We start from the raw sequence: 61299 nt of genomic DNA, 5'->3' as shown, positions 1-61299 counted from the left end.
TGTCACCGCCATTTTGGGAACTTCAGCAACTGGAATCCCCATCGATGCTGCCTTCTCCGGGTACCCGTCGAATCTTGACCTGAAAACGCTTTTCGATCGACGGGCTTTTGAGACGTTGAGCCGTGAGGGTCAAATCCCCTCGAAAGAAGACGCTCAGAAACTCCACAAGAACTTCTTCAACTACAACACCCTCTATCTCCATTTTGCCGGCCGAGGAGAAGAGGCCCTGCGAGAAGGGGAACATGAAGTTTTCCTCTTCTATTGGTACAACAAGTACATTTGTTGTACCAAATCGAACAAATGCTTGGTCGAGAACATGCCGGTAGCCGAGGCCCTGGCTAGTGGCCACGTCCTGACACTTAGTCCTAACATTCTTGCCCATCTCTTCCACTGCCTGGCTGAGAATACCCTTCACAAGATCGACCCATACCAAAACGGTCCCTTCTGGGTGCAAGTTTACTTCGCCTCCCTTCGGCCGGCAATCGTCGATTTCTCGCCAACGGAAGCGCTTGGGCCTCAGCTGGCCTTCCGACCAACACCCCTTCACCAAGCCGAAGAGGTATTCAGATACTTTTTCGCCCTTGATGACCTTTCAAACGACGAGTTCTTGATATGCCGTCGTCGAGAATATTCCTCCTCAATCAAGCTACCTACGTCAATGTGGGGCACGGACGAAGACGCCGACCTTCGTCAGTCATGGGGGTCATTCGTGCTTACTCACGACCTTCCTCTCAGCTGTGATGGGAAACGAGCTGGCTGTGAGGTATACCATCCTAACTTCCTGGCTCAACAGCTTGGTTACCTTCAAGGCTGCCCGGTCCCTCTTCTCTCCTCACGAACCGTCTTAAGCCGTGGACGTGAGACTGGTTCCTCGGAGAAGGAATGCAATATCGCCAAGAGGGAGTTTCAAGAGCAATGCCAAAATTTCCGCCTTCGACCGGCCATTCCGTAAACACTTAGCACCGATACCTTTGGCGAGTGGTGGGAAAAATATACCCAGGAGTTCTTTGGTGTTCCGGTCGAAACCGTCTTGGACCAACTTTTCGTCGACCGTCCCAAGAAAGCTTCTGTCTCCCAAGCCCAGGGTAACTGTTTATTTTCCCCTTTTTCCTTTCAATTTTGAGCTATTAATTGGTTTTGTTGATTTGCTTTTACGTTCTCAGGTGGTCAACCGTTGAAAAAGGTAGAGGCGGCCGCCGTAACTGTGGCCAAGAAAAAATCGGCCGTCTCAAAAAGGGCAGAGGTTGCTGCGCAGGCTTTGCCGAGTAAACGGCCTCGTCGAGAAGCCGAGCCAACCGTCGAACCCCCTCGGCCTGCCAAACGGGTTAAGAAGCTAGTGAGGAAAGGAGAACGGGAGATTCACGTCATCTCCAGTCAAACCACGGGGATGATGACTCCTAGAGTATCCCCTTCTCCCCCCGTCGCCCAAGCCTTGGTCGAGGATCGGCCAATTCCGGCCGAGGAAGCGGTCCACGCACGGCCTGCTTCTAAGGTTGGGAAACCAGTTGTCATTTCCTTGGTCGAGGCTGCACTTGTCTTAGAAAAGGCAGTCCCCTCGACCGAGAAAACTTCTGCAAAACCCGCGGCCGTTGTTCTAGAGGAGAGTGAGGGGAGCGACGAAGTGCCTCTGGCGAGTCACCCTCGTTCCCATCGTCAACCTCCTCCCGTGTCCAAGGCGGCTGTCCAAGTCGGCCTTACGACGGCCGACCATGGCAAATCACCGGTCGGGGAGCCAGTAACGGTGGCGAACGCACCTGTTCACCTGCAAGACCAGGACCTCCAGTCCGTGCCCGAAGCTGCTGTCCGAGTCGGCCCGTCTACGGCCAACCGCGGTAAACGACCTGTCAGGGAGCCAGAAGCGTCGGCGAAGACGCCCGTTCATCCGCAGGACCAGGATATCAACATTCCCCCGTAAGAGGTTACTTCGGCCTTTGTAAGTACCTCATTCCGCCTTTTCTTGGTCAGTTCTTTGCCGTAAAAACTCTAAACTAGGAAACTACTAAATGTCAGGTGCCTGCACACTATTTTCATCAAAAATTCTATGCGCCGAAGGGTGTTATCTATATTTCTTGGCCGCCTCGATGGCCATCAAATGTAGATAACCTCCATCGGCCGCGTGAACTGAGAAGCAGCCTAAGACACTGGGCTCGGCCATTAAGCTCTTTAGGTTCAAGCAAGGATCTTGAAGACATGGCTGAAGTATCCTCTCGGTAGGTTAAAAGAAACGAAACCCTCTTGTTACCTTTTTAGGATTTCTTTGAGCTCAAACTTTATTTTGTGTGCAGGCCTCATGGGAAGTCGAATTCAAAGCCCTCATGTCCAGCACAATTGGAGGGGCTGGTCCTTCGACCGCCGCGACTGAAGTTGCTGATTCAACTGCTCTAACTTGGTTGCAAGAAGTTTTGTCGCTTTCGGCATCGTAAATACTCGAGTGCAACGGTCTTGATTTGCTCTGTGCATGTTTAAACGACCTCGGAGCCGATGGTCACCTGAGCGGCGAGGCTATTGTTCAGGCGTCGTCTGCCTTGGAGCGGGTTCGGGAGGCCTTTAGTTTCTTCCAGAACGCTCTGAAGGCCGAACAAGACCTGCAAGCTACGAGGGTCGTCCAAGATACTCTTCGTCCAAAGATCGATGCTTTAAAGGCAAAAGGAGAGGCCTTGGCTAAGCTCGACCGTCAAATGGACGAATTAGCGAGACGCAGGTCGGCCATTGCCTCCGAGCTTGCTAAGGACTTCGAGTCAGGCGGCAAAGACTGCTTAACCGAGTATGCAGCGAACATAAAACAAGTCGAGTAGTTGAAGCTGGAGAAGAAGAACCGGCAGGCCGAGGTCATCATGGGCGAGGTGCGGTGGTTAGAGCTGAAAGCCCTGCTCGGCACTCTTCTACCTTCTTCGCCTTGACGTTATTTTGTCTTTTATGTAAACCGATCAACCAGCTCACTTTGTATTCTATCAATTTTAATGAAATGAATGTTTTACTCCCGCATTTCCCAAGTGACCGGATAGTATTTCTTCAAAAATTTCCCGTTAATTGGTAATTTATGAACTAAACCGGTCCGTTCTCTAAGATGATATGCCCCCTTGCCGTATACTTTATGCACAACAAACGGCCCTTCCTAATTTGGCGACCACTTGCCGAACCTAGGATCCTTTAGTCCTACGGGCAACACCGTTTACCAAATTAATTCACCCTCGCCAAATGTTTTCTGCTGTACTTTTTGATTATAGGCTCGTTCGGCAATCCGTTTTTGTGCCACCAACAGGTTGTAAGTGTCAAGTCGCGCTTCTTCCAAATCTTCCAACTCCTGTCTCATGGACTGATTATATTCGGCGCTAACCAAACTACTTTGCTCAATCAATCGCAATGAATTTATGCTTAACTCGACTGGTAACATTGCGTCGTGTCCGTAAGTTAATGTATACGGGGTTGTCCCAGTCGCCGATCGGGGTGACGTTCGATATGCCCATAATGCCTCATTCAACTTCAAATGCCACATACCGGGCCTTTCCTTTATTACCTTCTCGAGAATGCCGATCAACACTTTATTACTTGCCTCGGCTTGCCCATTTGCTTGTGGGTAATACGGGGTAGACTGTTCAAGCCGAATTTTCAAACCTACTGTATACTTTCTAAACCTTTCGGCTGTAAAGATCGTGCCATTGTCGGTTATAATTATTTCCGGTACGCCGAATCTGGTCACAATGTGTTCCTTCACAAAGTCACAAACTTCTTTAGATGTTAGCTCGGCATATGATTTTGCTTCGACCCACTGAGTAAAGTAATCAGTCACCACTATTATCCATGCGTGCTTGGCAACCCCAGAAGATGGCGTGATTTTACCGATCACGGCCCATCCTCTAAACGGCCATGGTTTAATGACCGAATTCAACGATTCGGCCGGGACCCTTTGTATAGGCCCGTGGATTTGGCACTGTACGCATCCTCGTGCAAACTCGATACAATCCTTTAATATTCTTGGCAAAAAATAGCCGTGTCATCGAAGTAGCCATCGCATTTTCCGTCCAGATTGATGAGCTCCGCAAATCCTTCATGTATTTCTGTGATCGCCTGAGCACCCTCTTGGGGGCCGAGGCATAGTAATAGCAGTCCATCCTCGCCTTTCCGATATAACTAATTTTGATACATGACATAGTTCGTGGCGTGAACTCGTGTTTTGCGACTATGTTTGCCATTGGGATTGTCAAGGTACTGCATAATGGGCTTTCTCCAATCATCTGGTATTGCCTCGACAGCACAAACCTCCATAGAGTCTTGTCGATCTAGCAACGAGGGTAAGGACATGACTCTGGTGCGTATCACGTCGTCGCGTCGAAGGATTTGCTGGTTAACTAAGGCCGGGTACAGCTGTCGTAACACCGGTATTTCTCGGCCTAGCTTGCCCCCTAGGAGTTGTGCACCAGAGGCGATTTGAGCCAACTCGTCTGCGTCGGTATTATGGATCCGGGAAATATGCTCGAAAGTAATACAGTCGAAGGAGTCGGCCAAATAGCTGGCAACCATGTGGTAGGGTGCCAGGGTACAACTCATGCAGCGGAAAGACCCATTAAGTTGGTTAATCACAAGTTCAGAGTCACCGAGGACGAGGGCAGGGTGGCCCGCAGGTCATGAAGGAGGCCAAGGCCGATGATAAGGGCTTCATATTCAGCCTGATTATTGGTGCAGTCAAAATCCAACTTAAGCGAAAAATACCAACGATCGTGATTAGGAGATTGAATGATAACCCCAACGCCGGCCGAGGATGAAGTACTGGAACCGTCAAAATACATCGTCCAATAGTTGTCGCGTGTTTCAACCATACCGATTTCGACATCGGTGTCCCCAAAACCGTAGGGGGAAGGGTGTTGAGCAAGGAAGTCGGCCAATGCTTGGCCTTTGACAGCTTTCTGGGGCACGTATTGCAAGCTAAACTCGGACAACGCCATCGTCCACTTCCCAATTCTTCCTTTTACGATTGGCCAGGTAAGCATGTACCGGATAACGTCGGTCTGGGCAATGACTTGTGTGACCGATGGAAGCATGTAATCCCAGAGCTTAGAGGCGGCGAAGAACAAGGCAAGACAGAGCTTCTCAACGGCGGAATAATTGGTTTCCGGTTGATTAAGATTTCGACTGAGGTAAAAAACAGCCTGCTCTCGGCCGACATCATTATCTTGGGCGAGGAGGCAGCCGATGGACTCTTCAGCCGCCGAGATATATAGTTTGAGAGGTTTACTGCATCGTGGTGGAACAAGGACAAGTGGTGTCGTGAGGGAGACTTTGATTTGTGTAAATGCTGCCTCATGCTCGTCAGTCCACACAAACGTATCTGAGTCCTTAAGTTTCAAAAGCGTCGAGAACGCTTTCATTTTTCCTGCCGAGTTAGCTATAAATCGGTGGAGAAAATTTATCTTGCCGAGTAAGGACTGCAGTTGTTTCTTCGTTGTCGGGGGTGGAGCATTGATGATTGCACGTGCTTTATTCTCGTCCACTTCAATTCCGCGGTGATGCACGAGGAAACCAAGAAAATTACTGGCCGACACACCGAATGCGCATTTGGCAGGGTTCATCTTGAGATTGTGTTGACGCATACGAAGGAAAGCCTGTCGGAGATCATCCAAATGAGTCCGTTGTTGTGTGGACTTAATTACAACATCGTCAATATAGACTTCGATGATGGTTCCAATTAAATCATGGAATATAGTGTTCATTGCCCGTTGGTATGTGGCGCCGGCGTTTTTGAGGTCGAATGGCATGACAACCCATTCGTAAGTGTCGAGTGCCCCTGGGCAGCGAAAAGCAGTTTTGTGCACATCAGCCTCGGCAATGAAAATTTGGTTGTACCCGGCGTGTCCATCCATAAAGGACAAGATTGCATGATTCGCCACGACATCGATTAACAGATCCGAAATCAGCATTGTATACTCATCTTTAAGAGTTGCCAGATTCAGATTTCTGAAATCGATACAAATGCGCAATGCACCATTTTTCTTTAAAACATGAACGATATTGGCCAACCATTCCACATATGGAGCTGTCCGAATGAACCCGGCTTTCAAAAGCCGAACTAGTTCGTCCTTGATACCGAGTTGAACTTCGGTCGAGAAGCGTCGAGGTGGTTGACGGAAAGGTCTACATCCAGGTTTAATACCCAACTCATGCTCGACGAGAGTACGATCCAAACCAGGCATTTCATGATAGCTCCAAGCAAAACAATCTTTAAACTCCTCCAGCAGGGCATGAAGTTCGTTCTTCAGAGGTTGGGGAAGTAAAGCACTAATAAATAAAGGCCGTGGGTCATCGGCCGTCCCAACATTAACTTCTTCCAAGGGATCTTTGACTTGGGGCCGATTATCTTCGAGCTTGGCCGGGGCGGCTTGAATTTTGTCAAGAGATAAGACAGGACTATTATCTCATTCGGCAAAGAACTCGACGAGGTTAACGCCCGAATTTGGTTGTTTCGATATAGTATACCAATGGGCCAGCAGTCGTTCCATAGTAGATGAAACCGCGGCCCTACGTTTTTCCTGATCGGTGTCAAACATCAGCTTCGGGGATGAAATTAGCTAAACCGAATCTCGCCGAATCCTGATGGACAGTTTCGGCGCCAACCTCGATAGCTTTTTGAACAGAAATCTAAGTCGGCCGTCCCTCGTCATTGAAACCCTGTAGGGTGATATAGCCGACGTGGTCATTATAATACCGTGCTTGGATCATGTTAGTTTCGAAGGGATGACTATCAGCCGGGTGAATGATGACCGATTTGCCGTCCCAGAAAACTAGCACTTGATATAAGGACGAAGGAATACAGCTGGTTTGATGAATCCAGTCTCGACCGAGCAGAGCATTATACTCAGTCTTGGAGTCAACGATAAAAAAGGCGGTCATGTGATTTCGGCCGGTAATATTTACCGCTAAAGGAAGCACCCATTTGGTTTGTGATTTATCTCCGACGAAACTGCTCATTATGATCCCGGACAGAATGAGTTCGTCATTTGAGCGACGCAATGCCTTTATGATGTTTACAAGCATGATATTGACCGTCGCTCCGCAGTCGACAAAAAATTTAGAGACTGGATACCCTTCGATATGAGCCGTGACATATAATGGCTTTAAATGATGGAGGTTGGCCGATGATGAGCGAGGAAACAATTCAGCCAAAGATGCTTTGATATTGTCATCTTTTGTTGCAGAGTCGTCATCGGTAATAGTTACAAAGTCAATGTGACCGGCTTCCTCGGCAATTACGTCACCATCAAGGAAACTCGGTTAAGCTGTGCTTGACTGAAAATCGGCGGGCAGCACATGAACCATACTGATTTCCGTGTTATCCAGAACTGACGGGCCCATCAGGTTAGGATCCTCTTCGCTCGCTGCGTCTCTTGTCTGGTCGGCGACTGCGGCCTCCGCTGCCGTCAGAGTTGGATAAAGAGACTCTTCTGTTCCTTCTTCAATGGTTTGATCCTGTGGCGTCTCTTTGGCAGCCTTTTGGTTCTGCATAATTGCCTCAGGTGAGGTTGAGATTGAAAGTGTGCTTCGGGCCAAGACCCGAACTTGCTCCTGGTAATGCATCCGGGCGTCTCTGGTGTCGAGATAGGCATCCAATCGTGTAACATGTGCTATTTCATCGGCCATAAGGCCGAAGAGAGACACAGCCGAAAATACTTCAAAGTGATATCGTAAATACTGAAGGTCCTTAATTGAGAAAGGAAGGTCAGCGGCATCGATATCAGTATATGGGTCGACTTCAAATCCATACAGATCAATTGTGTCTTGACATGCTTTCGGTAAACCATACAGATCGTTGGCTGAATGTTTCATATGAAATTCTCGCATATATTCCAAGGCTTCCCCGAGGAATGGTGGATGCAAATTCCGTCGAATTTTGATCAAAGGCTCTTGAATGGCCGGCGAGGCTAATTTGCTTTCAGCTTCTTGCCTGAAATGCTCGAGGCGTGCCTTCATCTCCCCAGGTTGAAGAAGCAGTTTGATTCGTTTATCAGCCTCTTCGAACGTCGTTTCGATATCTCGATTGAGCAACTGTTTCCCTTGAACCAACTCTGTCATAATAGCTGGAGGTGGTCGTTCATCGTTAGTGACAATTGTGTCCTTCGGCCTCCATTTAGGGACCGAAGTTTCTTGGGCTGCCTGTCGGCGGGCCATGCAATCTATCCTTTGGTGCCGGCGTTTCTGAGATTTGGACAGTGCGGTATAGACGCCTTTCGAAGAGTGATATGTATACCAACGTTGATCTCTAGGTTCGGGAGGTTTGAAAGTTTTTTGGCTCCGAGATGATTTCGAGCTGCTAGAGTTACGTATATAGTAGTCATCGTCATAAAATGGAGCATCAAAATCAAGGCACCGCCTGACCGAGGGTGTTTCTTCCATCCTCACTTTAGGACCGAGCCTATCAAAAACCCCTTGATGATGGCCTACGTTGGCTACCTTTTGCTGGGTTGCGGCCATAGGTCGTTCCGTTATAAGCGAAGAGGGTTTCTCCTCTGGCTCACTGTTGACCTTTGCTCTACATTTACTGCATAAAACCGCCGTCCCACTATCTTCATCGGTGCTGTAATCCATCATAGGTTTGAACGAAAATCGGCCATGAAACGTGGTCGAGAATTCTGATTCTGAAAGCGTTGCGTCGCAACAACTTCGGCCTTCCCTTTCCCTTTGTCCTTAGGTAGGCACGCATCGACCATATTTACTGTTGCCGTGGGGAACGGGTCAGTATCAACGCTCATCTTCTTCTCTGGAAATTTCAGTTTGCCACTATCAATCCAGCTTTGGACGTTGTCTCGAAACAGGACGTAATTATTTGTTGTATATTTGCTTGAATTGTGGTATTTGCAATATATCTTTCCTTTAAGCTCCTCGACCTTGGGAATGTTGTGCCCGAGCTGAAGTTTGATGATCCTCGCTGATAATAGTTGGTCAAAAATTGCATCGGCTTTTGTAATATCAAAAGTATAAACTTTTGATGGTTTCAATGTTCCTTCAGTGGCCGAGCGGATTTTGACTTCCTCAGAGTCAACATGAGTCAGTGCCTTGCAAACGTAAGGCTTATCTATCACTATCTCAGCTGCATCCACACTAACACATTCATCCTCGGTTGATGCATAATTAACAGTAGGATTTTTGTAAATCGTCCCCCGAGATGGAGCTTTCGAAATCTTTTCCTCGCGGAGCAAATAATCATACTGCTCGACATGTTGGGCTAATTCGTACATATCCCGAAAGTTTGCCCCCAAGAATTTCTTTTTGTATTCGACGTCAAGACCATTCAAAGCAAGCCTGACAAATTTGTATTCGACGTCAAGACCATTCAAAGCAAGCCTGACAAATTCGACTTCGGGGAGAAGTACTCGGCACCAATTCCTGGCTGATTTGAATCTGGTAAGATAATACATTGGTGACTCGTCGGACGCCTGAGCCATCCTTGCTAGTGAGGATACTGACATTTCCATTCCCGGCCGATAAAACTGCTCATGAAATTTCTCGACCAACTTCTCCCAACTCTGGACGGAATTTGGTTGGAGGTTAATATACCAAGCAAACGCTGAACCAGTCAACGAAAAATTGAAAAGTCGTAGCTTGTGAAAGTCACTACTGACGTCCCCGCATTGTGCGGTGAAACGAGCTACATGTTCTAACGATGATAAGGATGATTCTCCGGTAAAAAGGCTAAAATCCGGGATTTTAAAACCTTTAGGGTATTCGAACTGTTCCACATAAGCTGGATATGGGTGTATAAACTTAGGGAACTTCGGCCCTTTCTTCATGGCCGAATCGATCATCCGTTGGACCTCGGTCATATCGACGGGTGTTACTTCCACTCTCTGGTCGGATCCGTCTAACCTACTATTTGACCCTCCTCCTCTTTCCAAGTTGATTGGCCTGAGCTAAGCAGGAATTGGCTTGGCCGGTGCACTTGATAATAGATTATTCCTCGGCAGCAAATGCTGGGCAAGATCGAAAGTTCTACCATCGCTGACCTTGCTAACTAGTATTTCGAGTAATCTGGTTTGTGCTTCACTGGAATTGCGTATCACGTCATGAAGCTTATTGATTCCTCGACTTAATGTCTGTTCAACCGTCCGAGATTGCTCGTCAAGCCGTTTTCGAATAAACGACCTTGTGGGTGGATCGGATCCTTCGCCACCATCTTCATCACAATCTTCCATTACTCCTTCATTGAGAACACAAGTGTTCCTGTCGGGAATTTCAAGATTGCGAACCTGACCGCCGAGATTAACTTCCCTTTCTCGGCGGGTTGCGCTTATGGACTCAGGTGTCACGGCGCTGACGGGATTCTACGCCTATGGCACACTGTGTCCTACGTTCTGAATCTGCAAATCGACTGTTGATTTTCCCATAGCTGTTTTCTTTTTTCCCGATCGCGTTTCAATTGGCATGAACTTCGTAGTTTAGCCCTAGGTCCCACTGGGCATGCCAAAATGTTGACCCTAGAAACTACCAAGCCTACGTGGCGCGCAGGCCGAGTAATCTATAAGCTAACTACGTCTTTCGGTGAATGCGGGCATGCCAACTCGTCGACCGAGCTCGGCCGAGGAGTAAATTTGTTGATGTTGTGTTGGGTGCGCGGCTGACTCCTACGTCTTGCGATTGCGACCGAGGAAGGAACGCGTCTCGACCTCTTGGGTTCTCGAACCTGAAGACAAGGTTACTATTCTTACGAAGTTCACGAGTCGTCGTCGTCGGATTCAGTCACAGTGATGTTATTCGTCAGAGTAAACTCACGCCGAATCGACACCAAAGTGTAAGGGCATAAATACTCAAAGCAAAAATAAGTTTTAATGGTGAACGTGGTTCGGCCGTCCGAATGCCGAACTCTAAATCCCACTTGGGAATATCCAATCATAAAATAACTCGGCGTGCAATGCACCGAGCTCGATATACTGTAACACCTCACTTCGCCGATGAGATGACCTCAATCAATAAAGATCCAGAAATCCTTCTCGACCGAGACTTGGATAGGTAACCAACCGTCCTCGCCGCAGTGCTGTTGATGCCAACGGAAGATACTGCGAGATCGACTGATTCTACGATGACGTAGCTATCTATGCCGACTTAAGATATCACTGGTTGCTTCCACAGTGCTGTTGATGCCAACGAAAGATGTGTCAGCGAGAAAAGAAAAGAAAAAATCTCAAAGTTGTTGAGAAAGCTTGCGCAGGGCAGTTTTGTGTTGAATTGTCGGGGGTCTCAAATGATGCACAGCCTCTTCTATTTATAGCAACGGCTCCCCCCAAGGTCGAGTTGAAACCCCATTCAGACTAGGACTTCTTCTCCCAATCAAACACTGACTCGACCAATCCTACTTTCATTATGACTGTGAACCTAGTCCTTTATTGAGTCGGATTCGCTCTCGGGTTATTAATCATGCCGAGACTCCTTATTGCACCAGGACTCAACTTATCCTACGTCCTGACCTAGCCGACCTAGGTTTGGAGGCCCACGTACTGAACGATCCATGCCGCAAGGCCTTCCGGGCCGAGAATGATTCTCTACTTGGCCCAAACTATTATTTTGGGCCTAAACAGATAATTAGTTAATTTTTGTAGCTTTTGTAAAATCCTTCGATTAACTTTTTTTGTTTTGTTCTCTTTTCGTATTAGCAAGTTATGGAACCAACTAAGATCAATTAACTTATAACTGATTCTTATCTCCTCAGGTTATGGATTGTTAAGCAGAGTGTGGGAAAGAAAGGGTGCCTCACTGGTTAGGCACTTGAGATCAATTATTTCCATCGGAAGAACTACTTGGAGGTAAAGTTGAAGAAATAATTATTAAAGTACATTAAAAATTGTAACTTGCGTTTTGATATTCTATTACTCCACATGCTAATCCGCTTGGACATTGAATGGATGAGCTGGTTTCTTTTTTACTTAGGGTGTGTGCAGGGGATGAGATTTAAATGTGTGCCTCTCATGATTTGCATAAACATAACTTGGATATGAAAGTATAAGATAGCATGAATCATATGTTATTTTCTTATTTGGATACATTATGTGAATTATTGCTTCTTTAGAAAAGATTAAGGAAGTTGAGTTCATCATGGGATTTAAGTTTTAACAATACAACTTCTTAAAATTGAGTAAATGCTCGCATTTGATAGAACTTTGAAGATGGATTTTCAGGTTCAAATTTTGGTTGTGTATTGGTACTGTGGAGTTTTTACTTTTATTTTATTTGGATGTATGGTTGGGAATGAGATATCTGAAAATTTTGGAGAAAAATTAGCGGCTATTGTATACTTGCAAAGTCAGTAACTTTCTTTTAGCTTTTGCAGTACGTTTGGGAGCAAGCTGAAATTGATATCATTGAGCACGAGACAAGAATAAGCCTCCATTTCCATCTCATAAAAGCAGCAAAAGAAAATTAAACAAGCATTTTCATACAGCTGGAGGCTGTAAGTTGTTTATGTTTTTCCAGTTATAACTTATTTGATAATATTTTGTTTTTCTGGTGAATTGTCATAATTTGAATTATGTTTCTTACCATAGTAACTAAATAATTTAAAAAATCTAAACAGGGATTAGTATGCAGTTTGTTGAATCTGAGTGATATTTATATATGCCCTCATTTTATCTGAAAAACGGCTTTTATGCTTGGTAACAATGTGTTTTTCAGTTTGTTGCAGCCAATGTCAAATTCTGTCTAATTGGGGAAAAGGTCCAACAGATTTCCACTGGATCCATCAAGCGCATTATAAGGCTTTCAAAATTTATGTAAGTATTTCTTTTGTTTGTTCCTTTAAGTTTGCGTATGATTTTTTGCATTTAAAAGAGTTAAAATTAAAGTTTTTTTTTTTTAAATTTTTTTTTTACTTTTCTGGGTTTTTCTTTTTAGTGATTTTTTTTTTATGAGAATGCAGGTTTTGGATTTAGCATTAGATTTTTTTTAATGGGATTTTGAATTTATTGTGTGGAAATTGGGTTTCATCTGAATCTGAAAAATCTGAATGTTTAGGGTTTTTGTTTGCTGATTATTGTTTGTTTTATCTGTATTTTTTTAGTTATATTTAATTTATGTTTATATTGGGAGGTATCCTTAAGGTTTAATACAATAGATGAGTGGGTAAGGTTTTTCAACTTTTAAATTGTTTTGTTATCAACGTGCAGCACCCATGCTCACAAAGTCCTAAACTAATCCCATTAAATTAAGGAATTGGCAGACCACTTACAAAATGATGGACTCAATGAATAAAAAAAAACCTGGTCCATTTCCCACTGTCCTAACCCGTCTCCCCATGCTCACAAAGTTTTGTACATCTTCTGTTTTGGGTTTTTTCCTATTTTAGACCAAATAAAAAAATTATTATGAAGTCTGGATGGTCATTTAGAATTTTGGTGATATTGAGAGTTGATGAAGTAGGTGATGCAGGAGGGGGGGGGGGACGGAGAAGGTGAAGGTACTAATGGAGAAGGTTATGATATTGGTGAATTTAAGCCTGAAGGCACTATCGAATGTTTTCAAAAAGTCTGAAGGCACTATTATTTTGCTAATTTGCACCACTGATATGTAATAATTTTCATTAGAAGCAATATGTCGAACTACTGCTGCTTCGTCAGAATTAGCAGTTAAAACAATCGAGTTTATTTAATTATGATTTTCCTTATTAATTTGACCATGAAAATTGTCAATTATTTTCTAAATATTGGATGCTTTAATTCCTAAGTTGAGCAGTTTGTGTTACCCCTGTTAGTCATTTTCATGCTCATTATTTAATTGTGGACATTACACTAAATGTGTTCAGTCGGTTTCATAATTTCTGATAAGTTCATGCCCATTGAGCGCATCAACTTATTATATATATATATATATATATATATATATATATATATATGTATATGATATATGTGACTGCTTCAATCAGGATTTATCGAATGAAGGCAGCAGCAAGGGAATTTGAGCCTTGGCCTGTAGAGATACGATTTTGCAAGGAAGCTAGGTACCTTTCTAAACTTATTGGATGTGAAGATTTGAATGATCGAATTTGTGATTAATGTAATGGGATTTTATTAAATTTTTCATGATTTTATAGAATTTTTGGTTTAAATTTGTGGGTTTTTTTTCATTTAAATTGTGGGTTTTGGAGAATTCTTAGTCAAATTTATTGATTCTTTTTATGCGAATTTATTTGAGATTATTCAACTGCACTGTCAAATAGGTGGGCAAGTTCATATGTTTTCCAATGTTGTTATATACTCTCCTGTCAGCTCTGAATGTTGAATTACTTAACTATTAATGTCAGATTAATCAAAGTTGGGCATCAGTTCATATGTTTTTCAATGTTTTATAAAAACGACGCAATTTTCACTTGGTATTGAGTATGTGGTTTTTTAAGTAGAATAGTGGGAGATTCATTTGTAAAAAATCCTCAATGATCATTTGAATATAATTCTGAATACTACACTGCCGTTCTGCTTAAAGTGCTCTAATACATGCATAATCTTGAATGAATATGTAAAGACTACTTGAGAAACTAACAGTATACAAAATCTGAATGATTTTATTTGTTTCTTTCTTTTTCTGGGTTTGTCTGCTATGGTTATTATGAGTTTCTGGTTTTCTTCATCTTTCAGGCAATTGCTTCTTTAGGGACTTATGACATAGCATTAGAGATGGGAAAGAAGGTGATATAGTGTAGAAACTACTCCTTTTATCGTCGAATCAGGAAGGAAGAAGTGGTTGTAGCTTTGAAGAAGATGAAGCATAGAAAAGCAGTGGGCCCATACGATATACCGATTGAAGTGTGGAAAGCCTTGAGAGAGACAGGTATAGCATGGCTCACTGACCTTTTCAATAGGATTTTGAAAACGAAGAAGATGTCAAACGAGTGGCGAAAGAGCACTTTGGTGCCTATTTACAAGAATAAGGGCGACGTACAAAATTGCATGAACTATAGGGGTATTAAGCTAATGAGTCATACAATGAAGCTCTGGGAGAGAGTCATTGAGCATAGATTGAGGCAAGAGACATGGGTTTCGGACAACCAATTCGGGTTCATGCCAGGGCGCTCAACCATGGAGGCAATCTATCTCTTACGAAGATTGATGGAAAGATATAGAGATGGGAAAAAGGATTTACACATGGTTTTATAGATTTGGAAAAAACGTATAATAGGGTCCCAAGAGACATTCTTTGGAAGATTTTAGAGAATAAAGGAGTACGAGTAGCATATATCAAAGCTATAAAGGATATGTATGAAGGAGTAAAGACTGCCGTAAGAACTCATGAAGAACAAACCGAAAGCTTCCCCATAACTGTAGGATTACATCAAGGCTCATCCTTAAGTCCTTACCTTTTTGCGTTGGTAATGAATGAGTTAACAGGACATATTCAAGATGATATCCCTTAGTGTACGCTTTTCGCAGACGATATAGTATTGATAGATGAAACTCAGGAAGGGGTGAATGTGAAGCTTAACCTTTGGAGAGAAGTGTTGGAATCTAAAGGTCTTCGCCTAAGCCGATCAAAGACATAATATATGGAGTGCAAGTTCAGTGCAAATGGAGGCCAAAATGAGTTAGGGGTGAGGATCGGAGATCAGGAAATACCAAAGAGCGACCGTTTTCGCTACCTAGGATCTATCTTGCAAAAGAACGGAGAATTAGATGGAGATCTCAACCATAGAATACAAGCTGGATGGATGAAGTGGAAAAGTGCATCCGGCGTGTTGTGTGATCGTCGTATGCCACTGAAACTCAAGGGAAACTTTTATAGGACGGCAATAAGGCCGGTGATGCTGTATGGCATAGAATGTTGGGCGGTGAAGCATCAACACGTACACAAAATGGGTGTAGCGGAGATGAGGATGCTTCGTTGGATGTGTGGGTACACGAGAAAGGATAAGATTAGGAATGAGGATATCTGAGGTAAAGTAGGAGTAGCCGAAATTGTAGGAAAGCTGAGAGAAAATTGGTTACGGTGGTTTGGACATGTGCAAAGAAGGCCTACTGACGCTCCGGTTAGAAGATGCGACTACGGGACAGAGGTTCATGGCCGAAGGGGTAGAGGAAGACCTATGAAAACTTTGGAAGAGACTCTAAGAAAAGACTTAGAGTACTTGGATCTAATGGAGGACATGACACAGGACCGAGCATAATGGTGTTCTAAGATTCATATAGCCAACCCCATTCAGTGACTTGGATTTTTCAAGTTTCCAACCCAGAAATTTTCCTCACTCGGGAAATTAAGAGAACACTACCTCAACCTACATGCTCCACTCACAAAGCTTCAATATACAAGCTTCAACAAAAGAAAAATTCAAAGAACTTAGTGAAGAAGGCTACACAATACGTTGAAATGAAACAAAGCTTATTTATTGATATTTTCGATAAGTTGCAAATATGTACATATACATGAGTCAAAATAAACAAACAAAATGGAGCCTTCACAAAGGTTGCTTAGGAGAAGTCTCAGTAGTCGGTAGAGCCCCAGAAAGAGAAGGCACCGGAGGGGGATTATTCGGAGCCTCAGTACTGGACAGAACCCTAGAAAGAGGAGGCATCAGAGGTTGATTATTTGGAGCTTCATTATGCGGTACAGCCCCAGAAGATGAAGGCAATAAATGCCTTTGGAATAAACCCATAAACCTCTGATGATCATGTAAAATCTGACCATCAGATTCCTTCATTTGGTCAAGCTTCCTCTTCATGTTTGTAGCATAGTCATGTGCGAGCCGGTGCAACTGTTTATTCTCATGCTTGAGCCCTCTAACCTCCTGTTTGAGACTCATCACTTCAGCCGCCAATGATTCAACTTGGCGGGTTCGAGCAAATAGGCGTTGGGCCATATTAGACACAGAACCTGTACACTGAACATTGATAGCCAGAAAATCCTTAACAACCAACTCATCAGACCGTTTGGAAAGTAGTCTTTTATCTTTAGGAGTGAGAAGGTTCCTAGCCACCACCGCAACGGTTATATCATTCTTCATCACGGAATCCCCAACGGTAAGAGGACCAGAGGGGATAAGAAGGATAGGCGCCATATGTTGTCTGGAGAAGGCGTGGCTGCCTCTTCAACAAGGTTTAAGTCAAAACGACAGTCGGATGGGCCAGACATTTTCAAAGGTGTTGAAGAGAGGTCGGACAAATCAAGATCTTAGAAATGCAAGAAGGGAGCTTCTACTGGTGGAGATTCAAGTGTGCTTTGGAACTTAATGTTAGCCTCTATAAAAATCTGCACTCGACGGAGCTTTAGAAATCGAAGAGGTGCCTGCTCAGAAATCGAAAAAGCGTTTGCTTTCTCAAAAGCTGGGCTGCTCAGAGACCACGAGAGCTGATCTCAGAAATTGAAGAAGCGTTTGCTTTCTCAAAAGCTGGGCTACTCAAAGACCACGAAGGCCGATCGCAGAAATCGAAGAGGCGCTTACTTTCTCAAAAGCTGGGCTGCTCAGAGACCACGAGAGCTGATCTCAGAAATCGAAGAGGCACTTGCTTTTTCAGCCTTGTCAGCACCTGTCGCATGCACACTCAACTTTGCGGAAATTATGGGCATTATGTCGAAGATTTCTAGTGAAGTTGAAAGCACGTGAATGTTACTGTTCAATCATCCACTTTCCACACGCAACATCAACTCACGGGTACCACATATAACTTTGCCAAAGATCTCTGACAAAGTTTAGAGACGTGAAGCTTGCAGCTCCTATTACATCGCTATGACCAAGAAGGGTAAAAGAATAACAAAGAAACAACACTAATAAAGTTTAGACACATAAATTTTGAAGGTCTAGCTACCATATTATTACCCACAAGGGTAAAGGAACAGGACCACTGCTGGATAATTGGAAAGTCCTTGTGTGTCAACCTTTGTGCTCCGTGGCAAGGTAGATTAGCAAACAGGCCCAAACTTTACCCACATTCGAGAAAACACTCCTAACAAGATTGCTTGCTTCAAGATCGAAGAGGCACCACCCTCCGAATCTCGAGAGCCAGACTCCCAACATTATTACTTTCTCAAAAATCGAAGAGACACCACTCTCCGAATCTCGAGAGCCAGACTTTTAGCAGGATTGCTTTCTCAACAATCGAAGAGGCACTGTTATTCGAATCTCAAGAGACAGATCCCCGACAGGATTGCTTGTTCGAAAATTGAAGAGGCACCGCTTTCTCAACTTCGAGAGCCAGATCTCCTTGGATAAAGCTTATCTGTAATCTTCACACCGCTTTCTCAACTTCGAGGGCCAGATCTCCTTGGATAAAGCTTGTCTGTAATCTTCACACGCAACATTAGCTTTCCAGATATCACATACCACTTTTTCAAAGTGCTCTGACAGAGTTAAAACACGTGAAGCTGGCAGCTCTCACTACCGTGCTATGACCAAACAGGGTAAAGGAATAGTATTACTACTTGTTGTTAGGGAGACTCCTATATATGTCGACCTCCATCCTTAACGGACAGGTAGACCTGCAAAAATGCTCAACCCTTCTTCATATCTGAGAAGGCATTCCCAACGAAGCCTCTCGAAATAATCAGCTTTCTTTCTCCCCGAGAATACCTCTGCAAACAAGCTACACCAGAGCAAGAATATCTCATATCATCAGGGTTAAAAGCAAGAGTATCCCATATCATGCTTTTTCCCTGTCTTTTCCTTTGGCCTTGTTCTTACCTGCAAGACAAGGAGAAAAAGAGCAATCAGTTAGCACTTGGAATCAAGCTTCCAGTCAGGAACTGACTGCCTAGAACCCCTTACCTGATTACTTACCTGGCATTGCTCTCGAGTTCTCATCTTTAACATCTTATGCTTCTAGAGAAGATACCACATCTGCCTGAGGAATAGATAGGGCAAGTGAGAAGGATACAAGGAAGCATGTGGAGACAAGCGGAACAGAACACGTGCCGATACATCCACTACTTTGTCAACAACAAAAGTATCCCATATCAGCAGGGTCGAACGTACTCTAGATTTGATGGACTTGTTTTGACCCTCAAATTCTTCATTCGCCCTTATACTCTGGAGGAAACCAGAAAACCCTTCAGCCCAGTTCAAGAATAAGCCTGTGGAAAGTTACTTCTTCAAAAGCAAAAGTATCTCATATCACATTTTCTCCTTTTCTTCTCTTTATCCTTTATGTTGCTCGCAAGATAGGGAGAATGAGAACAATCAGCCGGAACTCGAAATCAAACTTCTGATCTGGGACTGATTGCTTGGAGCTTTGATTGCTTACCTTGTCTGTCACCTTTTTTAGCAGAACCCCTAGCTCGGCGACTTGGGGGACTCCTACTACATGGTTTGTATCGCGGTTGACCAAGTCTGAAACTACAAGTAAGCTTCAAGTGAAATTGATACATTACCTTGTGCATCTCCACCAGCTAAAGATACCACCCCTGGATGGAGGAAGAGTACTTCCAGAGAAGATGCCACATCTACTTATGAGACAGATAAGGCAAGTGAAGACGATACCACACTTCGGTACTTAGAAGTTTCATGATTACGAGATCATTCTCCCACAATATTTCCTAATGTCATTTGTACTAAATCATTCACTGGTACTCACTAAAGAAGAGCTTGATGGGTGAACCACGTACATCTTGTATTTGCTTTCTTGTTTCTATCCATTTACATACTTATCCACACTAATGACTGGAGCAATCTAGCGAAGATCACAAACTTAATACTTTCTATTGTACCAAAGTCCTCACTGCTTTTGTGCATCAACAATCCGTAAGTCCTTACCTTTTTGCGTTGGTAATGGATGATTTAACAGGACATATTTAAGATGATATTCCTTGGTGTAGGCTTTTCGCAAACGATATAGTGTTGATAGAAGAAACTCAGGAAGGGGTAAATACGAAGCTTAACCTTTGGAGAGAAGTGTTGGAATCTAAAGATCTTCGCCTAAGCCGATCAAAGACATAATATATGGAGTGCAAGTTCAGTGCAAACGGAGGCCAAAATGAGTTAGGGGTGAGGATCGGAGATCAGGAAATACCAAAGAGCGACCGTTTTCACTACCTAGGATCTATCTTGCAAAAGAACGGAGAATTTGATGGAGATCTCAACCATAGAATAAAAGCTGGATGGATGAAGTGGAAGAGTGCATCCGGCGTGTTGTGTGACCGTCATAGGCCACTGAAGCTCAAGGTAAAATTTTATAGGACGATAATAAGGCCGGCGATGCTATATGGCACAGAATGTTGGGCGGTGAAGCATCAACACGTAGGTGTAGCGGAGATGAGGATGCTTCGTTGGACGTGTGGGCACACGAGAAATGATAAGATTAGGAATGAGGATATCTGAGGTAAAGTAGGAGTAGCCGAAATTGAAGGAAAGATAAGAGAAAATCAGTTACGGTGGTTTGGACATGTGCAAAGAAAGCCTACTAACGCTCCGGTTCGAAAATGTGACTACGGGACAGAGGTTCAGGGCCGAAAGGGTAGAGGAAGACCTAGGAAAACTTTGGAAGAGACCCTAAGAAAAGACTTAGAATACTTGGATCTAACGGAGGACATGACACAAAACCGAACGCAATGGCGTTCTAGGATTCATATAGCCGACCCCACTTAGTGGGAAAAGGCTTTGTTGTTGTTGTTGTTGTTGTTGTTCAATTTTGATGGTGGTCCTTATCTTAATTGTGTTTATTTTCTATGTGTATATATCCATGTACATATGCGTATGTGTGTGTGTAGATCAATCATCTAACAAAAAACATGCTAAACTATATAGAAAATGAAAATTATACGTATTAATGTGTACAGGTATTGCCTTTCTATTATTTTGTAGTACACTACTTTTATTGTGCAGGCACCATTCTTTATCACTCAGAAATAATTTGCACACTACAATTTAGAACATTTTATGTGTAAATTTCCAAAATCATGGGACTATTGATGGTTGCTCTCTAAGCTGCCAAATTAGGTGTAAAAAAATCTGAGCTGTGAATTTGTTTCTTGGTGTACTTGATGACATTACTAGGTGTAGGTTCATAGTGTATTGAAGTTGGATGATTTCTTAACTGCAGCCTTGAAGTGCAGGAAGCATTGCGGTGTACCATGTGCAGATAATTAGGGAGGGTGCAATACCAAGTGAAGAAATACACCTTGAGAAGGTAGACTTTCCTTCATTTAGATTTTCGACTTCTATGTGGTTCTTGGTTTTAAGAACAAAATTTACTTTTGTTTTGAAATTGCAATTTGAGTTGGTGTCTCTATCTGTGTGTTCTGTGAATTTGTTTTGAGAACAAAAGTTACATTGGTTTTGAAATGGCATGCTTGATTCATTCAAAAGTAGGGAAAACATGGGATTTTTAGTTGGTTTATATAATCTTTTTTGCAGTCTTAAAATGGCATGCTTGATTCATTCAAAAGTAGGAAAAATTGGGATTTTTGCAGTGAATTTGTCCTGTTTTGGTTCAATGGTTTGGGCAATATGGAGAGCAATTTGGGAATTTTTCACCAAAACATTGATGGATAACATGTATATTATTATTATTATTATTATTATTTACGTAAATGCTGAATGTCTAATGCATTATCATTTTGGTTTTTAACATGCCATTGTTTATCTATATCCAAAATGAGTCTGAATCTTTTCAAATAAATGTTACTTTCTGATTTTAGAAACTGTAATTCACTTTTTATTGATCTTTTCCTATATATTTGATTTACAGAGCTCTTAGGTTGTCAATTGTGATTGGAAATTCTACTCTTCACATGGATCATAGGTAAAAAACACTATTTTCTTTTCTTATTACTTTTTCCTTCAAATGTGTTTTATTCTGATTGTCTCTTTATATAGGAAAGCACTTATGCAAACTTCAGAGCATATAGGAAAGCAAATGTTTTTTATTTTAGGTACAAAGAGCCAAATATGTTATCTATGTCTTTAATGAAATGGTTTAGTGTTATTGCTTTTAATTGTTTAGTTTTAACTGATGTTTGGATGCTTATATATTCTTCGTTTTGTCTTTTTTGAACATGAATGGATAATCATATTGGAATAGATTATATTTTTTTAGTTCATTTTTTGGAAAACTTTTTTTGGGCAGAAATATACAGTACCAAGGTTGGCGATATTTCTTCTTCATTGTGAACAATTAGGTAAATTCAACACTCAAAACATTACAATCTTCACGTATGTATCAAAAGTCGATATGATGTTGATTACTTTCTTTCCAAAATCAAGTTTGAGTGGCACTTTGAATGCAACAAAACTGAAATAAGGATCTTCAGTTGTTCTTTTTGGACTTGGTTCCATTGGCATTGCTGTAAGTGTGGACAAACTTTGTTGATCTGAAATCATTTATTATTTATACTTATACATGGTTTTGCCTAGGCTGCTAAAGATGTAAGTAATTTAATGGGAAAAATTAGAAATAGATTTATGCTTACAACATTATTTCTCTAGATTTAACAGAAATTTGGAGTGAAAGTTGCCGTTTATATCAACATAGATAGTCAACTTTTATAGACAACCTTATAATTTATTAATTTGATCTGTAAAATCAACAGGTTATTTCTGAGATGACCAATGATGAAGTTGACAAGAGGATAGCAAATCCCAAAGTTGTGTACATGCAATCCTCTAAATCAGGTTCAATTGTGCCTCAAATATGCAATCTTCTAAGAGTTAATATCACTGATAGATTGTGTTGTATATTATTATATAATAATGCATGTTTTATTTAAGAGTTATCTATAAAATTCAGTTTGGAAATGAGAATTTGGAGTTGTTTTCTATGTCGGTTATGGGATTGACAATTTTTGGCTTAGTTTTGGCTAAGAAAGAATTAGACTGTTACTTATTAAGTTGAGTTAGGAGGATTGCGGTGTTGAAAATTAAGATAGGTTAGTGCTATTGTAATGGCATTTGCATTTGTTTTGAACCTAAAAAATATTTTGCCCTTTTCTGTACTGAGATCTGAAGACCTGAGAGTATAAAAAAGGATCCATTTATTAAAGTAACAACGCAATGGTGGTGGGAATAAGTGTTCTCAGGTACCTATGGATGTGATATGAATTAGGTGGATGATGTTGAAGCATTAGTAAAAAAAAAACAAATAGGATCTTAGATATTTTACTTTAATCCATACATTAGTGCCTTGAATGATTAGCTTCTGAAACAAGAACACTATTTTTTTGCTTTTTTGTTTAGCTGTTAAAACACGTGCCTAGCCTGCAAGACATATTTTGCCATCTTAACTTGAAGGGCAATATAAGTGTTAATTGCATGTTGCTTCTGTTTCTCAAGAAACAGAGCATTTTCTTGCAACTGTATCTTTTGTAATCAGCTTGGTTGAATGTATATAGAAGCCGAATTGCTCATCTTACCGACACCTTTCACTCATCTATCCCTTTTGTTCGTTCATGATTATGTTGATTTTTTTTTTCAGGTTAAATGTCTTATTCATGTGGTTAAGGTTGGTGCATTCAAGTCCCGCAGCAACGCGCGGGCATTTTTGCTAGTATTAACTAGAAGCAAAGTGTAAATCAAACCTAGAGAAGCCATTGTAACTGAGTTCACAGATGTAAGTCTTCTACTTAATGGGGACCTTATGTTCTCACTAGAATAGGGCTAGTGTACTGAATAAGAATGCGCATTTCCCCTTGACTAGGGACTGAACCTTTATAGATGTGTAACCTCAACAATTTCCTCCTATCATGGAAATAGTCTGATTAAACCCCACGTCCATTTGATTTCCAACCTGGGATATCCTCTACCATGTTTATCCTTATTGTCCTACTTTAAAAGAAATAATATTTATTCATATATTAACTCTAACTGATTTCGACTTCCATTAACCTTAAACCCTAATGTGATAAGTTTAGAGCCCAGTAGGGTTCCAACATTCTCCCACTTGGACCTAAACTGATCACTTTCGTTCAAGCAATGTATTCACCAAAATTAATTCCTTAGTGATCACATGAGTTAACAGATGAACAAGCATTTCCTCATACATCGACCATGAGTGATTCAAGTCAATCACTCTGTTATCAGCTAAATCAATAGCTATATGCCAATAACTCACATCAAAATGACACATGAATTATCATCCAGCAAGTACTTTAACAACTATTTGCACGAACAAAACAACTATCAAGGAAAATGAAATTAAACCAAACTTTTTACTCCCACATAGCTGCTGAATCGAACGAATCCAAGACTCCCATTTTTGCAACATGCATCTTGAAAACAGCAACTGCCAGTGCCTTAGTAAGTAGGTATGCTATCATGGAGTTGGTGTCAACATGCTCGATTATCACCAGTCCATTCTTCACATCCTCTCTAACTGAACGATACTTAATATCCATTAACCGATTTGAAGTAGACTGCTTATTGTTTTTGGAAATGAACACAGCAGCCTTATTGTCATAGTGTATCAAAATTGGCCTTGAGATGCTATCCACGACTCCTATAAGAGTAACCATATATTTGATCCACAATGCCTTCTGCATAGCCTCAAAGACGACAATATACTCAGCTTGCATCGTGGAGGTTGCACATGTCTTCTATTTAGCACTCCTCCAAAAAATTACTCCTCCTGCTAAAAAAAATAAATAACCACTTGTGGACCTTCTATCATCCTCACACCCTATGAAGTCAGAGTCAGAGTAACCTACTACTTCAAGTTTTTCAGACTTATTATACAGAAGCATGCACAACTTCGTTTTTTGCAAGTACCTCAACACCTTTTTGGCAGCCACCCAATGTTGCTCTCTTAGGTTTGACTGAAACCTACCAAGCACACTTATTGAACGTGCTAAGTCTGGCCTTGTGCATACTTGAGCATACATTAATCTTCCCACCAAAGATGCATATGGTTTGTTCAGTATGCCTTGCATTTCCAATTGATTCTTAGGGCACTGAGACTTGTTTAGCTTATCACCCTTACTCATTGGCACTTCACCTCGAGAGCAACACTCCATATTAAATCGTTTCATTACCTTTTCAATGTATGCCTTTTGTGACATTCCCAACAAATTTGTTGACCCATCGTTGATGATCTCAATCCCAAGTACAAAAGAGGCTTCCCCAAGATCCTTCATGTCAAAAGTTCTTTACAACAATGATTTAGTTTCCAATAAAAGATTTAAATCATTGCTTGCAAGAAGTATGTCGTCCACATATAAAATGAGAAAAATAAATCTCGAACCAATGCATGTGAAATAGATGCAATCATCAACCTTATTTTCAATGAAACCAATTTATGTTACCTTTTGATCGAACTTCATAAACAATTGTCTTAATGCTTGTTTCAGCCCAGATATCGGTTTGCTTAATTTGCAAAGCAAATGACCTTTTCCTTCTTCTACAAAACCAAGAGGCTACTCCATGTAAATATCCTCTTCAAGATCACCATTGAGGAAAATGGTTTTAACGTCCATTTGATGAAGTTCTAGGTTGAAGTGTGCCACCAATGCCAAGATTATACGAAGAGAATCTTTTGATGAAACAGGTGAGAATGTTTTGTTGTAATCCACTCCTTCCCTTTGGTTGAAACCCTTCGCTAGGCTTGGCAATTCCTGACACGACCCGATAACCCAACACGACATGACACGAAATTAACAGGTGTTTGGGTCGACATGCTAACGAATCGGGTCATTATCAGGTAACCCGATAAGCACTTGTTAAGACAACGAGTTGGTTCAGGTATACACGTGGGTAACACGATACATGATAAGCAAAATATTAATTTTATAATTTTATAACCCTAAAAAAATACGATAATAATTATATATATTAATTTAACAATTTTATACCCCTAAAAACTATAATAATTATATATATATATATATAATTAAATTTAAAAAATTGGTGACCATTGGATCGGTTGAGATTTAATCTCAGCCGTCCATGTTGCATTAGGTTGGAGGCTATCCTTCTCTTCTTTCTCATTCACTCTGATCTCTCCATTCCAGACTTACTCCCGCGCCGTCTCCTTAATTCGCATCTCTTTCGCATCCTCCTCCATTCACTTCCTTCAACTTGACTTTGGCAGCCACAAGAAAACCACACACATGCAAGCACACGCTAAAGGTATGAATTTTGTATTTTTGGGTATTCTGTGTTTTTTTTCAAAAACTAGTGATTTGGGGTTTTCGTTAAAATTAATACTAATGCCTGGGGATTTTCTGGGTTTGCGGTTTCTGGGGTTTTCTAATTTTGGAGATTCTGGAGTTTCTGGGTTGGGGCATGTTTGCAAACATTAAAAAAACCCATTGATCGAGCAAGCGTGCTTCGCGTTGGCTTTGCAAGCTTGAAAATCACAAAAGGACGAGGCAGAAATAGAATCAAGCATTAGAATTCGGGAGTATAGATGTAGTTATGTAAATTAACTTTATTATGTCATGCTATTTAGTCGTATTGTAAGTCGTAAGGTGAGATTCATTACTTAATGTCATATATATATTGGGGATATGTTATCAGGGGATTGGGGAGGTTATATATTATATATATATATATATATATATATATATATTTGGGATATGTTATCAAGGGATTGGGGAGGTTAGAATTCAGGTGGCCTATGAGGTAGGCAACGACAGAGTAGTGATGCCCCACCTTTTGCTGTAGTAGATGCAATGTCTTAATTATTTGTATGGAATTATTTGTCCCAAGTATTGGCAATTGGCAGGCAGGTCTTTATTTTATTTTTTTTTATTTTTTTATTTTGAACGCCGCAAGTTCATTTGTATGATTGTATCTATGTTTCACAACCTTGAAAACAAAAACTCTTTCATTTTGCATATCCTTGCACATTTAATATTTTGTAATAGACTAGTAGTGTATGGATGCTTTTTTATTAGGCTCTTATTTTCGAGTGTAGATGTAGTACTTAACGACAAATGTGTTTTAATGTTTTGAAGTAATATTTATGTAGCAATGTGTGGTATGTGCAAATTTAAGAATTTTTTTTCTTAACGGGTCATAACCACTTTACCCGTTGGGTAAAGTGACTCGACCTGTTAAGGACCCACGACACGACCCGTTAAGATAACATGTGTTACACGAAAACGACACGAACATGACAGACACGACCCGTTTGCCAGACCTACCCTTCACCAACAATCTCGCTTTAAACCTTTTAACTTTGCCCTTCGAGTCCCTCTTCGTCTTATACACCTATTTGCATCTAATGGGTCTCATTGAATCTGTTTTCTCCACCAATGACCACACTTGATTAATTTGCATGGACTTAATTTCCTCCTCCATTGCATGCTTCTAAGACTGAAAATTCTCACCGTTCCTTGCTTCCATACAGGTTGCTGGATTAACCAACATTCCTTCATCATACTCCACTTCAGTCAATTAGGTCACATAATCATTAGAGATCGCTGACCTTCGAACCCTTTGCGATGCTCTTCTCAGTATTTCATTTATTACTGGGTTTTTCCTAGCAACTTGCTCGATAACAGGTTCATGCATTGGAGCATTTGCAAGATCATTGATTATACTCGGTGGCACTACCTCAGGTTCGAACATAATGGTTTGCATGGCATTTGACCCTTGTTGATTATCTCCTCCATGAAAGTCAGTGGGATCCTTATGTTCTCAAAAAATAAAGCCATTTGAATCTCCTCCATCATGACTGACTTCTTTTTCAATAAACTTCGCATTATTGGTTTCAAAAACTCTACTGTGCAAGTTTGGAGCATAAAACTTGTAACCCTTAGATTTTTCAGGAAAACCAATAAAATGACAGCTTAACAGCTTACGGTTCTTGAGTCACGTTTCTTTTCTTGTGGATTATACATCCTAGCCTTTGCCTTGCACCCCCAAACACGAAGATGATTGAGACTAGGTTTCCTCGAGGTCCAAATCTCAAATGGAGTTTTATTCACAGCTTTGCTCAAGACTTGGTTCAACAAATAATTTGCCATCTTCAAGGCTTCTCCCCAAAGAAAATGAGGGAGAGTTGTGCGGCTCATCATACTTCTCACCATCTTTTTCAGCGTTCTATTCCTTCTTTCCGCGACACCGTTTTACTCTAGTGTCCCAGGTGTGGTATACTGAGCTTGAATACCACATTCTTCAAGATATAAAGCCAATGGTCCCTTTTGTTGCCCAGCCTCTGTAAACCTACCAAAGTATTTCCCTCCTTTATCCGATCTCAAAACCTTTATTGTAGTGTCCAATTGGTTTTCAACTTTTGTTTTTTAAAATTTAAAACAATTTGGGACTTGTGATTTTTTTGAAATTAAAAAGAATATCCATTTCTTGAAAAATCACTATAAATGTTACAAAATACACATTTCCACATATTGCTTTTGTGGGAAAAGGACCACAGATGTCGGAATGCATCACTTCCAACAGTTTTAGAGTCCTTGTTGAATTCTTCTTTTTAATTTTTGTCAACTTCCCTTTGCGACAATCCACACAATCATGTAGGTCGGTGAAATTTAAATCAGGCAAAATATTTTCTTTCACCAAACGTTGCAATCTTGTTTTAGATATATGACCTAATCTTCTATTCCAAAGCATGGAAGAAAGGTCATTTAATAATGGTCTTTTAACTTGTAGTGAAGAATCAATATTATAACAATTTAAATCATTCATGATCGTGCAATCCATTTTCCAAAATCATTGTCTAAAAGACAAACACCAATCAAATAATTCAAATCATTCTTCATAAATAACCTTATGCTCTCATCGTCTCTGATGAAAGCAAAACCATTCCTTACAAGTTTTGAAGCAGAAACTAAAGACCTAGTTAACGATGGAACATAAAGAACATAAAAAAGTTTTAAAACAAAGCCAGAAGGTAGTCTAAGCTTGAGGTTGCCTATTGCTTCCACAACTACTTTATTTCCATTCCCAACATGCACTTCGAAAACTTCATTACTTGTTGACACTCTTCTTGAAAAGCCCTGCAAGGAATTGGTAATATGTACCGAGCCGCCAGTGTCAAACCGCCAAGTATTTGGAGGAGCCTCAACAAGTAAAGTTTGAAAACAAACAAAAACATTGATAATTTTGTTACCTTTCTTCACTGCCCATTTCTTTCTTTTCTCACAGTCCCTTATCAAATGTGCCAATTGTTTGCAAAAATAACACCTCACGTTTTCCAAGTGCACCTTATAGTTTTGAGTTCCTCTAGAGGAGGAAGCAATATTGGCAGCAACATTAGAGGTAGTACAGGGCTTAGTTTGCTTACCAATGTTCACTATAGGCCGTTTCGTAGCATTGAAGTTGACCAAATTCACAGTCCCAGATTTGGTCTTGCTCAGCCTATTCTCATCTTGCACACAAAAGGAGATCATCTCCTCAAGGGTCCACTTCTCTTTTTGTGTGTTGTATGATATCTTAAGTTGTTCAAATGACTCAGGTAGTGATGAGAGTGCCATATGGACAACAAAAGAATCATCGAGTGGCATCTCGAGATCCCATCGAATTTCAAAATGCGCTCACGAACACTAGTTTTCCTATTGAACTTGAGTGATGTCAGAGTGGTCATCAAGTTGCCCATTTTAGCATTCTCAGAAACCTTAAACTTTGCACCCACAACCTCCAGGAAGTCTTTCACCTTCTCGCACACTGGGATCCCACCTCTGACTGTCTTAGTGATTGACCTCTTCATCACCATGAGAGCCATCTTGTTGGATATCTCCTACCTTTTACCCTTCATCATTAGCTCATTGGTGCTATTTTCAGTCACAGCAGGTGGTTGGTCTTCCCTCAATGCAAGATCGTAATCCACCAGTCCTAGCACGATCTCAACATCTTGCTTACTTGAAATTCCCTCCATTCAAGGGCTCAATGGAGGAGAAACTTTGAGCATTCGAATTCACTGAAGAAGCCACGAAAACAATCAAATAACTTCATTGAAAAAATAATCAATCATAGATACATGTAACACCTTTGGGCAAGATACACGACTACATTTTATGCATATGGTCTGATCATGCATCCTTATTGTATAGCCTTCTTAATTAGGGTTCAAGTTACAACTAAAATTCTAATCTTTGGATGAGAAAATAGTTGGCTCAAAGACTAACTAAAAACCTATACATTGATTAATAAAACCAACCAGTTAACTTAGTACCCTTTGGAGTATAGTTTTTATCATGTCATGTATTACGAATCACTCTCCATGCAACCTCCTTAATAAACAAAACTTCATTAAAATCCCACTTCGGTGTAGATTTTACAAACATTTGTTTTAATGGTTTATCAACATGATTTCCTTTAAATGACAATGAAGTTGGATTTCATATCAATTTGTATCAACTTTGCTCCTGAAGAAGCACACTCATGAAAACACGACATTAGTCATCACAATAAACAAATAGTACAGAATGCATCTATGAAGAGCTAAGACTTGCTCTGATACCAAATGTTGGAATTTTATTAGTTTAGCTTCACATAGATTACAATATTAACTAGAAGCAAAGTGTAAATCAAACTTGAAGAAGCCATTGTAACTGAGTTCGTAGAGGTAAGTCTTCTACTCAATGGGGACCTTATGTTCTCACTAGAATAGGGCTAGTTTACTGAATAAGAATGCGCATTTCCCCTTGAGCAGGGATTGAACCTTTATAGACGTGCAACCTCAACCATTTCCTCCTATCATGAAAACGGTTTGATTAAACCCCACGTCCATTTGATTTCAAACGTGTGATATCCACACTACCATGTTTATCCTTATTGTATAACTTTAAAGAAAATAATATTTATTCATATATTAACTCTAACTGATTTTAGCTTCCACTAAACTTAAACCCTGATGTGATAAGTTTAGAGTCCAATAGGGTTCCAACATATTACAACAATTTATCAAATAAAATAAACCAAATACGTACGATAAAATAGTTGTCTTTTGTAGGTAGAGAATGCTCTTCTTCAATCCTTGATTAAAACAAGATTTTAGGTTGAGGCGTGTAAATTCGTTGTCCTTAAGAGTAGATTTTGCCCCTCTAAGACAATGTCTTGATGTAGCAGGTTGTGGTGCCCTACTTTCAAGGATACAACAACCTATAATCCTTGTAAACGTACACTCGCAATACTTGGATCGAGTGAACAACTTGATTCTTCCATTGGTACAAAACAATTGAATGACATATCAACATTTGAAAGAATGAGGGATCCATAGACGAGAGAGGAGAGAATTGGAGGGAGAGTTTTTCTGAGAGTGGTTCAAAGGAGAGAATCACTCGATCAACTCTTACGGAATGGCTTATATTTTGGAGATCTAAGGATAATGATTCACTTCAAAATAATGACTAACACTTACAAAGGAAATAATTGATATCAAATTAAGATGCCAATGAATGCACAAGCAAAAAGGCTACTATAGCTATTATATATATATATATATATATATATGGCTGTTATAGAAACGGTACTCAAGAAGTAATAGATGCCAACCAATTAAGTGATTTGTATTTTGAAATACCATAAAAATTCCAACGACCCCCCCCCCCCCGACATACTTCAAAATACAAATCGAATCACCATAACGGAACTTGAAAAACAAAAGTTTAAAGAGGACAAGGAAGTACCAATAGAAAGTGAGAATCCTACACATCAAAACTAGTGTTTTTAGGACTATGAACTAGCCTTAGGACGAGCTAGGCATAGCTCACAGAAATTTGGTGAAAATGAAATTTTCTATGAACCAAAATTTCTTTGTGTGAATCATAGGACTAACCACCCACATTGAATCCTTGGAATCGAGCCTGTTCGAGCAGGTTGGCGCAAATAGGCCATGCGCCCACTTGGATATTCATGAGTGCTTTAGAGAACCTACCTAAGTTCTCATAGGAAGCGGCCCCACTCCCACACTCATATAGGTGAATCCATCAAGTGTGCACTACAGTCAAGCACAACACCCATATATAGGTTGTGACATTCATTATGAACATGAGTTCAACCTTGGACGCTGCAGTAGTTGCACTATCTACACCATAAGGATAGACTTTCATCAATAATAACATTAGATATAAATTGATAGTGTACGCCTAATCAACAAGTGACTTGTTTTTACCCATATAAACCTACTTCATGGGATCTCCATTCACATAGGTTGAGTTACCATCACTCTTGATCGATGTTATAGGCATACGTCTCATCCCCCTCGAAGTAATAATCCTCACTAGCATTTAGCTTTGTGAAATTGTCAGAGGATTAGCTAGATCCATTTTTTACCACAAACGTATTATGTCAAACGCATATATGCAAGATAAATTTATATTTAGCTCAAGCTCTCATAGCTAGGCTATTGCCAGATATACACAAATAAACTGGTCTCTTCTACAAATAGTGGGACAGCTCAATAAAAAACATATCAAGGACTAGTCTCTTCCATAAAAAGGATTTTGGAAAAATTTGTCCTCCTATTTTAGCTCTCTTTAAGACTACCAATTGGTATTTCATAATGGACCTGCATGTCTAATTTGAATAGCTCTAGAACATTGCATCTCAACATATCAAGTACAAAAGTTAAAATAAGCATCGTTATAATTTCATGCATAACGGAACACTCATCACACTACTACAATATTAGCTTTAGGTGTCGGATGATCCTGTCGGTTAATAAGTCATTCTGACCGATAAAAAGTATCCGACACATAATTTATTTACTGTCGGATTAAAGTTACTTTCTGTCGGATATATCCGACAGAAATTTCTGGCGGATTTTTCCTGGCGGATTTAACCCTCAGTATTTTTGAATTCTTTTTTTTTAAATATTTTTAACGTATTCTGTCGGTTTTTAAGTTAATAGTGGCGGTTATAACCGATAGAAATTGACTATTTTATTATTTTAGTTTCTGGCCGTTATTATTTTATTATTCTGACGGTTATAACCGACAGAAATTGACTATTTTATTATTTAAAATGTTATATTGATTAAAAATAAATGAATAAACAAACAAATGGTTTAAATATTTTTTTTTTCACTCACGGTCCCGTTCACTAATCTCTGAATGTTTTTTTTTTGGAGACTTTTTACACATGCTATCTCGGAGTATATACAAACATATTTGACTGTTGGATCGTTGAAACTAGTTTCGTAGAATGCATATCCTATCAAATTGCTAGATTTAACAAACACTTAAGAGTTAATGTTATACTTCCACTAGTGTAAATATTTTAAATTGAAGATCGAATTTATTCAATACATTCTTATAGGGTCGAGGAGTGTAGCTGTAAAAAATTATCAAAATTGGAGCAAAAATAACCGTTAAATTATGATTTTTTGTTTATAACCGTCGAAAACTTTTGTTCTGTTACCTAATCTCTGAATGTTTGTTTTTTGTGATTTTTTAGGAATGCGATCTCGGAGTATATACAAACATATTTGACGGTTGGATCGTTCAAACTAGTTTCGTAAAATGCATATCCTATCAAATTGATAGATTTAACAAACACTTAAGGTGATGTTATACTTCCATTAAGTGTAAAAAATTATCCACTAGTGTAAATATTTTAAATTGAAGATCGAATTTGTTCAATACATTCTTATAGGGTCGAGGAGTGTAGCTGTAAAAAATCATCAAAATTGGAGCAAAAATAACCGTTAAATTATGACTTTTCGTTTATAACCGTCGAAAACTTTTGTTCTGCTACCTAATCTCTGAATGTTTTTTTTTTGTGATTTTTTAGGTATGCAATCTCGGAGTATATACAAACATATTTGACGGTTGGATCGTTCAAACTAGTTTCGTAGAATGCATATCCTATCAAATTTATAGATTTAACAAACACTAAGAGTTAATGTTATACTGTAAATATTTTAAATTGAAGATCAAATTTTCTCAATGCATTCTTATAGGGTCAAGGAGTGTAGTTGTAAAAAATAATCAAAATCGGAGCTAAAATAACCATTAAATTATGACTTTTCGTTTATAACCGTCGAAAACTTTTTTGTTCTGTTACCTAATCTCTGAATGTTTGTTTTTTGTGATTTTTTAGGTATGCGATCTTGGAGTATATACAAACATATTTGACGGTTGGATCGTTCAAACTAGTTTCGTAGAATGCATATCCTATCAAATTGATAGATTTAACAAACACTAAAGATAATGTTATACTTCCATTAAGTATAAAAAAATCATCCACTAGTGTAAATATTTTAAATTGAAGATCGAATTTGTTCAATGCATTCTTGTAGGGTCGAGGAGTGTAGGTGTAAAAAATTATCAAAATTGGAGCAAAAATAACCGTTAAATTATGATTTTTTGTTTATAACCGTAAAAAACGTTTGTTCTGTTACCTAATCTCTGAATGTTTGTTTTTTGTGATTTTTTAGGTATATGATTTCGGAGTATATACAAATATATTTAACGGTTGGATCATTCAAACTAGTTTCGTAGAATGCATATCTTATCAAATTGATAGATTTAACAAACACTTAAGATGATGTTATACTTCCATTAAGTATAAAAAATTATCCACTAGTGTTAATATTTTAAATTGAAGATCGAATTTGTTCAATACATTCTTATAGGGTCGAGGAGTGTAGCTGTAAAAAATTATCAAAATTGGAGCAAAAATAACCGTTAAATTATGATTTTTTGTTTATAACCGTTGAAAACTTTTGTTATGTTACCTAATCTCTGAATGTTTTTGTTTTTTTTGATTTTTTAGGTATGCGATCTCGGAGTATATACAAACATATTTGACGGTTGGATCGTTCAAACTAGTTTCGTAGAATGCATATCCTATCAAATTGATAGATTTAACAAACACTTAGAGTTAATGTTATACTTCCATTAAGTATAAAAAAAATTATCTACTAGTGTAAATATTTTAAATTGAAGATCGAATTTGTTCAATACATTCTTATAGGGTCGAGGAGTGTAACTGTAAGAAAAGAAATGGTGAGAAGTTAAAAATGGTGTGTCAATTAGTACTACGATTTAGTGGTATTCATCTTCCTTAGTACTACTAAGTATAAAAATTTAGTGTAAATATTTTAAATTAAAGATCAAATTTATTTATTTTTTTTAAAACGTATTCTATTTAAATACATATGATTTATTTAGGGATACTTTGGATGCAGTTCGTAATCCTTAATATTATTTGATTAAAACCTTAATAGTATTCAAAGTTTGATCAAGCTCCCTTGACTTTGTACACCTCATCATATTATTATTAATATTAATATTTATATTGTTTTGACATTAAATGTTTGATATTTTAGGAGATTTATAATCCTATAAATTTAAAATCCCTCGTTAAATGTTTAATATTAATGATGTTATTAATACCGAAGAACCTTGATCAAAAATTGAAAATAGGATTTTAATCAATGGAGTAGCAAAAAGAAGAACGTGAACCTAATTTTTTCATTTATTTATTTATTAAATCAAACAATTATTATTTTATTTTTTAAAATTGTAACAAAATTTTAAGGGGGGAATTTAAAATCTTGGGAGGGAATTTAAAATTTTGGAAGGGAATTTTGGGAGCAATTTGGCGGCCATATTTTTTTTCTGTCGGTTATAATCGACAGTAGGTGAAAATTTTCTATCGGTATGTATTTCTTTAAAAATTACTGTCGGTTAAAACCGACAGTAATGAGCATTTTCCAAAATAAAACCTATGAAGTAGCTGAAAAAAGAAATGGAAGCTGAGCCATCTAGAAGAAGACTGAGAGCCCCAAACCCTCTCTCCGATTGCACCAACACCATTTCCTCCACCACCACCCTAGCCAGTGCTGCCTCTTCGCAGTCCTCATCCTCATCCACCGTCAAGCTCAAACGCCAGAATCCCATGGTCGCAACTTCAATCACTTTGTAAACAGCACATGATTCCTACAAATTTGAAGAACACTGAAATGGCCAGTAGGCTCACTTTGCTTCTCAAGGTAATCCCATCTTAAAGAGAAAAATTCCATCTTTATTATATACATATTGTATGTTTTCGTCGTTCTGATTATTTTCTTCAGTCTTGTTTTGTGTTTGGATGCTGAGAAAATTATTGAGAAGAAAATTCTGGGTTTCAAGTTCTGGGTTTCTTGTTATATTTTCAAGAAGTGCTCGACTCAATTGGGGAAAATGCGTGCGTGTGTGTATGGGGGTGATGAAGAACCCATTGAGCCAGTCTGTAAAGATATAGAAGAAAATGAAGGGGAAATTGATTTTGACCTTCTTCAGTCTGCTTGTCGACACAGAGAAGGACGGCCACCGGATTTCTTTCAACAACACTTTCAAAGAGGTAATTTTTCACACTGGGTTTTCTTGGTTTTGGTGGATTGCTGTGAATTTTTTTATTGGTAAGCTCATAAAGTGATGAACTTTCAAGAGAAGTTGGAATTTTCAATCTGGGTTTTGTTGCTTTTGGAGAAGTTAATTAGCTTTTGGTAGAGCCTTTTACTTTGATGGGAATTATTTGCAGAAGTCGATAACTTTCATGGGTTAATTAGTTTAGTGACACTGCATAATTTGATTGCACAGAAAAAATTGGGTCTTACTTGGGATGTTGATTTATTCGGCGAATTGCTCAAGTTTGCAGGTGGAAAAGAAAGGCAATTACAATCCAAAGAAGAAACATCCGCTGAAGAGGAACACAATGAATGTCAAGCATGTCAGAGAAATGATGCAGAGGATCCGTAATTCTTTGAAAAAAGATTTCCAAACCATGTGTGACGAGGATGATGATGATACTAATTCAGAGCATTCGGAATGCAAGCAGCGGAAGGCAATGGTGAAGAAGAACAAGATCAAGAAAGGCACGGGAGGCTCGATGAAGACCGCGAAGAAGAAGAAGAGAAATGCTCTGAGCAATGGCTCAGACCGTTGGTTATGCAACTCATGTATTTATGATTACCGGGGATAAGGGAATTCGAACTTGAAACTCAATAATTGAAAATCATAGTGACTTGTTTTCTAACGTGTTTTGGCGTTTTAGTAGGCACAGTTATGTGTATTAGGTGAATTTAAATTTGTGAAACTCATGCATTACCAAGGAAACCTTATTTGGACAACACGGGAGTAAAAATGAACTGAATTATCGAAGAGGTGTACACCAATTAATCCAGAAAAGAACATGCTGAGAAGAATAAGCATGTTGAGGTTTTCGAAGATTATGAAGGACTTGAATTATCGGTTGATATAAATATTTTTTTTTATTATTAAAATATTTTTTGTCGGTTTTATCCGACAAGAATGATTTTATTTATTTATATTAATAAATTCTCTGTCGGATTTAACCGACAGAAGTCCTGGCGGATTTGGTGTTTTCTGTCGGATAAAACCGACAGAAATCCTGGCGGATATAATATTCTCTGTCGGCTTTAGAGTATTTCCTGTCGGAAAATTTATTTCCTGACCCTAGCAATTCTGTCGCTTAGTGTATCCGTCACTGCATCCATTTTCTGTCGGATTTTGCTTAAAATCCGACAATAATATATGTTTTTTGTCGGTTTTTGGACCGCCAGTTATAGGTAATTTTGTAGTAGTATCACTCAACGGTCAACAAGTAAGAAGTACTCCTCAAAGTTTTAGTACTTACTACATGACTTCTTCAATAATCCATGAAACTTTTGAGTGTATCTGCTCAAGATCTCAACTGCATAATGAGTTAGATGAATTAATGTAATACATGCATGACGAATTTATACTTACTTCCAGATGAACCCATGATATATATGCAATGGTTTTAGTATACTTCATATATAGGTGTTTCATCACATATGAAATGACGACCGCGTATCGTTGTTGTCTTGGTATATTTTTAGCTTTATCCCCATATTTCCATGTATGTCATCACCTGAAAAAAGACTTTTCCATACGAGGGATCTTCACCCCCACAATTTGAAATGATCTTTTGAAATTGGTTAATATGGTGCCAATCTCACCCAGCTTTACATCCAAACTACTGACAATATAGAATATTAGTCGCAAAGACTAATTCAAGGCAAACATTTAGTACGAACAAATTTTGTTCTTATGCCAAATCATTATATGAAGATAAGAACCCCTACAATTTCAACTAAGTAACGAAGTTCATGTATGACATTCATTATACTACTTTTCAACCATGCTCACAATGTATTAGTAGTTCAGCAATATTGGTAACTTCAATTACCTGGAATATTCCACAACCAACCTGCAAGAATTGTATCAAAATTGTCCCATCGCACTGAGTTTATGACTTAAACTCCATAGGCAATAACACTCCTCAGTCAAATGGATTTGAACCTTCTCGAACTCTAGTTGTCAACAAAATCATCACAACACTTGTACGCCCGTTCCTTTATAGTTGCCCTGATTAATTTATAGTATTACAAAGACTCACCAACAGTATCATTAGTTCCTTACAGATCAAAGTGAGTGAATATAAGGAAACTTCACAATTAATTTCAAAATGGTGATAACCCCCACAATCTCTAATTATATTCCAATAAGAGAGTTGAAGACAATAATTGATTTTTTTTTTATAAATCACAAGGTACGGTAAAGAAAAACCTCCACAAGTTATGGGAAGTCTTAAAATTTTAATAAGGTAGTGTTGACCCTAAAAACTACCAAGCCTACGTGGCGCGCAGGCCGAGTAATCTATGAGCTAACTACGTTCTTTGATTGTGTGCGGGGCGTGCCAACTCGTCGGCTGACGCCACGTAGGCTTGGTAGTTTTTAGAGTCAACATTTTGGCACGCCCAGTGAGACCCAGTGCTAAAACTACGAAGTTCATGCCAATTGAAACACGATTGGTTAAAAAGAAAACAGTTATGGGAAAATCAACAACCAATTTGCCAATTCAGAACATAGGACAAAATGTACCAAAGGCACAAAATCCCCTTAGCACCGTGACACCTGAGTCCACAAGTGCGACTCGTCGAGAAAAGGAAGTTAATCTCGGCGGTCAATTTCGCAGTCTAGAAATCCATAACAAAAACACTTGCGTTCTCAATGAAGGGATAGAGGAGGACTGTGATGAAGATGGTGGTGAAGGCTCTGATCCACCAACAAGATCGTTTCTTCGAAGACGACTTGACGAACAGTCTCGGACGGTTGAACAGACATTTAGTCAAGGAATCGATAAATTGCACAACATGATACGCAGTACCAGTGAGACACAAACCAGATTGCTCGAAATACTGGTTAGTAAGGTCGGCGACGACAGGTCCTTCAATTTTTCCCGGCACTTGCCACCAAGAAATAATCTGTTACCAATAGTACATGCCGAGCCAATCCCTGCTCGGCTCAAACCAATTGACTTAGAAAAAAGAGAAGGATCGAGTAGTAGGTCAGATGGATCCGACTAGACAATGGAAGCAACACCCGTTGATATGACCGAGGTCCAGCGGATGATCGATTAGGCCATGAAAAAAGGGCCAAAGTTCCCTAAATTTATCCATCTGTATCCAGCTTATGTGGAAACATTCGAATATCCTAAAGGTTTCAAAATTCCAGATTTTAGCCTTTTCGCTGGGGAATCGTCCTTATCCTTGTTAGAACATGTGGCTCGTTTCACCGCGCTATGCGGAGATGTTAATAGTGACTTTCATAAGCTATGGCTATTCAACTTTTCGTTGATCGGCTCTGCATTTGCCTGGTATATCAACCTCCCACCTAATTCTATCCAAAGCTGGGAGGAGTTGGTCGAGAAATTTCGCGAGCAGTTTTATTGGCCATGGATGGAAATGTCAGTCTCTTCATTAGCAAGGATGGCTCAAGCATCTGATGAGTCACTAATGGATTATCTTACTAGATTTAAATCGGCCAGGAATTGGTGCCGAGTGCCTCTACCCGAAGTTGAATTTGTTAGACTTGCTCTGAAATGCCTCGACATGGAATACAAAAAGAAATTCTTGGGAGCAAACTTTCGAGATATATATGAACTAACTCAGCATGTCGAGCAATATGATATTTGCTCCGAGAAGAGAAGATCTCGAAATCCCCATCCCAAAAACTTGACCCCAATACAAATGAAACCTGGTTTTTTGGTGTTCTTTAGGTGGGGAGGATAAGTTTCAAGTGCAGATACTTCCGTTATGCCTCGACCGAAGGAGAAAGGTCTCAATACGTCAGCGTGGATGTGGCCGAGATAGTAATAGATAAACCATACATTTGCAAAGCATTGACTCAAATTAATTCCAAGGAAGCCAAGACTCGCTCGGCCACGGAGGAAACAGCGAAAACATCGAAAGTTTAGAGTTTTGATATTACAAAGGCCGAAGCAATTTTTGATCAATTGTTATCAGCGAAGATCATCAGACTTCGGCCAGGGCATAACATTCCCAAGGTCGAAGAGCTTAAAGGAAAGACATATTGCAAATATCATAACTTGACAAAGCATGCCACAAACAATTGTGTCATATTTCGTGATGATATCCAGAGCTGGATTGACAAGGGCAAGTTAAAGTTTCTTGAAAAATGCATGACGATTGATACGGATCCATTCCCTTCAGCAACAGTTGGCATGGTAGACGTCCGTTTGCCCAAGAGCAAAGAGAAAGAGAAGGTCGAGTTTGCCCCAGTACAACACATCCTAAAAAGGGGTTCCCAGCCTCGACTCAAGATCGACCTATTTTCCAATGCGCCACCTATTGAGCTTTCAGGACCAGCCACAATTGAATCCATGTTAAACTCCAGTGAAAGAGAAGATGACGGGCCGACAGTTTTGTGCAGCAATTGTAAGGCACGCGTTGTTTTAACTGAGCCCAAGGAGAAACTGCTTCAAACACAGACACCGACGTCACGACAACAATCGGCGACCACGGTGCCACCTTCAAAGGAACCTAGTGAAGGTCAGCGCCAGAAAGTATTCGATCGGCTCGGCCTTAAGAAACAAACGGATGGCCCTACCTCGGTCAGACGACGTCTTAATTTTGACGCACCATTTTATAACGATGAGTATTATTCACGTAATTCCAATAGCTCAAGCTCATCAGCGAATCCAAAAAGTTTCAGGCCGCCTGAATCGCGTGACCAACGTTGGTATAGCTATAATTCTCCCACCAGCATGTATACCGGGCTTTCCAAATCTCAGAAACATTGATGTCAGCGTATAGATTGCTTGGCTCGACGGTAAACGGCCTAGCCTATTTCGGCCACTAAATGGCAACCGAAAGAGACGGCAGGGAGCGGAGATGATCAGCCAACCCCAACAATCATGGCTGAGTTACAAGGGTAGAAGGAAACCAGTCGCGACTTCGAAACTACCATTGAAGAGTCTGAGAAACCTATCAAACTCTTTTTTCGGCCCGAAGAGATGAAAGCTCGCTTCGAGCAATTTAAGAAAGAGGCCGAAAGCTAACTACCCATGTTACCTTTGAAAGAACCACTAATTAGAGTTCGGGGGAATTTACACCCATCATTCGTCGGTGAATCTTTGGAGTACATGAAAGAGTTTCACAAAAAATATTCTTCCAACGATTTGTATGGTTTGCCCAAGGCATGCCAAGAAGCTCTTGACCTGGCATTAACTTGCCTCGATGTTGAGCAGATCGACCAAAAAACCACTGATCCAGCGATGAAAGCTAGATTCCAGCACATTCGAGAGGCTGGGGTTCTCAGCTTCGAGGTCGATCCATACACGTACATTGACACAGTCGAACTCCTTTTTTCTCTCGAAAACCTTCAACATTTTCGATATCACTTCGAAGTCTTTTTTACCATATCCTTGTTTGGTTTAACGATCGATGAGAAAGATCGGGTGGATCGCCTGGATCGCCTATAAGGAATGAGCTCGTAAGATGCGGCAGGAGCAGAGTCCTACACCAGATGCATGCAACCCCGACGACGACAGTAAAAAAGACATAGAGTCAGATTGTGTGGCACAAGCGCATGAATATATTGAGACGCATAGCGATGCTATAGTTATCACCAACCCAGAAGATGACGGCCAGGATCCAATGGGCCCTTCAGTCTTTGAAAATATGGAAATCAGCATGGTTCATGTTCTACCTGCTGAATTTCAGCTGACTACACACCAACCAAGTTCCTTGGACGGTGATGTGGTCGCCGAGGAAGCAACACAAGTTGATTTCGTCACTACCATTGAAGATGAGTTAACAAACGGTGACGATAAACTTAAAACAGCCCTGGAAATCTTGTTTCCCCGTTCTTCCTCAACTAATCTTCAGCATTTAAAACCGTTGTATGTCACGGCTCATATTGAAGGCTACCCAATCTCCAAAAATTTCATCGATTGCGGAGCAACGTTTAATATCATACCTGTATCCGTCATGAGAGCATTACGATGATCCAACGACGAACTCATTCCTTCAGGAATCACCATGTGTAGCTTTGTCGGTGACAGGTCTCAGACCAAATGGGTACTCCCTCTAGAGGTCAACATTGCAGGTCGCAATCACATGACCGTATTTTTTTTCGTCGACTCAAAGACCGAATATAATGCTTTGCTCGGTAGGGATTTGATTCATTAACCGAATTACATTCCTTCTTCTTTATACCAAGTCATTATTTTTTGAGATGGTAAATCGGTCATGGTCCACCTAGCTGATACTCAGCCATTTGAAACCAACATGATTTAGGCCTGCTATTATGATGATCACGTCAGCTATATTACCCTACAAGGTTTCAATGAAGATGGACGGTCGACTCGGATCTCAGTCCAGAAAGCCATCGAGGTAGGCGCCGAGACTGTCCACCAGGATTTGGCGAGACTCGATTTAGCCAATTTGCTCCCCATCACTGATGACTGACATCAAAAGCGAGAGGCATCGGGAAGCGGTTTCATCTACGATGGAATACCTGCTGGCCCATTGGTATGCTATTTCCAAACATCCACACTCGGGCATCAACTTAATCGAATTTTTGGCCGAGGAAGATAACGGCCCGATATTATCGTTGGACAAAGTTCAGGCCACACCGGTTGAACTCGAAGACAGTCGGCCCTAAGTTAAGGACCATCTAGAGGAAATAAATGTTGGAACAGCCGACGATCCTCGGTCATTGTTTATTAGCGCATTACTACCCCATACCATGAAAGTTGAACTCCGTCAATTACTTCACGAGTTTAAAGACTGTTTTGCGTGGAGCTATCATGAGATGCCTAGCCTTGACTGAACCCTTGTCGAGCATGAATTACGTATCAAACCTGGATGCAAGCCTTTTCGACAACCTCTCCGATGGTTCTCGACTGAAGTACAGCTCGTCATTAAAGATGAAATTGTTCGACTTTTAAATGCCGGATTTATCCGAATTGCTCGATACGTCGACTGGTTGGTGAATATCGTACCAGTACTAAAGAAAAATGGGGCCCTACGCATTTGCATTGATTTTTGAAATTTGAATCTGGCAACACCTAAGCATGCATATCCCATGCCAATTTCAGATTTGCTAATCGAAGCCACAGCTAATCATGACATATTGTTATTCATGGATGGACATGCCAGTTATAACCAGATATTTATTGTCCAGGCCGATATTCATAAAATTGCTTTCCGCAACCTGGGGGCACTTGGAACCTACGAGTGGGTAGTCATGCCATTCGGTCTAAAAAATGCTAGTGCCACATATCAATGTGCGATGAACACTATTTTTCATGACCTGATTGGCACAACGATAGAAGTGTATATTGATGACGTTGTGGTCAAATCGAAAAGTCGCCGAACGCATCTTGATGATCTTCGACAAGCTTTCCTTTACATGCGTCGACATCACCTTAAGATGAACCCGGCTAAATGCATCTTTGGTGTGTCAGCCGACAACTTCTTAGGATTTCTTGTCCATCATCGCGGCATCGAGGTAAATGAGAACAAAGCTCGTGCAATTATTGATGCCCCACACCCAACGACCAAAAAACAACTCCAGTCATTGCTGGGGAAAATAAATTTTCTTCGCCGCTTTATAGCTAATTTCGCTGGTAAAATGACGGCATTCTCTATGCTTTTAAAACTTAAGGACTCAGACAAGTATGAGTGGCATGGAGAACATCGAGCGGCTTTCATGCAAATCAAGGTAACTCTTACGACTCCACCTGTCCTCGTACCGCCTTGACACGATAAACCCCTTGAGCTTTACATTTCAGCGACTAAATAATCCATCGGTTACCTCCTCGCCCAAGATACTGATGTTGGGCGAGAACAAGCTATTTTCTATCTCAACTGACACCTCAATCCTCCAAAGATCAATTATTCACCCGTCGAGAAACTTTTCTTGGCTTTGTTCTTCGCCGCATCAAAATTGCGGCACTATATGCTCCCATTCGTCACTCAGGTCATCGCTCAGACGAATGTCATTCGTTATATGCTTACTCAGCCAATAGTCAAAGGCCGAATCGGGAACTGGACACTAGAGTTATCTGAGTTTAGTCTGTAGTACGTCCCACAAAAAGCCGTCAAAGGCCAAGCGTTTGCTGATTTCGTAGCCCAACACCCCTCTGTATATGGGTTCGAGGGCAACGACGTTGAAATCGGAATGGTGGGAGCACGTGATAATTATTGGACGATGTATCTTGATGGTTCTAGTACGGCGACATCGACCGGCGTGGGGATCGTACTTTAGTCTCCACACCAACACCTTTGGTTCTTTTCCCTCAAGTTGGATTTCGATTGTACCAATAATCAGGCAGAATACAAAGCCCTTGTTATCGGCCTTAGCGTGCTTCATGATTTACGCACCGCTCGTGTCCTCGTCTTCGGTGACTCGGAGCTCGTGATTAACCAACTCAATGGAATTTTTCGATGCATGAGTTGTACTCTGGCGCCCTATCACATGGTTGCCAGTTACTTGGCCGAGTCGTACGACGGTATCATGTTCAATCATATTTCCCATCTTCGGAACACCGTCGCAGATGAACTCGCTTAAATAGCTTCCGGAGCACAACTCCTGGGGGGTGAGTTGGCCGAATGGTACCTGTTTTACGGCAATCGTATCCGGCTTTGGTTAATCAACAAGTCCTCCAGTTCAACCAAATCATTCGTACACGAGTAATGTCTTTACCTTCATTGTTGGAATGAGAGGATCTTGTAGACATTTGTGCGATCGAGACGTTACCAAACGATTGGAGAAGGCTAATTATGCAATACCTTGATAATCCCAGAGACAAACACGACCGAAAAATAAGGGTCCATGCCATAAACTACGTCTCATACCAGAATGAGTTATATCGAAAGAGCGAGGACGGGTTATTGCTGTTATGCCTCGGCCCGCAAGAAGCCGCCCAAGCAATCACAGAGGTACACGAAGGAATTTACGGAGCCCATCAGTCAGGACGTAAGATGTGTTGGCTACTTCGCCGGCACGGCTACTTCTGGCCAAGCATATTGAAAGATTGTATTGAGTATGCACGAGGATGCATCCTGTGTCAAATTCATGGACCCATCCAAAAAGCCCCGGCCGAATTACTTCATTTGGTCACCAAACCTTGGTCGTTCAAAGGATGGGCAATGGACGTGATCAACAAAATTACGCCATCTTCTGGAGCAGCGAAACATGCATGGATACCCGTGGCAACTGATTATTTCACTAAATGGGTCGAAGCAAAATCATACGCCGAATTAACATCCAAGGAGGTTTGCGATTTTGTGAAGGAGCATATTGTGACTAGATTCGGCGTAGCAAGAATGATCATAGCTGATAATGGCACAATCTTCACAGCTGAAAGGTTCAAAGAGTATACGGCGAGCTTAAAAATTCGGCTTGAGCAGTCCACATCATACTATCCACAAGCGAATGGACAAGTCAAAGCAAGTAACAAGGTTTTGATCGGTATTCTCGAAAAAATGATAAAAGAAAGACCTAGCATATGACATTTAAAATTAAATGAAGCCTTATGGGCATACCGAACTTCACCTCGGTCGGCAACAGGGACCACCCCATATGCGTTAACCTATAAGCATGACGCGATGTTACCGATCGAGTTAAGTGTAAATTCTTTACGTGTGATCGAGCAGAGTAGTTTGTCCAACGCCGAATACAACCAGGCCATGTTACAAGAGTTAGAAGATTTGGAAAAAGATCAGCTCGACGTTTAAAATCTTCTAGTGGCACAAAAGAAAATCACCGAGCGAGCTTATAATCAAAGAGCCAAACAAAAAACGTTCGGCAAAAGAGAGTTAGTTTGGCAAAATGTGTTACCCGTGGGAATTAAAGACCCCAGGTTCGGCAAATGGTTGTCGAATTGGGAAGGACCATTTTTCATCCATAAAGTCCTCGGTAATGGGGCATACCATCTTAGAGGTCGAATCGGTCTTATTCACAAGTTGCTAATTAATGGAAAGTTCTTAAAAAAATATTACCAGTCACATGGGAGATGCAAGAATAAAAGCTCGTTTCATTTCATTGATAAGCTGGTTTACAGTCAAATCATTCTAGGGTGATAAAGGAAGAAGAGTTCCAAGAAGGGCCTTCAGCTCCAACCACCTAACCTCGCCCATTATGACCTCGGCCTGCCGGTTCTTCTTGTCCATTTTTAGCTGCTCGACTAGCTTCGCGTTCGCCGCATATTCGGTTAAACAAGATTTGCCACCCGACTCAAAGTCATTCGCAAGCTCAGAAGCAATGGTCGACCTTCGTATTGGCAGTTCAGCCATTTGACGGTTGAGGTCGGCCAAGACTTCCCTTTTCACCTTTAAAGCATCGATCTTCAGACGAAGAGTGTCTTAAACGGCCATGGCAGCTTTCAAGTCATCATCAGCCCGAAGAGCGTTCTCGAAATACTAAAGGATTCCCAAGCTCACTCCAAGGCAGACGACGCCTGAATGATAGCTTCGGTGCTCATTTGACCATCTGCTCCGAGGTCGTTTAGACATGCACCCAACAAATCGAGACCTTTACGCTCAAGGACTTGTGACACTGAGAAAGACAAAACTTCTTGCAATCAAACCAGAGCAATTGAATCGGCAGGAGCAGTCGTAGTGGTCGAAGGACCAGCCGCTCCAGAAGTGCTTGACAAGAGAGCATTAAACTCAACTTCCTATGAAGGCTGCACATAAAAATCATTTTAAGCACAAGGAAATCACGAAAGAATATAGCAAGAAGGTTTTTGTTTTAAACCTGCCAACAGGAGACTTTGGCTATGTCTTCGACTTCGTTGCTCGAACCTAAAGAACTTAATGGCCGAGCCCAATGTCTTAGACTGCTTCTCAATTCACGCGGTCGATGGAGGTTATCTACATTCGACGGCCACTGAGGCGGCCAAGAAATATAGATAACACCCTTTGGCGCATAGAATTTTTTATGAAAAGAATGGGTGGGCACCTGACATTTAATATTTTCTCGGTTCAAACATGTTATAACAAATTGACAAAAGAAAATAATTGAGCCTTACAAAAGTCGAGGTCACTTCTTGAGGAGGGATGTCGAGGTCTTGGTCCTGAGAGTGAAGTGGAGTTTCTGACGTCGCCTTAGGCTTGACCATAGGCCTCTTTCAGCGATCGGCCTTCGGATGATCATCTTGATTGGCCACCTCAACCACGGGGGAAGGATCAACGGAATGAGCTTGGATTGTTTGAGAGCGACTCGCCAGCTGAGTCTCGTCACTCCTATCATCCTAAAACAGAAGTGTTAATAATTGTTTGATACTTAACAAGCAAAGGGATTTGACAGCGTAATCATACCTCTTCTAAGATGACCACCGAATACTTCGGATTCCTAGAGAGATCATTTCTAATCGAATGAGTCGTTTCCCTCAAAACAGGTACTCCCGCTGACCCTGTAGCTGCAGGCAAGTCAACTGAGGGTGCAGCAACCGGCTCAACCACTACCCCGGGGACCTCAGGTGTTGGTTGAGCTTGGGCTGCCGGGCCGGCCGAAGAAGGCCGATTATCCATTGAAGTCTGAGCAACAAGAGCAGGAGGAGAGGCATTCGGGACGGTCATCCTAGTGATGTGGCTGAAGATGACATGAATCTCCCAAGCTCCCTTCTTCACCAATTTCTTGACGCGTTTCGGGGGACGGGGAGTTTCACCTGTCGTCTAGGTAACCGAGTGAAGTTGTTTGCTCGGTAGGATTTTTATGGAGGTAATCTTGGAGGAATGGGCCAATTTTTTCTTGACCACTACCAAGGTCATGACATCCGTCTGTTTTAGTACCTGACCACCTAAGAAAACAAAGTTTAGTTAGTAGAATTACCCAACAAGCAAAGGGATTTGACAGCGTAATCATACCTCTTCTAAGATGACCACCGAATGCTTCGGATTCCTGGAGAGATCATTTCTAATCGAATGAGTCGTTCCCCTCAGAACAGGTACTCCCGCTGACCCTGAAGCTGCAGGCAAGTCAACTGAGGGTGCAGCAACCGGCTCAACCACTACCCCGAGGACCTCAGGTGTTGGTTGAGCTTGGGCTGCCGGGCCGGCCGAAGAAAGCCGATTATCCATTGAAGTCTGAGCAACAGGAGCAGGAAGAGAGGCACTCGGGACGGTCATCCTAGTGATGTGGCTGGAGATGACATGAATCTCCCAAGCTCCCTTCTTCACCAATTTCTTGACGCGTTTCGGGGGACGGGGAGTTTCACCTGTCGTCTCGGTAACCGAGTGAAGTTGTTTGCTAGGTAGGATTTTTGTGGAGGTAATCTTGGAGGAATAGGCCAATTTTTTCTTGACCACTACCAAGGTGATGACATCCGTCTGTTTTAGTACCCGACCACCTAAGAAAGCGAAGTCTAGTTAGTAGAATTACCCAAATGTCTAAAAGAAAAATATAGGTAGAAATAGGGTTATACCTTGGGGCGTCTTTTTAGATTGAGGGGCGGAGGGTTTCTTGGGCCGGTCACCAAAAATTTTGTTGACTACTTCCTCGACTGAAGTGCCAAAAAAGTCATGCGTATATTCCTCCACCAGTCGCCGAAGATATCAGTCCCGAGAGATTTAGGAGAATTTGGTCGAAGATGAAATTTCCTACATCATTCCTGAAATTCTTTCTCAGCGTCTCTATACTCCATTTCTAAAGAACCAGAGACGTGCCCTCTGGTCAGAAGGGAGTGAGAAGAAAGTAAAGACAATGGGCAACCTTGGAGGTAACTGAGCTGCCGGGCGGCAAAGTGGGGGTGATAGACTTCCCAACTCGCCCGATGAGCATCACAACCAAGGGGAAGGCTGCTAGTTAACACGAATGACCCCTAGTTTTGACGAAAAGCTGCATCCTCACTGTCATTCTAAGTCAATGTGGGAAGCCTGGTGGAGCAAGGATATTCTTGACGACAACATATCAAAAATTCGTCATCAGAAATGACATCCAGGGCGAAAAGGTGTTTGAAGACTTCTCGGCTCGATGAGGGGGCACTGGTCGAGAGGCCAATTGAAGGCCAAGCGTTACAGTAGACTAGAGGTCGGAGACTTCTGGCCGAAGCGTGGAGAAATAAACATGCAGCCAAAGTTGGAACACCTAGAGGGGTCCATTCTGGTACGAGTCGACCTTGTTGAGGGTCATCTCGGCCAAGCAACGAAGAAGGTTGGTGAGGATAGCGGGGATGAGTGTTAAAGAATGGCCACTAGCCAGGGCTTCCGCTACCGGCATGTTCTCGACCAAGCATTTATTTGACTTGGTACAACAAATAAATTTGTTACACCAGTAAAACAGGAAGGCTTTGTGTTCCCCCTTCTGACAGCTCGCCTCTCCTCGACCAGCAAAATTGAGGATAAAGGTGTAGTAGTTCAGAAATTTGATGCGAAATATATAAGCACACAAATTAAACCCTCTTTTTATCAATTGTAGCAAAGTATGTAAGTAGGGATCGTTTTAGGCCGGGGATTAAGAGGGATTGCTAAATCACTTGAAAACTTACTCAAAACGTAAAAACAAAGTTTAAAACACTAAACTAGACTCAAAGAATGCAAAACTAAACTCTAAAACACTAAAACAAACCTAAAGACTCAAAACAGCCCAGAAACACTCAAAACTGCCTTAAAACCACAATCTGGGCAATTTTGAACACAAACACAAATTTGGACGAAAATAAGTTATAACTTGACTCAAGACACTTAAAAACACAAACTAAATTGATTTCTAACTAATCTAACACTTCAAAATAAATGGGGATTAGTTTTGACGAAAATTGAAAACAAAAACAAAACTTGTAAATTGAACAGATTCTAAAACGAATTTGATAAAAGTGAATGGATGGAAAGCTAGCTAAGGGGTTCTTCTCCACACATGTCACACTTGCATACAAAACGATTTCCAATTGCTTCTCAATAAACCATGAATTCCCAACACCCCAAGTTAATTAGATACGCTTAAATTAACTTTCAGATTTCCCTTAAGTCAATGAATTGGATGGAAAAAGTGCATCGCAACCAAATTATTCCTCAAAAGTTCCCTACATGAAAGCGCATAATAGAGATACAATTAAAGATCATTACGTTCAATGGAAATCATAAGTATTGACGAGGCACTCGTAACTATGAAAGCGCATGATACTTATGCCAAGAATTTACTTAACACGATTGTGATCAACAACCTTTACTAATTGTGAATATAAGTTCATAACGATTAGGTGAAAATCCCTTACATCCTAGCATTAGATTTATGCATGAAAATTAAGCGTGCACTCTCAACCAACACACACAAATCAGTTTAAGTCGAATAGATAAGCAAATTGAATCCACAACTTATGAAACGCAATTAGAAGTAATCAAATCATATAGCAAGCATAAACATGGTTTCGAATCCCCCCCTAGCCAAGGGGGTTTAGTTCCTCATATGCACAAAGCAAAGATAAATAAATTTAAACATTGAAATCCAAAGAAAGAGAACACCTAAAACGCTCCAACTTGGCAGCAGGTGCATCCACGATTCCTCCTTCCTCCTTGCTGTGGCACAGAGACTTTGGACAGGTTTTGGGTGGTATTTGTATGGGGGAATGGATATGGAATGGTAGAAGAGTGTTTAGGATGGATGGGTGGTGTGGCAAGGGGTTGTTTTTGGCAGAAATTTGGGAGAATGGTGATGGAAGGCTGCGGCAAAGGTAGGGGATGAATTTCTGGCGTGAATTGTTGTGTATGAGAGGTCGTAATTCAGCCATGGGGTGAATGGGAGTATATATAGGCACTTAAAACCCTAGGGTAATCAGATATGGACTTGGATAACCCAAATCCACAAGGGAAAAGACCTAAAGGTGCGGCAGATAAGGGATAAGGAGGATAAGGCTTCTAGAATGCCTTGCAAGGCAAGGAACAAGGGTTTCTAGAAGGCTAGGTGCGGCATGGATTTAGGGGAAGATGATATGGCTTCTAGAAACCCAAAACCAAGAGGAAATAGGCCCTAACCCACGGCAAGGATAAGGAAATGCTCTCCAACCTTTCTTTGTGTCTCCCAACGCTTAGGAACCTTCTAATTTTGCTGAAACTTAAGGCCATTTAGGTTTAGGAAAGATCAACCTAAAATAGTAACTTTTAGGCTTAACTTTCCTACTTCAAGTAGGAAACCTTGTTTGAGTATGAATCTTCATTCTTCTAGGAATCCATCTTCAACTAGGAATCCCTCGTTGATTAGGAATCCTTCTTCAATTAGGACTCCTTCGTGGACTAGGAATACTTCTTGGATTAGGAATCCTCAAATCTTCAAATCTTCAATTTCGTCCAAACCTTTTGTTCCAAGCATGTGCTATTCACTCCAAGCTCACTTTTGCTCCAAAAAGCTCCAATGTGCATCATTTTGTATAATATGCCCTTAAAACCTGAAAACACATGAAAATAGCTTAAAAGACTACTTTAACTAAGAAAACATCACGAAAATGCATAAGAACTAGCTAACTAAGGCGCATAAATATGCTGCTATAAAAAATTCTTGTGCAATTTTTGAACATCGACTTTTGAATGCTCTTGACCTTCCTGGCTCAACGTCTCAACGGCTCGATCGTCGAACAACGCCTTGAGGTCAAGGTTAGAGGGACATCCAATAAGGGTAGCGTCGACCGGGATGCCAGAAGGAGAAGTCCTAATGATAGCCGAGATGTTGAAGATGGTAGGAGTTATAGGAGTAAACAGAAGGACCAAGGTGTTGGTGGCCGAGCACCAGAGGCTAAGAGCTGCCATGAGGAGCTCTTTATCCATTGTAATCTCCATAGTCGAAAACTTGATAGTGTCATAAATACCAAGAGTTTTCCACTCTTTGCCGAAGAACCTTTCTATTCGAACGACCCATGCCACCCAGTTTGCATTAGGTGAAGGCCAGGATCCTTGGGGTTTTGTTTGGCACTACTTCGACCAATCGAATCCTTGAAGCAAACCTGCCAAACAATATTTTTTGAACAGGTTGGTGATGGATGACGGCACTGTATCCTTGAAGAGTGGGCCCAGAACTTGATGAGTGGTGTTTGATTCGCCCTCGAAACGCAGAGTCTTGATAGCGTGTTGATCGATGAAATCCTTGCACTTGTTACTCAGAAGAAAGTTGTAAGACAAAGGAAGGCATTGATAAAAGGTTAGAAATTGTTGAGAGGAAAGTGTCAAAATCCTTGGTTTTTGAAGGTTTTAAAAGGAAACAGAACGGCAAGAAAATTTCAAATGTTTAAGAGAGCGTAAGGTACGAATGAAAGAGATCCAGGTATTTATAAGCATTTGGGAACGAAAGGCTAAACGGTTGGTTTTCAAAATCAAGGGTAAAATCAAGCGGAAGATATACTAATCATTGTACATGATCAGAAAATGAAGGCGAGAGGATTGAGGTTTTCACGGATTGAGGATGCACAATGGCATGTTACGACGGTTTTAATGCAAGAGAGACGTTTCGGTGGTCACATGGTTTCGAGGATCATGATTAAAGGCTACTAAGGTAACCAGGGGGTTGACACGCGGCATGCCGGTTTGGAAATCGAGATTGAGGGATCACACCTCATAAGTGCGCATGGTGGCAGTTCCCGAGAGTCGGTTTCACTTCTTCAAGGTCGAGGCTCGAACTAAGGAGTATAGGTCGATGACCTCAGAAGCGATGGGGCAATGTTTGGGCCCAAAAAATATTGTTTTTTTCCGAGTTAGATCTTTTTCGGCCTAGTGTGGGATAGGCCGAGTTTAGATTTATCCTCAGCCCAGAAGTTGTAAACAGGTGTCATTAGAAGATATTCAGCGCATGGGCTGCGAGGTCGAAGTGAGCCATATCCTATCGGAAAGTGGAATGTGGACGAATCTTGTTATGAGATGGAGTCTCGACGGGATCATGATGCTGAGATTGAAACAATTTGATAATGAGTGGTGTTCAAAATCCTAGTAAGAATATGATTGGTCGAGATAAAGTTGGATTATGAGAAGGAGTTCTAATCCGGGAGTGAATGGGATTCAATACAGGTTGGCTGCTATAAGTAAGGAGGGAAGACATCGAAACAAACCCCCTTCAATTCAACACATAACTGCCTTGCGCAAATTCTCTCAATAACCTTGAGATTTTTTCTTTTCTTTTTTGCCGACACATCTTCAGTTGGCATAAACAGCACTATGAAGGCAACCGGTGATATCTTCAGTTGGCATAAACAGCATTGTCGCCGTAGAACCAGCCGATCTCGCAGCATCTTCAGTCGGCATAAACAGCACTGCGTCGAGGGCAACTGGTTATCTATTCAAGTCTCGGTCGAAAAGGATTTCCGAATCCTAGTTGGTCGAGGTCATCTCATCAGCATTCTCGGCGAAGTGAGGTGTTACAATTTATTGGGCTCGGCACATAGCACGCCGAGTTATTTTATGATTGGATACTCTCAAGTGGGGTTTAGAGTTCGACACTTCGACGGTCGAACCACGTTTACTATTAAGACTTAGCTTTGAGTATTTGTGCCCTTACACTTTGGTGTTGATTCGGCGTGAGTTTACTCTGACAAATACCATCACATTGACCGAATCCGACGACGATGATTTGTGAACTTCGTAAGAATAGCAGCCTTGTCTTCAGGTTTAAGAACCTAGGAGGCCGAGACAAGTTCCTTCCTCGGCCGCAATCGCAAGACGCAGAAGTCAGCCGCGCACCCAACGCAACATCAACATATTTTATTCCTCGGCCGAGCTTGGCCGACGAGTTGGCACGCCCCGCACACAACCGAATGACGTAGTTAGCTCATAGATTACTCGGTTTTCGCGCCACGTAGACTTGGTAGTTTTTAGGGTCAACATGTAGATAATAAATCATACTTGATTTATTGTCATATGTATTGTACCTACTCCCACATAATATATAGTGTGGTAATTTTTGTCCCAGTCTTTTCTAAACCAATAGGCAGGGCAAAACTTTACACAATGAAGGTCAATATTGTGACATGATCCATTAAATGAGCCTTCCTTGAGGTGTTGATCATCACAAGCACCTCACCAGTATTCCTAGTGTCACGGGCCATGTGTTAAAAACAAAGAAAATGCCCAAGACATCATATATCTAAGCCCATGAAGCCATGTCTTCATGGAAGCTTCTGGAACGTCCCGGAGAAATCAAGAACGTGGCGGAGCATTCAAGATCATCTAGGGCATTCCGGAACATTCCACACAAGTGTACATATTTAAGCCTCACCTAGAATAATCTAGATTAGGCAAGTTGCATCTAGAACTATGCTAGATATTTTTGGATGTAAGTAGGGGATTCTAGAACCCTCCATTGAGGAGGTGACTTAGGCCTATAAATAGGAGGTAAGGCCATTTGGCCAAACCATCCAAGAATTGTAAGCAATTGTAAAGTTCTCTTAACTTTCAATACAAAGCTTCCTTTCTCCCATCTTCTAAGTGATCTTAGCATTCTCCAAGCTATCTTAGCTTTCTTTGTGATTCGATCCGGGGAAGCGAGGCTTCGAAGGCTTACTTAGCTTGTTCATCGAGGTATTCAAGTCTAAGTGCCGCACGGGCGGAAGGCTTAAAGAGTCATCCCGTGACAGCTGGTATCAGAGCCAAGCTCGTGAATCACTTGAAGGAAAGTAGGATATGGCAAGTGGAGAGATGGTGTCCGGAGTCTCCGACCTAAGGGAGCGTACTGCCGAGGTCCAAGACGTTGCCAAGAGCAAGCCAAAGTTAAAGGACTTGCAAGCATCGATGGAGACCATGGAAGAGCGACTCGAGAAGGTGGAACGAACCATACTCGAGTTCGATACTCGACTTGATGAGGACGTTGTCGACAAGGAGGAAATCCAAACCATGGTGGACAATGGTAAGGATGAACTACGTGGCTTGGTGGAAGGGCTACGAGATGAGCTCCTTGGCGCTCTCAACACCATGGCAGACAAGATGCAGAGGGAAGTCCAGGTTCACCTTGACAACATAGAGGCAAGGTTTGTGGCGCTTCAAGAAGAGATAAAGGACACAAGGGAACTTAAGGGAGATGTGGCGTTTTGTAAAGAAGCAGTCGTGAAGCAATTCGTGCAAGGGCCGAGGGAAATCAAGGCGTTGGACTCCAAGGTAATCGACTCCTTTAAACCCAAATCCTATAATGGGAAGAGGGAAGCAAAGGAGCTCGACACATTCGTGTGGAACGTGGAGCGATACTTCAAGTACCTGAAGCTTGAAGATGACGAGTCCAAAATCTCAACGGCAACCATGTTCTTAGCTGACAATGCCCTTATGTGGTGGCGTCGCCGGAGCATGGAGATTGAGCAAGGTACGTTCTCTCTCACCACTTGGGATGAATTTAAGAAAGATCTTATGTTGCACTTCTATCCCCAAAATGCCAAGTACGAAGCCAAGGAGAAACTAAGGTGGCTCAAGCAAACAGGGAGCGTCAAAGACTATGTCAACGCCTTCGTGAGCTTGTTATTCGAGGTGCCCAACATGTTAGAGGAAGACAAGCTCATGTACTTCATGAGTGGACTGCAAAATTGGGCAAAACTCGAACTACAAAGGAGACACGTGCAAACATTGTCTGATGCCATTGCCGCTGCCGAATCCTTGATTGAGTTTAAATCAAGCCACCAAGGTGATTCCAAGTCCACGGGGAAGAGGGGTAACCATGAGAGAAGTGGGGGAGAACATAAGCCGAAGGACAAGGCCGAGACAAGCAAACCAAAGGAGAAGAAAGCCGATAAGCATGACAAAGGCAAGGGTAAGTCTTGGCAACCCACTTGTTACCTATGCGACGGCCCTCACATGATGCGAGATTGCCCACAAAAGAAGGCCCTTAAGGCCATGGCCTTCAAGGAGGACAAGGCCGAGGAGAGTAACGATGCAACGATGGGATGCATCCGTCTACTGAATGCCATCCAGACAACCCTTCCACAACCTAAGGCTCAAGTTGGGGGAGGATCATTGTTCGTCGACGTCAAGACTGGTGACAAGACGACGCGTGTGTTGGTGGACACAGGAGCAACACACAACTTCATGACGTCGGAGGAAGCCACAAGGCTTGGCCTCCGAGTCACAAAGGAGCCTGGTAGCGTGAAGACGGTAAATTCTGCTGCCACCCCCATTGTTGGAGTTGCGCGCAATGTACAAGTAGACATTGGCACATGGAAGGGAAAGATCGACTTCACCATAGTCAAGATGGACGACTATGGCGTAGTCATTGGGTTAGAGTTCATGGACAAGGTACGAGCCTTTCCCATTCCTTTCTACAATATTTTCTGTATCCTAGCCGACGGAAGACAACCTTGCCTGGTGCCATTGGAAAGGCAAGCCAAGAAGTGTACCCAGCACTTGTCGGCAATTCAATTTGCCAAGTCTTGGAAGAAAGGCGAGGCTACATTTCTTGCAACCCTAATGTTGAATGAAGGGGAGGAGAAGTACGGGCCTTTGCCGAAACAAGTGGAAGACGTCCTTGCGGAGTTTGCGGACGTGATGCCTAAGGAACTACCAAAGAAGTTGCCACCAAGGAGAGAGGTCGACCATGCGATTGAGTTGGAGCCTGGTGCTAAGCCTCCCTCCAAATCACCTTATAGGATGTCGCCACCCGAGTTGGAGGAATTGAGGAAGCAACTCAACGAGCTACTTGATGCTGGCTACACGGGGAATAGTCCAGCCGCTTTCAAAACCGCTAAGGAGTGGCAATTAGCCCACGAACTTGCTCGAGCTCATTTGGAGAAGGCTTCAAAGAAGATGAAGAAATGGGCGGATCGTAAGCGAAGGAATGTGGAGTTCCAAACTGGCGACCAAGTCTTTGTGAAGCTCAATGCGTCTCAGCACAAGAGTACTCGTGGCTTGCACAAGAGCTTGTTGCGGAAGTATGAGGGACCATTCCCTATCATCAAGAAGGTTGGCAAAGCCGCTTATGTTGTGGAACTCCCACCCCGCCTCAAGTTTCACCCGGTGTTCCATGTGAGCAACTTGAAGCCTTATCATGCAGACAATGAGGAGCCAAGCCGAGGTGAGTCTCATCGAGCACCCCCTTTGATGACGGAGGCATTTGACAAAGAAGTGGAGAGCATTGAAGCCAAGCGTGTCGTGGTGCGACCAAGACAACCAAAGCATGTGGAGTACTTTGTCAAATGGAAGGGGCTACCATACTCCGAAGCAACATGGGAGAAGGAGACGTCCTTATGGCAATATAAGGACTTGATTCAGACATTCGAGAGGCAAGAGTTGACGAGGACGTCGACGGCTTAAGTGGGGGAGGATGTCACGGGCCATGTGTTAAAAACAAAGAAAATGCCCAAGACATCATATATCTAAGCCCATGAAGCCATGTCTTCATGGAAGCTTCTGGAACGTCCCGGAGAAATCAAGAACGTGGCGGAGCATTCAAGATCATCTAGGGCATTCCGGAACATTCCACACAAGTGTACATATTTAAGCCTCACCTAGAATAATCTAGATTAGGCAAGTTGCATCTAGAACTATGCTAGATATTTTTGGATGTAAGTAGGGGATTCTAGAACCCTCCATTGAGGAGGTGACTTAGGCCTATAAATAGGAGGTAAGGCCATTTGGCCAAACCATCCAAGAATTGTAAGCAATTGTAAAGTTCTCTTAACTTTCAATACAAAGCTTCCTTTCTCCCATCTTCTAAGTGATCTTAGCATTCTCCAAGCTATCTTAGCTTTCTTTGTGATTCGATCCGGGGAAGCGAGGCTTCGAAGGCTTACTTAGCTTGTTCATCGAGGTATTCAAGTCTAAGTGCCGCACGGGCGGAAGGCTTAAAGAGTCATCCCGTGACACTAGGATCACTCTCTGTTGCAGCTTCACTATAGAAGACAAACACAATACTACCCTATAGATATCGCAGACAAGTCAAATATATAATTGACAAATAATAGTCCATTAGAATAATCTAAAAGATTGTGGCACTTATAAATCAAGCTCAAGCATGAGACTCGTACCTGATTTCCATTTTCAAGGTATATAAGAATGGCGTACTATTCTTTAATAATCAAAGCCATTACAAATAAAATATAGGATAAATTAGATTCTCATCATTTCTTTTACTACTCCATTAATTAAAATCATAATCCTTTTCAATTTTTGATCAAGGTTCTTGGGTATTAATAACATCATTAATTATTTTAATAATAATTTTTTATTATTTCTAAATATATTCATTTAATGTTATGTTACAATTAGTGTATTTATATTTATGACTAAATTTTTTATCATATATTTTTAGTTTTAGTTTGTACCCATTTTTAATTTGTAATTTTTTTTAATTTTTACCAATTTTCTTTTCAATTTTAATTTGTACGTATTTATTAATTTGTTTCTGTGTCCATATTTTTTAAAGTTTATTTGTATTTGTACCCATATATATTTTTTTTATTTGTACTTTTTATTTTGGTAAATGTACCCATGCTAATTATATGTACCCATTCATGTAAAACTTTTTAATCTAAAAATGTACTCATTCTTAAATATACCAATTTGTTATATGTAAAATGTACCCTTTTTTTATATAAAATCTATTCAATTTTTTTCTAATCCATTTTTAAACTTATATGGGTACATTCTTTTTTCTTTGATTTTAAAATGTATCCATGTCAAGTTTAATTGAAGAAATTTAATAATGTTATAAAGCCTAATATCTTTTTTTTTTTTTTTTGTGATTTTGAAGAATGTACCCATGTTTTGATACAATAATTTTTTTGGTTAATTTTGATGAATGTACCCATGTTTATATATATACACACACACAATAGTATATTTATATTTTAATATTTTTAATCCCACAAATTATGGTTTTTTATTTAAATTCCCATATATATAAACAACTAAATTTTTTTATTTTTTATTTAAAAAACATAGTAATGTACATAAAAATAAATTATCACATTAATTTCAGGGACCTCGATCAAAAATTAAAAATCAACAAGGTTTCAATCAAAGAATATTCATAACTAAAGACCGCATCCAAAGTCTCCATAAAATATATATGCCTTGCTCTTTAGCTTTAGATTTACAAAATCACAGGAAATTAGCCTCCTTCATGGCACACAAACACAGGCTCACGTAATGAACTATTAGAAATGTTTAAGGTAATAATTCAATGACTAAAATAATTTGCGGTACTTATCTGAAAGCTCCATATATATTGCAATCACGCTTCCCTTTTAAATTATCCATATCGCTAATATTTCCAATAATCTTAAGAATAAATTTTGGCTGCTACTCCTACTACTTCTCAATCACATATAGTCCTTGATGGCAAATTTCTATCCACCCCGTAACCAATGATCCTTTGATCCACAACAGTAGCACATATCCATTTCAATGGAATCCTATTGAACAATAGCTTTTCCCTTGTTCTTGAAGTTTGGGGCTTTTCCCTTGTTCTTGAAGTTTGGGCTTTTCCCTTATTCTTGAAGTTTAGGGCCTTCGGGACAAGGGGTTGGTGCTTCTAGGTTAAGTTTTCTCTCTTGGATGAGCCTCTGTTTGGTGGACCTTGGGCATGTGGTTGGCCTTGTCGCCTTTTTCCATGGCCATGACGGGTTTCCATCAATTGTGGCTGCTAGAATTTGTCGTATGCGCTTTAGGTAGTGTCTTTGAGCCAGTAGGTCGACCTTGATGATTCTTCATCTAAAGCTAGTTCTGCTTTTCAGCGAAAAGTATAACAAATATCAAATCTGAAAATTTGGTGAACTTTTGTGCCCTATATTGTTGCTGCAGAACAATATTGGTGGCTTTGAAAGTCAAATATGTATCCTCCAAGAGATCCTATTCGGTTAAATCCTTTTTACAAAACTTAAGTAGTGATCGGATTCTACAAACTTCAAAGTTGTATTCATTCACAGACTTAAAGTCTTCGAAGTGTAGATGCTTCTAGTCGTGTCTTGCTTCAGGCAAGAATATGTCTTTCTGGTGATCGAAGCGATCTGCCAGGACGAGCCAAAGGGTATATGGATCCCTTTTTTCAAGGTACTCGGTCTGTAGTGCATCATAGATGTGTCTTCAGATGAAGATCATAGCAGTAGCTTTCTAAGCTTCGTCGACGGGTTCATCGTCGATTGGTTCCTCGATAGTAGCTCTAAGACTCTTTGCAGTAAGATAAAGCTTCACATCTTAAACCCACTTCAGGTAGTTTCTTCCAGAAACTTCCAGAGCAGTGAAATTGAACTTGTTCAACATGTCCTTAAACAAAGGGTACAACAAGACGTGGTTAGTCATATGGAAAGCCATAGACATACATCGTAGAACATTCAGGTTCTATAGACATGTATTGGTTTAATTTAGGCATGAAAGCAATAGGTTTCATGTGGTAAGCTTTGAATGAAAACTTTGGGTTTTAAAGACACTAAATTCGAAACTACATGTTCGATTTAGTTATCAACGTTTAGTTTATATATAGGGGTACCTGCAAGAACACATAGTACAATATACAATACAGTATAGTCGATTTGTGGATTGCTTTAAGAACCCAAGTGTGAGTGCTTCGGGACTACAAAAAATAGTCAACTGTTCAAAGAAACGAAATAATTTATTGAATCATTAATTGCCAAAAAGTGATATTCAGGCCAATCATTTTAGATTAATTGTCAGATTAGTGGACTGCTAGTCACTTTAATTAATTCAATAGATTGAGACCATTCGAGGTCAATTGTAGAAGCAAAAATAATTATAACATTCAGGTTAAAATTATTTAGAATGCAAAAAAATAGCATTTGGATTCGAAAACCATAGCCCAATCACAGTAGGCATGGGTGCCGTGAGGAAGGCAAAGCCCTAAGGGCATGTAGGCCTCAGGTGGCTACAACGGGGTCGCCCAAATCATGCTTGTAGGCCATGGGCCAAGTGATGGGAAGGCTAGCAGCAAAGCTGCTGGCGTTTTGGGGCAAGACTAGTGCACGGGGCAGCCTAAAAGCTTGCGGATGGTGCGAGGAAACCCCAACCGAAGCTGGGTTTTGGTTCTTAGGTTGCAGGGACAAGCCTAGTCATTTGGGCTGGCTTTTGGTGTCGTGGGCCGTGGCAAAGGCAAACACAGCAAGCCAAGAAGGCTAATGTAGACGGGCCGAGGCTTCAAGCCTGTGACAGGGACAAGCCCAACATGGCTTCAAGCATACAGGTTATGGGTTCAGGTTTAGACCGAAGGCTGTAGGCTTGTGCGGTATTCAACCCAGACTGAAGTCTGGTTGGGTCCGAGAGAGACAGCAAG

At 40.9% G+C, this 61299-nt stretch overlaps 2 long non-coding RNA genes across 2 annotated transcripts; both read left to right on the top strand.

The window, feature by feature from the left end:
- Nucleotides 1-11682: 11682 nt before the first annotated feature.
- Nucleotides 11683-22065, top strand: LOC103446309 (uncharacterized). Its single transcript, XR_003770026.2, has 8 exons — nucleotides 11683-11786; nucleotides 12311-12430; nucleotides 12652-12749; nucleotides 13898-13972; nucleotides 14607-14657; nucleotides 21004-21077; nucleotides 21639-21692; nucleotides 22017-22065. It is a non-coding gene; the product is annotated as an uncharacterized lncRNA (long non-coding RNA).
- An 81-nt stretch (nucleotides 22066-22146) lies between these two features.
- LOC114822282 (uncharacterized) lies at nucleotides 22147-22707 on the top strand. The gene is made up of 2 exons (XR_003770393.2): nucleotides 22147-22235; nucleotides 22480-22707. It is a non-coding gene; the product is annotated as an uncharacterized lncRNA (long non-coding RNA).
- Nucleotides 22708-61299: the final 38592 nt, after the last annotated feature.

The sequence above is a fragment of the Malus domestica genome, chromosome 16, assembly GCF_042453785.1.
Source record: "Malus domestica chromosome 16, GDT2T_hap1".
In the NCBI taxonomy this organism is placed as follows: Eukaryota; Viridiplantae; Streptophyta; class Magnoliopsida; order Rosales; family Rosaceae; genus Malus; species Malus domestica.
This window is presented reverse-complemented; position numbering and strand designations above follow the sequence as displayed.